The following is a 63,220-nucleotide window of genomic DNA, read 5'->3' as shown; positions in this document are numbered from 1 at the left end:
TCCCCACTTCCTGAAGATAACCACCAGAGTCCTCATCTCCCCACTTCCTGAAGATAACCACCAGAGTCCCCATCTCCCACTTCCTGAAGATAACCACCAGAGTCCTCATCTCCCACTTCCTGAAGATAACCACCAGAGTCCTCATCTCCCCACTTCCTGAAGATAACCACCAGAGTCCTCATCTCCCCACTTCCTGAAGATAACCACCAGAGTCCTCATCTCCCACTTCCTGAAGATAACCACCAGAGTCCTCATCTCCCCACTTCCTGAAGATAACCACCAGAGTCCTCATCTCCCCACTTCCTGAAGATAACCACCAGAGTCCCCATTTCCCCACTTCCTGAAGATAACCACCAGAGTCCCCATTTCCCCACTTCCTGAAGATAACCACCAGAGTCCTCATCTCCCCACTTCCTGAAGATAACCACCAGAGTCCTCATCTCCCCACTTCCTGAAGATAACCACCAGAGTCCCCATCTCCCCACTTCCTGAAGATAACCACCAGAGTCCTCATCTCCCCACTTCCTGAAGATAGCCACCAGAGTCCCCATCTCCCCACTTCCTGAAGATAACCACCAGAGTCCTCATCTCCCCACTTCCTGAAGATAACCACCAGAGTCCCTCATCTCCCCACTTCCTGAAGATAACCACCAGAGTCCCCATCTCCAAACTTCCTAAAGATAACCACCAGAGCCCTCATCTCCCCACTTCCTGAAGATAACCACCAGAGTCCCCCTCTCCCCACTTCCTGAAGATAACCACCAGAGTCCCCCTCTCCCCACTTCCTAAAGATAACCACCAGAGTCCTCCCAAGTCTTGGAGTTTGCTTGCTTCTGTTTTGTTTGGATTTTCCTTTTTCTTTTTTCTTTTTCTTTTTTGGCAAGTTCATATAAATCAGATCTCTAGATTCCACATATGAGTGAAACTATCTGGTAGTCATCTTTCATCTCTTTACTTATTTTGCTAAGTCTAATAACCTTCAATTCCATCCATTTTGTTTCAAAGGACATGGTATCATCTCTTTTTTTTTTATTGCAGAGTAGTATTCTATGGAATATATTTCCTGTAACACATCTCTCTCTCTCTCTCTCCCCTCCCCCCTTCTTTATACCAGAACCCTGCTCAACTCTGGCTTATGGTGTTGCAGGGGGATTAAATATGGGACTTTAAAGCCTCAGGCTTAAGACTCTTTGCATAACCATTATGCTATCTCCCCGACCCTGTCCCATGACTTCTGTAGCCTTTCATCTGCTGATGGGCATGTAGGCTGCTTCCACTCTTTGGCTGTTGTGAATAATGCAGCCATGAACATAGAGGTGTATATGTCCCTTCGAATTAGCACTTGAGTGTTCATTGGATAAATGCCTAAGAGTGGTATTGCTGGATAATTTAATTTTTTTTAATATTTATTTATTCCCTTTTGTTGCCCTTGTTGTTTTATTGTTGTAGTTATTATTGTTGTTGTCATCGTTGTTGGATAGGACAGAGAGAAATGGAGAGAGGAGGGGAAGACAGAGGGGGAGAGAAAGACAGACACCTGCAGACCTGCTTCACTGCCTGTGACGCGACTCCCCTGCAGGTGGGGAGCCGGGGTTCGAACCGGGATCCTTATGCCGGTCCTTGTGCTTTGCGCCACCTGCACTTAACCCGCTGCACTACAGCCCGACTCCCGATAATTTAATTTTTATTGGTTTAAGGACTATCCCTGCAGTCTTCCAGAGGGCCTGTACCAGTCTGCATTTTCACCAGCAGTGAAACAGAATTCCCTTTTCTCCACAACCTCTCCAACACCTGTCCTTTCCTGGTTTGTTGATGTAAGCCCTTCTCTCAGGTGAGAGATGGCATCTTAGCATAGTTTTAATTTGCATTTCTCGAATGATAAGTGAAATGGAACATTTCTTCATGTGTTTGTGAGCCATGTGCATTTTTTTTTTTTTTTTAGAAAATTATCTGTTTAGTTATTTGGCCCACTTTTTTATTGGGTTATTTTTTGATTTTTAAAAATTATTATTATAGATCTATCTGTAAGAGTCTTTCAAGTCAGTATTGGTTCACCAACATTGGACTTGTTGCTGCATTTTGCTCTCCCCTTTCCTGTGTCTGGTTTCCCCAGCTGTTGTTGTGTTGTTGGTTCTATTTCAGTACTGATCATCACACTAAAAGTTGGGATTCCTTTTCATGTTGGATTCCTCTTGGAAATTCTTGCAAGGGAGGGTTGGTAGTGGCAAATTCCTTCGGTTTCTGAACGTTTGAAAAGGTCTTTATTTCTCTTTCATATTTGAAGAATAATTTAGGTGGTTACAGAATTGGTGGCTGATAGTTCTTATCTTTTAATACTCTGAATATGCAGTTCCACTCTTCCCTTGCCTCTAGGGTGTGTGATGAGGAACCTGATGAGAGCTGATAGTTCTGCCTCTGTCTGTGACGTTCTTCCTTTCTCTGGTAGCCCGCAGTGTTTTTCCTTCAACCTGACCCGCATTCAGAGTGTCCTTTAGGTACTGCAGTTGTTTGGAGTTGTTATTTCATTATTACCTTTTAAATTTTATTTATTTATTTTTCCCTTTTCTTGCCATTGTTATTTATCATCGTCATTGTTGTCATTGTTATTGTTGAATAAGACAGAGAAATGGAGAGAGGAGGGGAAGACAGAGAGGGGGGAGAGAAAGACAGACACCTGCAGACCTGCTTCACCGCCTGTGAAGCGACTCCCCTGCAGGTGGGGAGTCGGGGGTTCGAGTGGGATCCTTACGGGCAGGTCCTTGCGCTTTGCGCCACGTGCGCTTAACCCGCTGTGCCACCTGGCTGCCTGTTAGTTTCTGTACTTTGCAATTGAGTGTTTAGTTCTTGAATTGATTTCATAGTGAGTTTCCTGAAGTCTTACCACTGTCATTTTTTTCTAGGTCTGTTTCTTTCATTTGGGGTTTCTACCATTGCAGCCTAATTTCTGTTTCCTCATTTATTATGGTTTTTTTGTTCCAGCAGTAGGCGCTATGGCTAGAGTGTTCGATTTCCTTGTTTATATATCTTGATGGGAGAGGAGAGATTTGATCCTGAGTCACGGGTCAGGTTCTGTGTCTTTGATGTCAATATAGGCTCTCTCTGCTGCTATTCCAGCCTCGGTGGGACAACAGCAGTGGAGACTCGAGAAGTGGCAATTGTAAATTGGTGATTTTTTTAGGTGGTTTATTTTTTTTTCTTATTTATTTATTCCTTTTTGTTGCACTTGTTTTATTGTTGTAGTTATTGATGTCGTCGTTGTTGGATAGGACAAGAGACAAATGGAGAGAGGAGGGGAAGACAAGAGAGGGGGAGAGAAAGACAGACACCTGCAGACCTGCTTCACAGCCTGTGAAGCGACGCCCCTGCAGGTGGGGAGCCGGGGGCTCCAACCGGGACTCTCGCTTTGCACCACGTGTGCTACCGCCCGACTCCCGGTTTATTTATTTTTAAGTCTTTCTGTTGGCAAAACTCGCACCTGGAAGTGGTGCCTCAGCCGCCAATCTAATTTGGAACCTGTAGCCTCTAAGCACCACTCACGGATCCCCTCAGGCCACTTGTGTCTGTACTCACCTGTGGCTTAGGTGATGCCCTTCCTTCCTTCCTTCCTTCCTTCCTTCCTTCCTTCCTTCCTCCCTCCCTCCCTCCCTCGCTCCCTTCCTCCCTCCCTTCCTCCCTCCCTCTACCCTTCCTCCCTTCCTCTCTTTCTCCCTCCCTTCCATCCTCTCTTCTTTCTTTCTTTCTTTCTTTTTCTTTTCCTTTCCTTTCCTTTCCTTCCTTTCCTTTCCTTCTTTCTTCCTCCCTCCCTCCCTCCCCCTCTCTCTCTTTCTTTCTTTCTTTCTTTCTTTCTTTCTTTCTTTCTTTCTTTCTTTCTTTCTTTCTTTCACTCAGACTCAGAAATGGTGAGCCTCACTGCTAGACTCCCAGTCTGGCACCATCGTCCACAGTTATGGCCTTTTAGTCTGGGGAATCGCTCCCTCACCCCTTTCTGTCCACGGGGACGCACATGACTGTACTCACCTGTGCCTTGGGGAGGTTTGCAGAGACCCCGGCTGTTCTGTTGAATTTACAGGTGATTCTTGTTGCTTTTCCTGGCTGATCGGGAGAGCAAAGCCTGGCTGCTGCAGCTCCGTAGCCAAGTCTTCTATATTTTTCTCTATTCCTCTGTCTTTCTGTCTGAAAATGTTGACCTGGAGCAATGAATTACCTGTGACAAAACAAGGAAGCAAAGAAACAAAAACACACAACCCACCATATAACTGAACCATGAATCTGTTATTTTAAACTACGTTATTTATTTTAAAATTGGATGTCTATGGGGAAAGTGCTAGTTTACAGTTTCAGAATACTCACTGTGTATATATATTTAAATGGACCTCCAGCATGCATTAGGCGCGATACTGGGCATTGGAAAGGGGTAGGATAGTAAAAGGTAGGCCCTTTCTTCAGTAATTCCATGGTAGGGGAGATAGGCATGAGCAGATCATCATAAGACAAGCTAGTTTAGAAAAGAAATCATGAGGCCCACTCAGGGATAAGCTACAAACTGGGGGATGAGGACTCTTGGAGGAGGACAAGTAGAACTTTGTAAGTTGGGGACAAGTAGGTGGGGAGAGCATCCCAGGTAGAGGGGACATCCCAGGTAAGAGCACAGAGGCAGAAACTGCAAGTGATTGGAGGCAACGAGGACAGAGAAAGAGAGAGAGAGGTGGAGATGCAGATGTTGGTGGATCTTAATCACCCTTTTTGTAAGCGTGGATTTTTGTCTGTTGACACTTAGAGTTTAGCCCATTAGGTTTTTTTCCCCCTAATGTTTTATTTATTTATTTGAAATATAGGAGGAGAGAGAGAAGCAGGCATAACTCTGGTACATGTACTGCCAGGGATTGAACTCAAGACTGCATGCTCAAGAGTTCAGTGCTTTATCCACTGCACCACCACCCAGATCACTGTTGTTTGGTTTTATTTTATTTTATTTTATTTTATTTTATGAGAAAGATAGGAGAGAGAGAAAGAATCAAGACATCACTCTGGTACACTTGCTGCTGGGAATTGAACTCCAGACCTGCTTTAGAGTCCAAGGCTTTATCCACTGCACCATCACCCGGACCATAATTCTTTAGGTTTTTACCTTAAAATATCCTTATACGACTTTGGAGAATTGGTTTGAGGGGGCCTGGGCAGTGGCATACAAGGATAAGCTCACACAGTACAAAGCTCAAGGACCCCTGCAAGGATCTCAGTTTGAGCCCCCGGCTCCCTACCTGCAGAGGAGTCGCTTCACAGGCGGTGAAGCTAGTCTACAGGTGTCTGTCTTTCTCTCTGCCTCTCTACCTCCAGCTCCTCTCTCAGTTTTTCTCTGTTCTATCCAATAGAAAATGGAAAAAAATATCTTCCAGGAGCAGTGGATTTGTAGTGCCAGCACCGAGTCCCAGCGATAACCCCAGAGGGGTGTGTGTGTGTGTGTGTGTGTGTGAGAGAGAGAGAGAGAGAGAGAGAGAGAGAGAGAGAGATTTGGTTTAAGAATGCATAGGCATTTTCAGAATTGAACCTGGTGTCTGTGGAAGGTAAATTCTTATTCTAGTTTCTCATAGCGTGAAATTGAACTGAAAACTTGCCTATGAAGGTATCACGAGTACCATTAACAATCTAAATTCATTTATTAAACACTTGGCGCTTGCATCTTGGTAACAGAAACCCTGGCCCTTGCCTTTTAGGAGATTGCAGCCCTAAAGAGCAGACAGATTCTTTATATTTTTAAGTCCTCTACTATAGCTGTAGTTATTTTTAAGAGTAAACATTTTAGATAGATATCATTAACAAATGACTTTTGTGTTTTCACAGAGGGAAAAAATAAGTTTGTATCTTTGTTCTATTTGTTACAACACAGAATCTTATTTGTTCAGGATGAACAATGGCAACGGTGTAAAGAAGGGAACATGAGACTGAGGGCTTTCTCCGGGGACTGCACTTTCGTATCATACTGAGGAGAGTTGTGCCACTACTGCATTTTAAATAATTGCTGAGCCATTCATATTAGGCTAGCACTGTTGGCCGCTTCCAAAATGAGTCTTACTAATACTCCGATTGGTTTTGTTTCTACCACTCAGGATGGCAGACAGTTGTGTTTTTCTTCTTTATTATGCTGATCAGAGTCATCTTGCGGGTTTCACATTTTTGTTCCAAATGCCCTGGGGTAGGGAGTGCAAAGCAATTGTAGTAAGGATAATTATATATCTTCTGGCTGTTCTATTTATGATGTGCAATTAACTGAAATAAATTCAGTCAGGGGTGGGGGGGATAATTCTAAAAGAAGGTCTAGCAGATCTGAGGACATGTAAAGCACTATGAGTGTAAATTCAAGAATCAACTAAAACCCGCTAGAACACACATCTCAAGAATTGTTTGAGTAGTCACATTGTCTGTCGCATTACTTCTCTGACTTTTGCCTCTAAGATGCAATTCAACTAAAATGAATCCTGCAGCCTTGATGTGTCTGTCTGATTTTATTGCTGATAACGGAAAGGCAAGGCATGCGACTCCTGCCATTTCTGCTGTTTCTATGGTAACTAGAGTGTGCAAACCCAGCAGTATCTCTTTCACAGCTGGCATTTTGTGTTCTCAGTGAGGAGCTTTTAGTCGAGCACAGTCTGTGTTAATTGGGGTGTAACTAGGTCAGAACAATTCTTGGTGTCCGTTCTTCATGCTTCTGGGTTTGTGTGGGTGGGTGCGAGTGCACATTGCGTGAGCTGCTGCTTCCTTTTAATCGCTGTTAGTCGTCTGAACAGCAAGCATAGTGTCTGTAAACAGAAATGAACATGGACTCTTGGTGGGTTAGATGGAGTTCTCTAAAACTGCCTGAACCCTTGCAGGCCTTTGAGGATTTTCATTAAGAAAAAGGAAATGAGGGGCTGGGTGGTGGTGCACCTGGCTAAGCACACGTGTTATGATCTGCAGGTTCCCGCTCCTGGGCCCCACCTGCAGGGGGAAAGCTTTGCAAATGGTGAAGCAGTGCTGCAGGTGTCTGTCTCTCTCACGCCATTGTCGCCATCCTCTCTGTTTCTCTGTCTTTATCCAATAAATAAACAGAATGTTTCAAGAAAAGAAAGAAGGGGGCCAGGTGGTGGCACACCTGGTCAAGTGCACATAGTATAAGTGCAAGGACCACACAAGGATTGGGGTTTGAGCCCCCAGTTCCCCACCTGCAGGGGGGTCACTTCACAAGAGGTGAAGCAGGTCTGCAGGTGTCTGTCTCCCCCTCTCCATCTCCCTCCTCCCCTCTCAATTTCTCTCTGTTCTGTAGAATAAAATGGAAAAAAATGGCTGCGAGGAGCAGTGGATTCGTAATACTGGCACTAAGCACCAGCAATAACCCTGGAGGCAGGAAGGAAGGAAGGGAGAATTCTCTGAAAACTTAAACACGTTTTAATGCTGATTATATGATTTACTTTATTGTCATCGTTATATTGGAACATGTAATGTCATGTGACCTTGTTCTTAAGGGAACTTAATCCCAAGTTAAGGGATGCACTCGAGTGACACCCCCCCCCCCCCATTCCAGATCTTTACTCTGACTATGGAAGGTTTTTGTGGTTACTCTGGAAGCTCTGAGCTCTTTCTCAGACTCTGACCTAAAAAAGTCTTAGCTGCTCCTCCTCTGAACCATGTCATTGTCTCTGCAAGGAGATCACACTCTCACAGCTTCCACGGGCTTCGAGTGTCCGTTATCCCAAAGGCCATATTCTGTACTAATTTCCACAGTGGCTTGATCATCCCATACATGTCCTCATTCTGTTGTGGTTCTCTCTCTCTCTTTCTCTCTCTTTTAATATTTATTTATTCCCTTTTGTTGGCCCTTGTTGTTGCTATTGATGTTGTCGTTGTTGGCTAGGACAGAAAGAAATGGAGAGAGGAGGGGAAGACAGAGAGGGGGAGAGAAAGACACCTACAGACCTGCTTCACCGCTTGTGAAGTGACTCTCAAGTAGGTGGGGAGCTGGGGGCTCGAACCGGGATCCTTATGCTGGTCCTTGCACTTTTCACCACCTATGTTTAGCCTGCTTCGCTACTGCCTGACTCCCCTCTTGTGGTTTTCTTAATCTGTTCCTATACAGTGTGACTGCAGCGACTTCTCACAAGGTCAGCATCTAGCCCATAGCAGTTCGGAGCCTACTTTCCCTTCTCCCAACGAAGCACTTTTGCTCTTGTATTGTCTCCTACTTTCCATATAAATATATTTTTTCCAGAGCACTGCTCAGTTCTGGCCTATGGTGGTGCAGGGGATTGAATCTGTGAGACTTTGGAGCCTCCGGTATGAAAGTTTTTTTGTATAAACATTATGCTATCTATCCCTGCCCATAAATTTTTTGTTTTTGAAAGGATTTATTTTCCAAAATTATTAATTCTAAAAGGCAGTAAATTACCATATGTGTATTTGCCAAATTTGTGATGTTTTACATGGTTATATCCCAGAGAGCCCCCCCCCCCCGCCCCTTTTTTCCCCCTCAAGTCTTCAAAAGTACATTCTAAGTCTGCCTTTACCTTCTTTACCCACATACGGGTCTCATCTCCTCTGTCTGGTTTCATAAATACACAGAAGTTCACTCTCTAGTTGTCCATCCACGTTGCCTCTTAGCTTTCGTTCTGTCCCTTTTGTGTGTGATTGAACAGCGTCTCACAGACTTCTCAGGTTTCAGGTCTGTCTCCATGCCCACACTTGGCACGTGCAAGCCACCACATTCCCCCCACCAACTCTAGGCCCTCTCAACACCCCTTCCCTCTAGCCGCCTTAGTTCACACACGTTTACAAGAGACTGTCTGGTTATCTTCTATTCATTTCATATATATATATAAAAGATGAGATTGTACCACTTGGAACAAAATGGATGGAATTGGAGGTGATTCTGCTAAGTGAAATAAATAAAAAGATGAAAGACAGCTACCAGATGGCTTCGCTCATGTGCAGAGTCAAGATGACAAAAGCAAAAGAACTCGCGTGCTGTTCCTTTTTAAACCCTCGCAGCTTCTCAAACCTTGTGCTATTTTTTTTTTTATATTTAAATTACATTTTATTTTTGGTCCTGCTTTACAGGCTGCTGCATTGGTTCTTTTACCACTAGCTGCCCAGCATTCCTTTTAGCACTATTTGTTTTATTATATTTTTAAATACAATCAAATACATAATGAAAATAATGCATAAGTAATGTGGAAAACAATACCCTCTCAACCCATCCTCAGCATTGGCTTTTCCTTGTTGGTTTTCTTTTTCTTTTCAACTTGGGTACCACTTTTACTGACAGGATGTTGACTTACAGGGTTGCTGTTGTCACAAGGTACCTGCCTACTCTTCTTCAAGATAAGGCTCAGTCCGTTTGACTTTCCACCAGATCCTTGTCCTGTTGTACCACAGAGACAAAGATCTCTGGCCCTCGTCCCTCCCCACTTTTGCTTCTATAGATCTGCTGTGACAGACCGCAGTCCATTGACTTTAAACTCTACGTTGTCCCTGGCTTTGTTTCTTAGATCCCATCTGAGTGAGATCACCGCGTATTCGTCTGTTCAAAAAGCGTCCTCGGTGACACCCATGTAGTGGCATAGGAGAATATGAGTTATTTTTTAAATTACTTGATTATGTGCTTTGTTAACCACTCACCTGTTACATTATAGGACCCTTGGATGGCTATTAGTATAGCACTTCCACAAACATGGCCATGCATAGATCTTTTCGGAGAAGTACTTTTGCCATTATCTCACCCATCATGCGGGGTGGGGGCAACTTTGCATCGATGCCAAACACTTCTTTGCTCCTGGGCTGTCTCTTTCTCTCTCTTTCTTCCTCCTCCTCTCCTTCTCCCTCTCTCTCTCTCCTCTTCCCCTTCCTTCCTTCCAAGATACAGAGAGACAGGCAGTGATGGCCCTGAAACCCTCCCAGTAGCTTCGCGTTACTGTGTGATGCCAGGGTCGTGTAGATGACAGGATATCGCCATATGCACCAAGCTATTTCTTCAACCCTCTTATAATTATCAACTTTCTTATATATGAAGATATGCAGAAGAATATTGCGAGATTTATGCACAGTTGCCAAACATACAAACACAGCAAACTGTTAAGCTGTCACTAAACCCAGAAGCTCTTGTTCCCAGTGCACCCACCACCTCTTGCTTTTAAGTGTACAGTGTTTGTAAGCCTAAAGCTCACGTTGTGTATGCTTGTTGAAAATGTAGTCATCCTTAAATTCCTCCAGAGATACCGCCATCTTCCTCAAAACAAGCCATTTATTTTTATAATACTTCTGTATCTTTCATCATTGGATTTATAGTCTAAAAAACCTGCCTGTCACTCCCTGCTAGAGCTAAGACTCCCTGAAGCCAGGAGCTTCATGCCATATTGTTCTTTGGTTCCTGAAAACCTGCTAGTCTCCAGTACAATATTTTATACATAATCGGTCTTTGACAGTTGTCAAACTTGAACTTTCAAGTGTTCTGTCTCGCCTTACGTTTTCTCCTTCCACTATAGCAAACAAGTCTTGCCTCATGCTTTTGGTATCATAGTCCAGTGAAAAGATCCGCAATCTCCCACTCCTTTTTTTTTTTTTTTAACCGGAGTACTGCTCAGCTCTAGCTTATGGCGGTGTGGGGGATTGAACCTGGGACTTGAGAGCCTCAGGCATGAAAATCTCTTTGCATAACCATTATGCTATACCCCTACCCCCACTCCTTTTTCTAGCAGCAGGTATCTCCCACTCCTCCAAGCCAGTATGCCATCTGCTTCTCCTCACTGTCGCCCTTTCCGAGCGAGAACATTTCTATAACTTGGCTGTGCGCAAGGCACAGTCATCCTTTCAGTCACATAAACTCAGAAATCCTGGTGAAACCTTTATTATTACCCTCCCCCTTCATTTGCTGATTCCCATGAGACATAAAGTTCCGGTAATTTCTCCTTTAGAATTTCACCCAGCTCCATATCTTTCCGTTTCGTCAGGAAGAGCTTGAGCAAAAGCTTTGTCCCTTCATACCCAGGTAGCTCTCCTTGCCCTCTGGTTTCTCCGCCTATAAAATAAGAGGCCAGATTATTTTTTTGCCCAAAGACACTCAGTTGGCCATAAAAGGGGGAGGAATGCATGGTGGGAAAACCTATCTCCATAGTTCTTCTATTTCCAAGAATTGACAGACGAGGAAGATTTAAGAGACAGTGGATACAGTGGCACCGACTCTTGTCTTCGTGGACTGGGCTGCTGGAGAATCATTGTGTCTTTTTCTGTGCAAAAACACATGATAACTTTTCCAGCAACACAATATCCTTATATTTTCCTTGTCTTTGTTTTCCAGCATCTACAAAGTACATTTGCAACTTCTCACTTTCACATAAACTTGACCCAAATGGGCAAATGATGTTTTAAAACGTTTTTTATTGGGGGGGGGTGATTAATGGTGTACAGTAAACATAGTTGTTGGTACATGCATAAAATTGCTTAGTTTTCTGAAAAACTCACTTCAGCCTAAGCCTTCCTCCACCATCAGGCACTAGGACCTGAAAGCACTGCCCTCTCAGCCCGCCCCCACCGTCTCCCAGAGTCCTTTAGTTTGGTGCAATACACCAACCCCAGTCCAGGTTCCACTTAGTGTTTCTGATTCCTGTTCTTATTTTTCAACTTCTGTCCATGAGTGACATCATCCTATACTCTCCCTTCTCCTTCTGGCTGATCTCACTTAACAGAATTCCTTCAAGCTCCATCTATTCAAGATGAGGTGAAGAAGGTGAAGTCACCATTTTTTATATACACATTCCATTGTGTATATAGACCACAACTTAGCCACTCATCTGTTGGTGGACACCTGGGATGCTTCCAGGTTTTGGCTATTACAAATTGTGCTGCTAAGCACATAAATGTACACAGATCTTTTTGGATGGATGTATTTGGTTCCTTAAGATATATCCCCAGGAGAGGAATTGAAGGGTCATAGGGTAGGTCTATTTCTAGCCTTCTGAGACTTCTCCAGACTACTCTCCACAGGGGTTGGACCAATTTACATTTCCACCAGCAGTGCAGGAGGGTTCCTTTACCCCAGCATTTGTTGTTACTGTCCTTTCTGATATGAGGCATTCTCACTGGAGTGCAGTGGTATCTCATTATCTTTATTTGCATCTCAGACAGTCAATGACTTGGAGCATTTTTTTCCTGTCTATTGGCCTTTTGGAACTCTCTGATGAATATTCTGTTCATAACTCCTCCCCACTTTTGAATGGTGGGGCCGTTTGTTTTGTTGTTGCTGAGTTTGGTGAGCTCTTTATATGTTTCGATACTTAGCCCTTTGTCCGATGGATGGCATGTAAAGATCTTTTTCCATTTTATCAGGAGTCTCTTTGTTTGGGTGGTGGTTCCTTTTGTTGTGCCAAAGCTTTTCAATTTGATGTAGTCTCATTGGTTTATTTTTGGTTTTGTCTGCTTTGCAGTGGGATTTGTGTCATTGGCGATGCCTATAAAATTTACATGCAAAGGGTTCTGCCAGTGCTTTTCTCTAAGCATTTGATAGTTTCCAGCCTAACATCCAAGTCCTTGATCCATTTAGATTTTTCTTTTGTGTGTGGTGAAACATAGTGGTTCAGTTTCATTCTTCTGTACATTTCTTTTATTACCTTTATTTACTTGTTGGATAAAGACAGTCAGAAATCAAGAGGAAAGGAGAAAATAGAGAGACAGAGAGACACCAGCCGCACAGTTTCACCACTTGGAAAGCTTTCCCCCTGCAGATAGGGACCGCAGGTTCAAACTGGGGTCCTTGTGTGTTATAACATGTGCATTCAACTAGGTGTGCCACCACCCAGCCCCTTTTGCACATTTCAACCCAGTTTTCCCAACACCATTTGTTGAAGAGACTCTCCTTTCTCCATTTAATGGTAAAAAATTAGATATCCACAGGTGTGGCAAATGACTTTAATGGAGTCCGTTGGATGTTGGTTCTACTGTAGTAGCTCAGGAACATTTAGTAAGGAATACTTGATTTGATTTAGTGTAATTCTGCTGTGACTTGAAGTTGAAATTATATATAACATTTTTTCAACCATTTAGTAAGGAATATTTGATTTGATTTAGTGTAATTCTGCTGTGACGTGAAGTTGAAATTATATATAACATTTTTTCAACCACCAAACTGTTGCAGGCCGCAAGTACACAGCTTCTAATTTGTGCAAGTTTTTATTTATTTCTCATAACCCCTGCGGAGCAGGTAAATAGAAACAAAAGCATTAATTCCTTTGTAATTATTTGTATGGTATAATTTTGAAAGCATGTGTTCTCATAGCAAGAGTATTGATGTTAGTGCTTACTTCACGAATGTCAAGTGCTTTTAACTGTGTAGAGGGTACTTAATATTTTATTATAATTCTGATGAAAACACAGAAGTGACACTTTCATATTACATATTATCATATTATAAAAAGAATGCTTTTTTTTTTTCCACTTTAGAGCATGTCAAAAGAATAAACAGTAATTTGAATGCTCTATTTTTATTTCTAGAAACCAGCAAATATCCTAGTAATGGGAGAAGGTCCTGAGAGGGGGAGAGTCAAAATAGGTAGGTAATTTATTTCTAAAAGAACTTATTAAAAAACTAAAGTGGTTGCAAAGATGGTTTCCCTTTTTAGCATTGCTTAAGTGGTCGCTTTAAAATCGCTTCCTCACAGTATTTTTAGAAAACATGTTGGGAAATAGTTGATTAAACTTCTCAGATTTACTGTTCCCTCCAATCATCCTTTGTATTCTAAACTCAGACACATAGCTGGAATTTGACCGGCAAGCCCCCCAAGCCGCTATCACACGTTACCCCAAGCTCCCGTGAAGGTCCCCACCAGCATCCTGCGCAGTGACCCTTTATGTCCTACCCTGAGTCTTGCTTTTGTCTCTGCTTCCCCAAATGTTTTCCACTAAAGGCACCCCTCCCATTCTGACCAGATCATGCACAGTGCGGTCTTCATGGGTCATCGCCCTTCCTCTGCCCTGGGCCGGGTAGGCTCCCTGTGTGTCTTTTCCCAGGTTGCCAAACTTTCCTCCTGGCTGGTTGCAGATTACAGCAGGAAGCTGTTCAAGTCTTAGGGAAAGAAGGAAACTTAATTTAAATCCTGCTGAACAAGCTGCAGCCTCTCCAAGTTCAGCTGTCCTGCACTTTATTATTATTATTATTATTATTTTATCAGAGTGCTGCTCAGCTGTGGCTTGTGGTGTGTGTGGGGGGGTGGGGATTGAACCTGGGACCTTGGGCCTCAGGCATAAGTGTCTCTCTCTCTCCCTCTCCCCGCCTCCATCATGAGAGTCTCTTTGCATAACCATTATACTATCTACCCTCATCCTGTCCTGAACTTTAATATTGACAGTAGAGGGTGGCTGTATAAAATAAATGAAGTGACACGAACTATTTTTCTCTTTTTTTTTTTTTTTTCTTTTTATTTACTTACTATTGGATAGAGACAGAAATTGAGAGGAAGGGGGAGGTAGAGAGACACCTGCAGCCCTTCTTCATCACTTGTGAAGCTTTCCTCCTGCATGTGGGGACCAGGGGCTCGAACCCGGGTCCTTGTGGACTGCATCATGTGCGCTCCACCAGGTGCACCACCACCCGGCCCCGACATGAACTATTTTTCAAACTACATGCTAAAATGTTACGAAAAACATTCAGAACACAGGACCATTTGCATCTCCTTTTCACTTTTACAAGTGTCTAGCAAAAAGGTCATCAATAGGGGGCCGGTGGTAGCGCAGCTGGTTAAGCGCACATGGCACCAAGCACAAGGACCGGCATAAGGATCCCGGTTCGAACCCCCAACTTCCCCACTTCACAAACAATGAAGCAGGTTTGCAGGTGTCTGTCTCCCCCCCCCCCCCATCTTCCCCTTCTCTCTCAATTTCTCTCTGTCCTATCTGACAACAAAAACCACAAGGGCAACAAGGGCAACAAAATAGGAAAAAATGGCCTCTAGGAATAGCAGATTCATAGTTCAGTTACCGATCCCCAGCGATAACCCTGGAGGCAAAAAAAAAAAGGGGGGATGACAATAAATACTTACCAGAAAAAGCTGATGAAAGTGGGAAAACATTTTCTTTGTCATCCTGGAGGTGCTAAAAGAAATAGACATTACTTATACCAGCGACATATTTGGGGAGAAAATGAGCTTAAAAATGCTTTATCTTAGTTCTTGCGATAGAATAAAACTACTGAATGGTCAGTGCATTCTCAAAGGATTTAAAAATGAAATCTTGTGTCATCCACCTGATTTCTTTGCCTTTAAAATACACATCCTACTAGGGTGTTGCTAGAATGACCTGCTTCAAATTCCACTGTCCTATTTCAACTCCGCCTGCCTGCTCCTGGGTTATCTGCTGCTGAGGTTAATCCACTCGTATTGTTCTTGAAGCTTTTGTTTTCCTCCCTAAATTTTTTGTTGAGGTAATGATGGCTTATAACATAAGGTTTAGGCTCAAGAGGCTGTTCCTTTTTTATTTATTTGTTTGTTTGTTTTCCCTTTTTGTTGCCCTTGTTGTTTTTTATTATTGTTGTTATTGATGTCATTGTTGGATAGGACAAAGAGAAATGGAGAGAGGAAGGACAAAGAGAAATGGAGAGAGGAGGGGAGAAAGACACCTGCAGACCTGCTTTCCCGCCTGTGAAGCGACCCCTCTGCGGGTGGGGAGCCGGGGGCTTGAACTGGGATCCTTACGCCAGTCCTTGCGCTTTGCACCATGTGCATTTAACCTGCTGTGCTACCACCCCACTCCTGAGACTATTCCTTTTAAAATATGTGTTTGCGTGTGTGTGTGTGTGTGTGTGTGTGTACATACACATATATATATTATATATATAGGACAGAAGACGGGATGGGGGGGCAAGGGAGACAGAGACAGAAACCAGAGCACCCCTCTGGCACATGTAGTAGTGCCAGGAATTGAACTGGAAACCTCAGGCATGATAGTCCCACACTCTACTGGTTGAGCCACTTACCCAGCTGCCACTAAAGAAGCTATTCTAAACCAGCTTCCTTTCCCTGGAGCCTCAGCTTGCTTTGAGTTTACTGAGAATGAGAATCATTAAAAAATGGTGAGCTGGCCAAATAACTCACTTGGGCAGAGTGCTTGCTTTGTCGTAGGCTCTGCCCAGGTTCAAGCTTCCCGCCACACTGAAGGAAGCGTCAGTTCTGTGGTGTGTCTATCTCTGTCTCTTTATCTCTGTCTTGGTCTTTCTATCCGAAAAAGCCTGGAGTGGTGAAGCCCAGTGATGACACAATCCCACCGCAGTGCAAGAAAGAAACGTTACTGTACAGCTAGAAAAGTCACAGAGCAGGAGGAGGGCAGGGCTTGCATGCCTGGCCAGGTGCCTCAAGCGGTATGTGCTGAAGTGGTACACTAGGGCTGAGGAGATAGCGTGATGGTTACGCAAAAAGACTTCCATGCCCAAGGCACTGAAGGTCTCAGTTTCCACCCCCAGCACCACCATCAGCCAGAACTGAGCAGTGCTGGTGTTGGGGGGGGGGGGTACTAAGAAATACGGAGTGCTCCTCTGCTCACACACTCATGCACACTCTCATTCTCATAAATAAGTTGACTGAGCTTTTAAATTTTATTGGCATTAAGAACCAAGAAGTCTTACTTTCCATTTTCGTATCTTCCCTCCACACTACTTTTTCTGCAGTCTTCACTAGTTTCTGGGTCACTCTCACACTTTTTTCTTTTGAAGCCTGGACTATGCACATCCATAATCTCATCACTCCCGGGCTGCCTTTTCATTCATTCATTCATTCAGAGAGAGAGAGAGAGAGAGAGACCACAGCACCTTCCATGTGCTACTGGGAATGGAATTTGAACACCCAGCTCATTGCAGGGCATTCACTCTAGCCATCGGGCAACCTCTTTGGCCCTCACACTTTTCTTGCTCTGGTTATTTATTGGCTACCTTTTTTCTAGACATTGGTGAAAGAGGGATAAAGGACACTTCCTCCCTGTGAGAGAGTTTATAATGTAAACAGTTTAATATGTGGTATCATAGGTACTTTCTTGTGTCTTAGGTAATCACCCTCTACTGTCAGTCAGTGCTACAGACGAGGAAAACTGCATTTAGAGAGGCTGTGTGCTTGTGCTTGTGCTTAGTTTTTCAAAGCTAAGGCTTGACCCCTAAGTCTAGAGTTTCTTCCCTACAAACATTGCTGCCTAGTGGTATTTACTCTGTCTGGCGTGACTTCTCTTTTTTTGCTCAATTGGTGCTGCCTTTGAAATAATCTCAGAGAGTGACTCTCCCCCTAAAGTCTCTCCTAGCGCTCTCCAGCCTCCAACCCCCCTCCTTGACGGATTGCACCTCTTACTACAGTACCTCCATTCTCCCATTCTCGTCTTCCCAGTTTTTAAATAAATATTCTCACAGCATTTGTTTGAAACTTCTATGTTTCTCACTTATTCCTCAACTCCTAGATCATAGGGTTTATCCACTGGTGTCCCTCATGCTAAATTGTTAATCATCTGGCCTCGAATTCCCTCCGTCTGCTGAACATACTGTCAGGAAAGGTCACTGCTGGCTTCTCTCCTCAAATCAAGTGGCCCATATTTAGTCACTGTCTTCATAGTCCGGCTTAGTGATTTATTTCTTTTATCCAGTTTAGTCTGGGAATTGTCCTTTCCCTTGGTCTACATGACATCACATGATTCTCTTTTTCTATACTTTCTGCTGTTACCTTCTGCTTTTATACTCGCCCGTTGCCTTTTACCTCAGTTAACCTTTTGTTTCAAGACGCTCCAGGCACTGGTTTGGGACATGACCTCCTTCTACGATTACTTTTTTTGGAAACCGATAGGTTGTGGCCTCAAAATCTTGAATTCTGTGAAAATGATTCTCAGATCTGGATTTCAGATTCTATTCTCTCACCCTAACTAGGATGTCTGTCTCTGTCTGACTGTCCTACTGGCAGCTTGTAATAAATTCAGTCACACTCTTATTCTCTTGTTTGTACTACCCATTCTATTTTCCCAGCCTTCCAAACTCAGTGTCTTCTCCTCAACATCCCAAACATTTTTTTCCCTCCTCAGCGCACATTCTGTAGTCTAGCCAACCCCTTTAGTTGCCTTATCACCACACTCCGCTGGATTGTAATTCTGTCTGAGACTATGTATTAAAGCAAGGGTTCGAAGTAAGCAGGGATTGAGCCTACAAGGTAGCTCAGTGGGTTAGTGAGCTTGCTTTGTCTTGTGCACAACCCAGGTTCAAGCTCAGCCCCCCAACTTACTGAAGGAAATTTCAGTGTTGTGGTATCTTTCTCTCTCTAGTTTTTTTTTTTGTGGGTGGGTGGGGGAGGAATGTCAGTCTGGAGCAGTGAAGCCCTATATATATATAGCAATAATTAATATTAAAGTTCAATTAAACTGCTTTTGACTGTTTTAATAGCACACACACATATATGGAAAGATCAGATGCATATGCTTAACACTTCAGTACAGTTCTCTCTCCCTCATTCCTTGTGCTAAAGGGAGAAGCATACTCAGATGGGAAAAACAGAGTCCCTCTCCCCTTCCCCTGCAAACTCCCCCGGCCTTTAGTTAAACGTGTGTTGCTTTCTTTACTATTCACAGTGATTTATCCTTCAGAGCCAAGTGCAAGCTCTGCTTTAGTAGTTCACTTCCACAAAGGTTTAGCAGAGACTGTTCCACTTAGAACGACACAGGAAACACAGCCCTTCCTCGAGGGACTTAGAGTCTGCAGAGCCACTGGCCACTCCCTTTGACCCCTGTCGCACTTGCCCTTTTGTTGTTATCTGCGTGTGTGTGTTTTGCCATCTTACCTTTACTCTAAAGCTTCTTGGTAGTGTTAGTCTCTCTGCTGCTTTGCTTTGCGCTGCTTTGCTTTTTTTTTCTCCCTTCCTTCCTTCCTTCCTTCTTTCCTTCCTTTCTCTCTTTTTAATTATCTTTATTTATTTATTGGGTGGAGATAGCTAGAAATGGGGGGGGAGATAGAGACACAGAGATACCTGCAGTCCTGTTTCACCACTCACAAAAAATTTTCCCCCTGTAGGTGGGGACCAGGGGCTTGAACCTGGGTCTTTGCACACTGTAGTGTGTGGATCTTAAATTTGTTATCTCAGAGTCAGAAACAAGATATTTACTTACTGTGTAGCCAGGGCTGGAAGCATGTGTGATTTTCATTGTTTTATTCAGACATATGGAGAGAGAGACAGGAAAGGAGAGACACCAGTGGAATGTCCCATGTGGTGGCAACACTTGAACCTGGACCACAGGCATGTACCCTACCCTTTGGGTGGTCTCTCTAACCCTCAAAATGCTAATTAAGCCAGTTGTCTTAAGAGGATTAGAAGAATCCTCTTAACTGGACTAATGTGTAAACTATAAAGTTCTTTACAGATATATTTTTATTTATGAAATCTTAAGGAAGCTACAAAGTTTTGGGGACCTTAGTTAACAATAATTGCTCTTTTCCCTGTTTTTGTGAACCTCTAATGAAATCAGTAAGTATTGGTACAAAGTTCTATTAAATGCAAAGTTAGAACGTGCCATGTCTTTTAATTCTCCACATGTTCTTAAAGATATGTGACTTGCCGGCAACTGGTTCTGTGAGGGGAAAGAAACTAATTTTTAGCATTTATTGTTTTTCTATTATGTAAATATTCCCATTCGTAGCCAATTCAAGATATCAGCACTATGCCACTGAATGCAGAGTTGGGAAGAGATAAATACAAGTTGTCTGAGTCCATAGAGTGGAGAGTATATTTAAGCACGGACTACTGACAGCTTTAGAGACATGACTATTACTATCGCAAAAACCAGGAACCTCAAGCCAGACTTGGATTCTAATTCTGAGTTTGTGTTTTACTGGCTTTATGACCTTGGGAACATTTGAATGTCAGTAAGCCTCTGTTTCTTCATTAATAAAGTTGACACAATTATAGTAACCGACTCAGGGAAAATCTGATAAATGGAACAGACTGCTAGTTTAAAAGGCAGGGGAAGGATTGCTTTACAAGATTTGTGGCTGCGGTTATTGTTGTTGTTACTTATTTATTTATTTATTTTTTACCAGAGGAGTACTCAGCTCTGGCTTATGGTGTTGGGGGTGGGGTGGGAATTGAACCTGGGAACCGGAGCCTCAGACATAGAGTCTCTTTGCGTAACCATTATGCTATCTATTCCCACCCTTGTGGCTGTTGTTATTAACCTTCCATGATGCCAGTCATACGCCAAACAGTTTTGTGTTAACGTATTTTATTTAATTTATTTTTTTTTTAGCTGACATGGGCTTTGCCAGATTATTCAATTCTCCTCTAAAGCCTCTAGCAGATTTGGATCCAGTAGTTGTGACATTTTGGTATCGGGCTCCAGAACTTCTGCTTGGTGCAAGGCACTATACAAAAGCCATTGGTAAGTTGATCAGCAGTGATTTCTGGTCTGGACATTGAATTAATCATGAGGTTCAAACGATATCATAAAGTTGTTTTGTTAAAATCACTCTGTAAAAATCCTATAGTCTTCTAAATTTTAACATTCTGGTATATTTGGACTTTTTTTTTTAAGTGTATCAAAGAATATTGCTGTTATAAAAAGGATTTTTTCTTCTAGAGAATAGAGATATCTGATCTTGTGTTGCTATGGAAACAGTAACATGCAAATTTTACTTTTCACTTACTGTGGATCAGAAGAACTAGAGAAAGGTTTAGAATTGTTTTCTTCACAAAAAGAAACAAATATAAGGGGGGAGGGCACCATGGTTGGAGAGAGCCCCTGCTATTTGGGGGGAAAGTCAGTCAATTCTTTCCTACGAAAGAAGCAATATGACTAATCTTTTTCTCTTGCCATTACAGTTATCAGAATGGCAGTTTCACCATTAAGGTAGGAAACAGAGTTGAGTAGATTAGCTGTGCTCATCATCTTACCATCTCACCAAGTAAAACACTTGACTAAGAACATCTGTTACTAGTATATTCTCTGTTGGACCTAAAATCTACTTCAAAATAGAGCTTTCAGAGAGTTTGCTTCTTGGTCATCGTAGTGTCCTCAAAGAACCCCACTGCAAGTTGAAGGAGTGAAGAAGAGAGAGAGCCCTTCTCAACTCTAGAGATTTCATTAAAGGGGATAATGAGAGAGGAGGAGAGCATCAATAGGGAGGATTGATTTTTTAAAAATTTACTAAGTGTTTTTATTTGGAATTTCTTGCTGAATTTTCAGTGTGTAAATGTTAGACTGAGTCAGTTTTGACTACATTTAATTGCTCTTGTCGAGTTCTGCTTAGTAGAGGCATTAAAAGTCTAAAATTACTAAAAGTAGGCGAGTAAACACAATCCTTTTCCTGTCAGATTTATGAAAATCCTGGTGGTGCTTAAGGATTCAGAGGCTGTTCCTTCATTCGGAAACATCAGACTGAAAACTAACCTACTCACGAGCAAAAAGGGAAACAAACATGAAGTATGACAGTGTGCCTACACATTGCAAGATCTAGCCCCTCAAAATTGAGACAACCAGAACACATTTATTCTTGGCTCAGAGATCAGACTGCTGGCATAGTACAAGAAGACTGCAGTATTTCACAAAGAGGGCTGATTTTGTTAACGTAATTAAAAGGCCTATGAGTAGAGTTACTTAAGAGCCACCAGTATATGTATATTTTCTAACCAGGAAGGAAATTTTCAGTTAAAAAAAAATAAAACACATTCAGCTAAAACTTTCTATTAAACTAAAACTAAATACCTTCCCCCAACAAAGTCTGTTGTGCCCCGAGATTATTATGTGGCAGTTCCAGTGTGATAGGCCCGTAGACCCTGGAGTGATTCTCTTATGTGTGATCCACACACATACTGTGAACCCACACATTGAAGTGCACAGTTTTCTCATTAACTGCTTTATGTTTAGTTCTATGTAGATAAGGGTTTTGGAAATAAAGGTTGATGGATATGCTTTGGAAAGCAACTATATTCCTTATTTCGTCAGGGTAAGGTGAACTGAGACTGAATTTTAACAAGCTTGTTAACAGGAGGGGTAGATACCATAATGATTATTCTAAGAGATTCTCAGGCTTGAGGCTCCAGAGTCCCAGGTTCAAGTCCCCCCACACCTCCATAAGCCAGAGCTGTGATCTCTGGGTCTATACTCCCAGAGGGCTAAAGAATAGGAAAGCTGGGCGGAGGGTAGATAGCATAATGGTTATGCAGACAGACTCTGCATAACCATTATGCAGACTCTGCATAACCATTATGAGACTGCACCAGCCCAGGTTCAGTTCCCTGTACCACCAAGCCAGAATTGAACAGTGCTCTGGTAAAAAAAAAAAAAAAAAAGAATAGGAAAGCTATCAGGGGAGGGGAGGGGATACAGAGTTCTGGTGGTAGGAATTATACCCCTCTTATCCTATGGTTTTGTCAGTGTTTCCATTTTATTTGTTTATTTTTTAAATATTGTTTATTTATTAATGAGAAAGAGAGAGAAAGAACCAGACATCACTCTGGTACATGGGCTGCTGGGGTTTGAACTCTTGCTTGAGAGTCCAATGCTTTATACACTGCGCCACCTCCCGGACCACGTCAGTGTTTCCATTTTATAAATAAAAATTAAGAAATATAAAATAAAAAAAAATTTTAATCTTGTAACTTACTTGCTTAGTAATTGAGATTTTTCTACTGAAAGACAGAAAGCATAGTCACTATTTCTAGTTCTAGCTAAATTCTACTTATCCATTTGGGATAGATAATAGAAGAAAAGGTCAAACACAGAAAAAAAATAATAACCCCAAACATGTTTCAGCAGGTCTGAAGCAGACTTATAAGCACATGCATATCCATTCATCCTTTTCTGTTTACCTAGCTTATCTCATACGTGATTCAGAACCTAAGAGGACGAAGCCATGTGATCAGGGTAGTTGACGAAGTGACACAGAGTGCAGGGTGGGATTGGTGATCTCTGTGCATGTCTTGATGTGCATGTTTGTGAGGAGAAACAGGTATAGGATCTACATAACCATTTTAAATGAGATACTGGGGCTGGGGTGATGGCGCACCTGGTTAAATGCACACGTGACAGTGTACAAGGACGTGTTCAGGCACTCGTGGGGGTCCCCACTTGCAGGGGGAAAGCTTCACAAGGGATGAAGCAGATCTGCAGGTGTCTCTCTCTCTCCCCCCCCCAATTTCTCTCTGTCCTATCCAATAAAATAAAATAAATAAAATTAAATAAAATTAAAAAAATTAAAATTAGATGCTAATATGGAACAGGAAACCCGAGGACTTAATATTTCCTGCTATACTGAGGATCCTACTTTTAAATATTTATTTTTTCCCTTTTGTTGTCATTGTAGTTATTATTGTTGTTTTTGATGTCATTGTTGTTGGATAGGACAGAGAAATGGAGAGAGAAGGGGAAAACAGAGAAGGGGAGAGAAAGATAGATACCTACAGACCTGCTTCACGGCCTGTGAAGCGATTCCTCTGCAGGTGGGGAGCTGGGGGCTGGAACCAGGATACTTAGGCCGGTCCTAGTGCTTCGCACTATGTGCGTTTAACCCACTGTGCTACCGCCCAACTCCCAGGATCCTACTTTTAACAATTGACAGAAAAATCTAGATCCGCTCTTATTTCATAGATAACATACCAGGAATCGGAGTGACTAGAAACACAGTGTAGTTGACCCTGCTGACTGCATCGTACCCACCAGGAAGAATGATGGGCCGTCTGAAGCAGTGTCCTGACTAGGGGCAAGAGTTCCCCAACTTAATGGAAGAGAGGAAATGACTAAAGTAGCCACTGTCGTATAGCTCCAGTTTTTAGTGTTGGTGTCCATGAGTATGCTGATCCTTCTGTGTCTGAGAAAGATTAAAGTAGAGGTCTGGGAAGTAGTTGAGCAGGTAAAGTGCATGCCTTACCTTGTACGAAGCCTTGGCTTCTATCTCTGGGAGCATTGTGGACACCAGGGGGAACTCCATGCCTGGCAGAGTGGTGTTTTGGGGTCTCTATTTCCCTTCCTCCCTCCCTTCCCACCCACCCACCGACCTACCCAACTATCTATCTGTCTGTCTATCATCTATCTGTCTATCTATCATCTATCTGTCTATCTCAGCATAGAATAAGAATGGGATGGGGAACTGCTTAGCAAAGACCTAGGTTCATTCCCCAGCATTGCTTAAAAAATAAAGCCAAGTTAAAACGATATTTTATGACCTTTTTTACATGGCAGGTAATAATGTAATGAAAAAAACTGAATATTATAGGATTTGGCCCCATGATCAGAAATGCTGGCTTAGGTGGGAAAAGACGACTCCTGAATGGAATCAGATATGAGATGCATATATATATCTTATTTTAATGAAAGAAATAACAAAGAAAAACGACATTGCTACTCAGCTCGGGCTTATGGTGGTGCTGGGGAGTGAACCTGGGACCTCAGGGCCACAGACACGAACAGAGTTTTTCATTTAGCAATTTTTTCTTCAGTAATGTACCAACATGAATTCTAGCTAATGGTTATAAACATTTTTTCTTATTTTGCTTATATCTGTTAAACAGTATTTATTTAAATGGGCATCTGTGAATTTACATCTCAGATTAATTCTCCTATACATTGGACAAAGGATTGTTAATATAATCTAATCTCAGAATCTAGTTTGCAGTTTTCTATATGCAGAATTTATTATATAGACTTCAGTTGACTCTTGAACAGACATGGATTTGTTTAAACTGTACAGGTCCATTCCTATGTGGATTTTCTTGCGAACAGATAGCAGAAACTTACAGGATCAATAAATATGATATGGCATTATAATTTTTTTATCTTACGGTTTTTTACTAGTATTTTCTATAGTTTATTGTAAAAATACAGTATGTAATATATATCAAATGCAAGCTATGTGCATCTCTCATCAACAGCAGTTTGGGGGAGTTAGAGTCATACTCAGCTTTCTGCCTGCATGAGGACACATCAGAATACCCCGTTCCAGTTCCTTTCCTTTTTTCTTTCCCCTTCAGTAGCAGTTTTTATTTTCTTCTAACATAAAATCCTGTTGAACAGTGTGTTGAGAACACTTTACAATCGTTTATAAACAATAGTTTTTCCCCTTTGGTCTTTTTTTAAAACTTTTTAAAATATTTATTTTCCCTTTTGTTGCTCTTGTTGTTTTATTGTTGTAGTTATTATTGTTGTTATTGATGTCATTGTAGTTGGATAGAACAGAGAGAAATGGAGAGAGGAGGGGAAGACAGAGACGGGGGAGAGAAAGACACCTGTAGACCTGCCTCATTGCCTGTGAATTGACTCCCCTGCAGGTGGGGAGCGGGGGCTCAAACCAGGATCCTTATGCAGGTCCTTGCACTTTGCGCCACGTGCACTTAACCCGCTGCGCTACCGCCCTACTCCCCCCTTTAGTCTTTTTAAAAATTTGTAGATAAATCTTTTATTAATGTCAAGTAATAGTTTTCCAATTTGTCAGCTTTCACAGGCAGATTCTCCCCCCGCCCCCCTTTCTCTCTGGGTCCTGATGGAATTAGAATTCAGACCTCTGGTTATCTCTCTCTAACATTTACCTACCCCTCTGGGAGTATATACCATAATTCTTTCTGGCTTCTGTAATTGCCTCTCTGCTGGACACGGACACTGGCAGGTTGATCCATACCTCCAGCCTGTTTCTATCCTTCCCTAGTTGGGGTAGGGTCCTGGAGAGATGAGGTTCCAGGACACATTGGTGAAGTCTAGGGTTTAAAATTTTTTAAGTTATCTTTATTTATTTGATAGAGACAGTCAGAAATCGAGAGGAAGGGGGACATAAGAAATCAAGAGGAGAGGAAGAGAGGGAGAGCGAGAGAGAGACCTGCAGCACTGCTTCACGAAGCTCGAGAGAGAGACCTGCACCACTCACGAGGCTTTCCTCCTGCAGATGAGGACTGGGCCTTGAACCCGGCCCTGCCCTGGCACATTGTAACTTGTGCGCTAAACCAGGTGCGCCGCCACCCGGCCCTCTAGCTCCGTTTTTCAAACATTCACTATATTCTATAGCTGCTAATTTGAAATGATGAAAGTGATGAAGGTGACTAATCTCTTTGGGGCATTGGAAGGCTGGGACAGCATCTAAGTAAGTTTGCTCTGAGGACAGCTCTCTCTCAGACTCCTATGGTGCCTCCAGAGACTAGTATTGATTCCTTTCCAGATCTTACAGTTTGTTGAAAAAGGCTAAGTTGGCAATATTTCCAACAGAAGTTGAGTTTTTTTTTTTCCCTCTCTACATCATTCTGTGGGGTCTGATCTGTCTGTTTTGATTCACATCTCAGCGATTCTCCATCATCCTGTGTTTATTTGCAATGAATTGCCATAGCTGCTGCTGATAGTGTTTTATTTAGTGTATCGTATTGAGTATTCTGCCCCTGTAGGCCATTAGCTGAGTGCTTTGATGATTCAGTTGTTAGCAGTGGCTGAGAAGGTTTGTGCCTAAATCTGAAGTAAGCTCATTACTCCCCAAATAGAGTTTCCTAAGGTTGTCTTCATCAGGAAATTCCAAAGTAAGTGCTTTTTATTTGTCTTTGAGTCCAATAATGTGATGACACAGCTTGCTTGCTTGCTTCCTTCCTTCCTTCCTTCCTTCCTTTCTGTCACACATTTGTTTTCAGTATACTTAGTATACTTTGTAGATGGCTTCACTAAAAAGCACTTCTGTATGTAGGCTGTGATTGCATCCAGGATTTATAACCAAAGAAATATAATGACGTGTATGAAAATTTATTTTCTTCCCCTGTAGATATATGGGCAATAGGTTGCATTTTTGCTGAATTGCTGACTTCAGAACCTATTTTTCATTGTCGTCAGGAAGATATAAAAACAAGCAATCCCTTTCATCATGATCAACTCGATCGAATATTTAGCGTCATGGGATTTCCTGCAGGTAATTTATTTTCCTTTACAAAATAATATTTAAGTCTTATTTCACAATTGTTCCTTTTCATAGATACATTTCAAGTATCTCTCATATGTTTAAGTTAAAATAACTAGATGATTTTGGACAAAGTAGTCCATTTTTCTATAACGATTTTCAATTTTTTTTTTGTTTTTTTGTAAGATAAAGACTGGGAAGATATCCGAAAGATGCCAGAATACCCCACACTTCAAAAGGACTTTAGAAGAACAACGTAAGTGATTCCACTTTAAATACTAGTAGTAACCTCAATGCAAATACATAAATCAACCCTTTCAAAACATAAACTCTGGTATGCCATATGTGGTAGTTTCTGTTTCTTCACTCACTGTCATATTCGGTTATATTTCTTTTTACTGAGAAGTAAGCGGTGATTTAACTAACTACCTTGGAGGGAAATTACACCAGCACCTTCCACCCCAAAATGGGCATTGTTGGAAGCGGGCCTGCAGCTCGGCGGTAGAGTGCTTTCTTTGTCTAAGACCCTGCGTTCACGGCCCAGCACCAGAAATACCTGGGACAGAAATGCTTTGTTGAGCCCGCCCAGTGATGTGTGGCTGTCATGTCTTTGCAGGTATGCCAGCAGCAGCCTCGTGAAGTACATGGAGAAGCACAAGGTCAAACCTGACAGCAGAGTGTTCCTCTTGGTGGGTGCCTCTCCCCCACACCGGGAAGTCAGGCCTGGGGCACAGCTCACAGAGGTTCATCCTGTTTGTCGTGAAATTATCCCAGCTGTACCTCGTCTTTAAAAGAAACTCCAGAGACTAGTATTGATTCCTTTCCAGATCTTACAGTTTGTTGAAAAAAGGCTAAGTTGGCAATATTTCCAACAGAAGTTGAGTTTTTTTTTTTTCCCTCTCTACATCATTCTGTGGGGTCTGATCTGTCTGTTTTGGTACATACTGGGGCAGAATGAAAGAGTTTTTTTCTTTTGCATCACCTCCAGTTAAATTTACTAGCTTAATTTTTTCCCCCCCAATGGTTTCTCAACAGGAAAAAAAAAAAAGTTCTGAAAGGGCTTTAATGCTGATTCTTTCTGTAAATTTAGCATAAATACAAGTATGTACTAGCCATGCCATTAGCGATCCAGTTGATATTAAGAAAGAAACAAACATTGATTTGTAAACGCTTTCACATGCTATCAGGTTTGTTTTTTTTTTCCGTCTTCTCTTTTAATGTGCTGTCCCATTTCCAATGTGTCTTTTTAGCTTCAGAAACTCCTTACTATGGATCCAACCAAGAGAATTACCTCAGAGCAGGCCCTGCAAGACCCCTATTTTCAGGAGGACCCCCTGCCAACATTAGAGTATGTATTTCCCTTTTCTAGGTCCATTCCAAGTTGAAAATGCCTCGGGGCGACTGAAAGCAAGAAGCACTTGGTTATTTATTTATTTATTTATATTTATTTATTTTTATTTATTGGATAGAGACAGCCAGATAGCAAGAGGGAATGGGGTTGATAGAGAGGGAGAGAAACAAAAAGACACCTGCAACCCTGCTTCATCACTCTCAAAGCTTTCCTCCCTGCAGGTGGGGACCGGGGCTTTGAACCTGGGTCCTTGTGTACTGTGATGTGTGTGCTTAGCCAGGTACGCCACCACGTGGCTTCCTGCAAGAAGTCTTTTATTTTCTTCATGATTACTACCTCAAAATAAAAACCACTCGAAAGAAAGTTTCTGCAGTATGAAACGCACAAAGCTAGAGGGAAGTATAAATGGAAGTTAGTATTTTAGAAAAGGCCACTAATCAGTAAAGCAGAGAACAGATGGGGCTTCTTGTAATTCAATTTATAAGATTCATTTAGACCGAATCAGTTGGGAACTCGGAAAATTTAAAATTGTGTGTTTCACTTTTCTGCTAAAGCTCTCTGTGTTCCCATCCTCATTATGCCCATGTGTAGAGACTATACTTGAGTTTACTAGAGGTGCAGCTTTGCTTGAAGAAAAGAAAAAGTTCCACTCTGAAAGTCAATGCGAGTTTGGTTATTTTTTAGCGCCGATACGCATGTGTGGAAAAACTTTTATATCTTTAATGCCAACTGGCCAACAGCGATTAAGACCTGTTATTTAAAGTGGTAGTTAGTGTGAAACTTCAGGTGAAACTAATTGTTCTTTCCTTCCTGCTTAAATTACGTTGGGAGGCGTCCAGCAAACACCCTCACAGGTGAAGGGTAGAGACTTAAGTTGGGGGCCGGGCAGTGGTGCACCTGGTTAAATTAAGCTCAGGCATCAGCACAAGGAACCGGGTCTGAGCCCCTACTTCCCGCCTGTAGGGAGGACGCTTTGCAAGTGTTGCAGGTGTCTCTAGTTCTCTCTCCCTCTCCTTATCCCCCTCCTTTCTCAATTTCTCACTGTCCTATCGAATAAAATAAAGAAAAAATGACCTCTGGGAGCAGTGGATTCATAGTGCCAGCACTGAGCTCCAGCGATAACCCTGGAGGCAATAAAAAAAAATTTTAAGATTGTTGTGAAGAAAAGGTAGAATTTTAAATTTAACAGCATCAGTGATATTTGTAGGTTCTAGACCACAGTACATATCATTTATTCTTTATGATTTTTAGTGTGTTTGCTGGCTGCCAGATTCCATACCCCAAGCGAGAATTCCTTAATGAAGACGAACCTGAAGAAAAAGGTGACAAGGTACAAAACTGTATGATGCCTTTATATTACCTTTATATATACCTTTACATTAAAAACCCTGTATCACCCGAGTAAAGCCTCGACTGGATCCCTGTATCACAAGGGAGCAAGGGAGACGAGAGAGCGCTTAGGGGAGAGAACACACACACACACACACACACACACACACACACACCTGCTTTTTATTTATGTCTTCATTGTAGATGTGCTTTGAAATTTGAAATATCCCAAGTTCACAGATAAACTTTCTGATTTGCTTTATACCCCAGTTCCTGATTCTTAATCTTGCTTTTTTGTTTGTTTGTTTGTTTGTTGAGTATGCTCACCATCCCTGTTTGCAAGTACTTTCCAAAAGCATTATTCTCTTCTTTGATCCCATTCGATAGATGTGTCAGGCCCCCCCCACCTCTGGGTTGTCTTCTAATCAATTGGAAATACTATTACAGAGGTGTTTATTATTATTTTTTATCATCTTTATTTATTAGATAGAGACAGCCAGAAATCTAGAGGGAAGGGGTGATAGAGAGGGAGAGAGACACCTGAAGGCCTGCTTCACCACTCGCAAAGCTTTCCCCCCTTCAGGTGGGGACCGGGGCTTGAACCTAGGTCCTTGTGCACTGTAACATGTGTGCTTAACTAGGTGCGCCACCGCTGGCCCCTATTACAGAGGTGTTTTTTTTTTTTTTCCCTTTTGTTGCCCTTGTTGTTTTTTTAATTGCTGTAGTTGTTATTCATGTTGTTGTTGGATAGGACAGAAATGGAGATAGGAGGAGAAGACAGAGAGTGGGAGAGAAAGACAGACACCTGCAGACCTGCTTCACCGCCTGTGAAGCGACTCCCCTGCAGGTGGGGAGCCAGGGGCTTGAACTAGGATCCTTACACCAGTCCTTGTGCCACGTGTGCTTAACCCGCTGCGCTACCGCCCTCTCCCATACAGAGGTTTTAAAAAGTTTAGAACTCTTTCTCTATGCGTTTTATGATCTTCAGTGGGCTTGTTGAGACTGTTTTGTGGGATTGCCATGCCATAAGAATGAACTTGAGAGAACAGGTGCAGTTCAATGTTCATGGGTGTCTATGCCCTTGCTGCTCCCTCCCCCACTCATCCCAGTCGCTTTGGGGTGCCCTGCAGGTCACTCCCTGGGCTGATCAGCAGTCAGTTGCGCGTCATACCAAGCAGTAATGTCAGAGTTCTGTTAATTTAGTTCCATACCAATACCAAGCTTCCTTTTCCCTGCCCCCCACCCCCGCCCTTTCTGTTTTCCTTACAAGAACCAGCAACAGCAGCAGAACCAGCATCAGCAGCCCACCGCCCCTCCACAGCAGGGCGCAGCCCCTCCGCAAGCACCTCCACCCCAGCAGAACAGCACCCAGACCAATGGGACTGCAGGAGGAGCGGGTGCTGGGGCAGGGGGTGCCGGAGCAGGGCTGCAGCACAGTCAGGACTCCGGCCTTAATCAGGTGCCTCCGAACAAGAAACCACGGCTTGCACCTTCAGGCGCAAACTCAGGCGGACCTGTCATTTCGTCAGATTATCAGGTACTCTTCTGAACCTGGATTTCTAATCCCTGTTTCTTCTATAAAATGGGAGCTAGGCTTTATAATGCTTCCTTTTAAAAATAAGTAGTCGTACTTAACCCTAAGGTTGACTAGACAAATTATATAACCCCATTTCTAAGCTATTATATAAAAATGAAGGTTTCTGTCATGCTTTACGCAAGCTATTTTGTTTCTTTTTATCCAGACTCCCTGAGAGGGATTTGTGTCGGTCACATTCTTTCTCAAAGAAAATTTCTCATTTTATCCTTACTACTCCTCTCAGTTTTGGGTCAGGAAACGATATCTGGAAAAGCTGTTGAAAAGAGAGAGGAATGGTGGTGTATTTTGGGCAAAATAAGCTTCATACTTCAGAAGATTTTCTTTTACTGGGAAAAAAAATCATTAAGTAGTCACATAAACATAGAAGATGACAGAATTAAGACTATTATCAGAATTAATGGTTAAATCTCACTAGAGGAGGGCCAGGGAGATAGTATAGTGGTGAAACTAAATAAAAGACTTTAGTTTCTGAGGCTCCTAGGTCCCAAGTTCTATCCCTACCACCAGCATAAGCCAGACCTGAGTAGTGCTCTGGTAAAAAATAAATTAATTAATCTTATTAGGAATAATTTTGAGATTAAAAAGTATTTTGCTACTAAGATAAAAACATTGCAGCTCTAATCCTGAAAATAAGGGGGAAATGAGAGAAAAACTTAGAGAATCGCATTTTTAAAAGTTTTTTTAAATTTTTTTTATATTTATTTACTCTCTTTTGTTGCCCTTTTTGTTTTATTGTTGTAGATATTATTGGATAGGACAGAGAGAAATGGAAATGGAGAGAGGAGGGGAAGACAGAGACAGGGAGAGAAAGACAGACACCTGCAGACCTGCTTCACCGCCTGTGAAGCGACTCCCCTGCAGGTGGAGAGCCAGGGGTTCGAACTGGGATCCTTAAGCCGGTCCTTGTGCTTTGCGCCAGCTGCGCTTTAACCCGCTGTGCTACCGCCTGACTCCCTTTTAAAAGTTTTAAAATATTTTTTTTTAATATTTATTTCCTTTTTGTTGCCCCTGTTTTTATTGTTGTTGTAGTTATTGTTATTGGTGTTGTCATTGTTGGATAGGATAGAGAGAAATGGAGAGAGGAGGGGAAGACAGAGAGGGGGAGAGAAAGACAGACACCTGCAGACCTGCTTCACTGCCTGTGAAGCGACTCCCCTGCAGGTGGGAAGCCGGGAGCTCGAACCAGGATCCTTACGCCGGTCCTTGTGCCATATTTTTATTTATTATTGGACAGAGACAGAGAGAAATTGAGAGGGGAGGGGGAAGATAGAGAGTGAAAAAGACAGACACCTGCAGCCTTGCTTCACCACGTGTGAAGCTTTCCCCTCGTATATGGGGACCAGGGGCTTGAACCTGGATCCTTGCTCACTGTAATGTGTGTGTTCAACCAGGTGCACCACCACCTGGTCCCCTGAAAAAGTTTTTTTTTTCCCCCCAAGGTAATGAGAAACTAAGAAGAGATCTAAGAAGGCAAATAAGCTTAAATGAGAGTTTGAAAAAGAAGGTTTGGTACCAGAGGCCCCCAGGAAAGAGCTTAAGAGAAATGCTAAGGCTAGAGATAACAAGCAAAGCAGAGGCGCCCAGGCCATCAACTTGAGGAGGAGCTGGGCAGGGTAGATAGTATAGTGGTTATGCAAAGAGATTCTCACACCTAAGGCTCCGAAGTCCCAAGTTCAGTCTCCCCCTCACCCACCCTGCCTCTTAACACCACCATAAACCTGAGCTGAACAGCACTCTGGGAGGAAAAGGAAAAGGAAAAAAAAAAGGAGCTAGAAGCCAGAGAAGCACTAGCAAGATGACACAGTGAATAGCTGTCTAAGCTGGCTTTGCATTTGGGATACCTCAACAAACTACTGTGTTTTCACACAACCTCTCCTCTGAAAACTTCAAAGATTCCCGGCAAGCAGAGGAGTGCATTTCCATCTGGTTCCAATTAAACTAATCAAGGCTTCACTTGGGGCTACTAAAAACAGCTTGCCTGTCCAGGATAGTAAGACACAGACATGCTTGGATTTTATTATAACTTCAGTTCCTCCCTTCCTTAATGCTTTCAAATCCAGGAGTTCTTCAGGATGCTTTTCTTTGTCTATACCACGCTTTCTCTCATTTCTTCTATTATTATTATTTATTATAGTAAAGTAGCCAGGAGGGTGACTTAGCAAGTAGAATACAGGTCCTATATTCAATCCCTGGCACAAAATCTGACCAAGTGTTGCTCTGCTTGGGGGTGTCAGTGAGTTTTTCTCATTCAGTGAAGACTTACACTATAAAAGTATGTAAAGATAAAATGAAGCAGCGTTATCGGGGCTATGAGTAGACATCTCTGCTGATTTAGTTGGAGAGACTAGCATGAGGGTGAGGGTGAGAACCCCTGCGTATTCACAGCTCTCTCGCCTGCTCAGCGTTGATGTCTGTGTTTGTGCTTTACTTGGTCTGGAAGTCTAGTTGCGCTGAGTCTGGCCGGACCAAGTAGTAGCCAGCACAGCCAGGCTCAGACCAGTGTGGGGCTTCTCTCCCCCCCCCCCCCCCCAGTAAAACTTCGAAATAAAACCTGTAGTTAGAGAATCTAGATTTTTGAGAGACCTCTTCCACAAATGTAACTAGTCAATGTTATGTAACTGAGGGAGGAAGGAGCCAGTTCTGTTGCTCTGTTACCTTGGACCAGATGCTACTGTGCAGCTCGGCGGTCTTTCTGTGCGAGTGGGAAGACCTTGCCGATTTGTCCTTCCTTAAATCCCCAGTACCACAGCAAGGCCATTTACAGTTTAAATTTCAAGCACAATAGCTTCTCCTTCTCCTCCTTCTCCTCCTCCTCCTCCTTCCCCCTCCTCCTCCTCCTTCCCCCTCTTCCTCCTCCTCTATTCTCCATCTCCTTCCCCTCCTCCTCCTCCTCTTCCTCCTCCCCTCCTCTCCTTCTTCTCCTTCTCCTTAATTATTTATTGGATAGAGACAGCCAGAAATTGAGAGAGGTTACAGGGATAGAGAGGGAGAGAGACAGAGAGACAGACACCTGCAACCTTGCTTTACCACTCACAAAGTTTCCCCCCTGCAGGCGGGACTAGGGACTCAAACCCGGGTCCTTGTGCATTCTAACATGTGCACTCAGCCAGTGCACCACCCCCTTTTAATTTTTTTTAAGCAGTAGCTTTTTTTAAATCTTTATTTATTAGAGAGACAGAAACCAAGAGGGAAGGGGTTGATAGAGAGGGAGAGAGAGACAGAGAGACACCTGCAGACCTGCTTCACCACTCGTGAGGCCTCTCCCCTGCAAGTGGGGACCAAGGGCTCGAACCTGGGTCCTTATGCATTGTAACATATGTGTTCAACCAGCTGTGCCACCACCCGGCTCGTTAAGTACTAGCTTTTTAACAGAGTCCCACTTTTCTGAGAACCAGTCTTCTGAGCAAAGAACCAATCTTTGTAGCAAAGTCTTCAAAGTCTTCTGATACTGATTCTAAGCTAAGCTTATATTTAAATAAATGTTCTGTTCTGTAATGAAAATTTCCTTTACAAATTCTTTTGTATTTGCCCTTAGTACTGTAGAGAGGGATGTTTTGTTTAAAATGATAGAAAATATATTGACTTAAAATATATTTGTCTCTGTCTTCTCTTGAGGATTTTCTTTCTTTTTTATTTTTTGTATGAAAATATTTTCATGCTAAGTATTACCTGAAGCTTATAAAATTCAACTATTTTAATGTTACATCCTGCTCAGCTTTGCCTTGGTTTGTTGTGTAGATGGAACTGCTGCTGTCTCTACCTATGAAAATTATTTTCTTTTAAAAAAAAATTCTTGGGCTGGGGAGATAACATAATGGTTATGTGAAGAGACTCTCATGCCTGAAGCACCAGATGTCCCAGGTTCAATCCTCAGGACCTCCATAAGCCAAAGCTGAGCAGTGCTCTGGTAAAATAAGTAAATTTAATTTAAAAAATTAATAATGCTTTCTTAATTAGAGCTTACAAGGTCTGTTTACTTATTTATGAGAGGAGGAGAGAGAGAGAACGGCACACCAGAGCATTACTTTGGCATTTGAAGTGCCACGGGTTGAACTCAGGTCCCCATGTTTGCAATGTCTGTGCTCTACCCTCTAGGGCCTTTTCCAAGCCACTCAGTTGCATTATTCATGAGGTTATCAGTAGCATCTCGGTATGCTTTCTGAACACTACTGATTCAGTATGCTGCACTGACTATTCTTGCTTGCAGATCTCAGTTATGCAAATAGCTAACCAGAATGAGTCAGGGTAAGTTTCCCCATCTGCTTTTCTTTGCCAGTGCAGCATATTTCCCAAAGAAATCCAGCTCAACTTGGTGCCAAATAAGAAAAATGTATTAACAGAGCGAGCTAGCTGTGAATGCCCATCTACCTAAAGCAAGAGCCTGATGAAAAGGCTCATTTCTCTACCAGATCATGATGAGCCTTTTGAGCCCTTCTCTTCTTCTGTCCCTGACTCACCTTTCCTCTTCCCTCCCCCAGCACTCCAGTTCTCGGCTGAATTACCAAAGCAGCGGCGTTCAGGGATCCTCTCAGTCTCAGAGCGCCCAGTACCACCCATCTCACCAGGCCCACCGATACTGACCAGCCACCACCCAGAGCACAGACTCTAGCAATATGTCTGCATTGAAGAGAACCAAAAAAAAAAAAAAATTAATTAAATAAAATTAATGCAAACTGTGATGCTGTTTAAAACTCATCCAATCAGGAGGACTCTGTCAGACTGAGGGTACTGCAGAAGTCTCTTGTTCATTGACTTAAAGAAGATCTTTTGTGAAGTTTCCCCAACACCCTTTTCCCTGCATGTGTTCCATTGTGACTTCTCAGATAAAGTGTCTGATCTAATCCCAGCACTTAACTTCTGTTCCCTTCAGCATTTTTTGGAGGGGTTTCCTGGTGCACCTTTCTCACGCTGTAGCAATCACTGTCATTTATCTTTTCAGAGCTCTTTTAATAGGATTTTAATGTCTTAGAAAAACACAGGACTCCGGTGGTGTATAGTTTTATATCTCATGGACTTACCTAGCGACAGGTTTTTTTAAAAGAAGAAAAAAATGCACCTTTTAAAGCACTACGTTGTTTTCACAAAATATAACTGTTTTGCTCGTGGAAGTCTTAAACAGGAACCGTTACTGTCCCAAAGTTCTTTACTATTATGTTTTTATTTATCTAGATTCAGGGAAGATCTAATAAAAAGACAGCTGGCGGGACAGAGAGGACCTACAACCAAAAGTCTTGAACTTTTGTAGCTACGATGCTTTCTGTGGCAAAGAACGAAAGTGTGTTGGTGTTTGTATAATCAGTCTATGGAACGTAGTTCCCAGAATCACCTTCTTCTGACTAGTATTCAGTAGTTGAGATTTATAACTTTAACCGTATGTAGCTGAGTCTACCTTTAAAAAGGGTTTTAAGAGCTTTGATGAAATGTAGTCCTCTGGTGACAGATACCAGAAAGCTGAAGCAAATATTCACTGCCCTGGGATTCCTTTAAAGAGTAATCTCGATCAAAAGATGTGTTATTTCCCTTTGGAGGAAAAGCTTTTAGCTTGTGTTGTACATAAACTGGCTTTTGTAAAGAACCACTGGTTTCTTCAGATCTGGGTCAGCTTGAGCAACTTTCTCACATAGCCAAGGGTATTCAAGTAGAAGCCTGCAAATTAATCTGTTTTTAAAATAAAGCGCAGTTTTCTCCATTCATACTGCATTAGACATAGAGTGACTCTTTTTACAGCATGTTAAGAATTTGGGTTTGATTTATGTTTAAAGTGTATTATGTGTGCATAAGTTTGCTATTGTTCCTGAAACTTCATTTTATCCAGAATGTTTTCATTGCACTGAATGCTTTATTTTGCCCCTAGGAGAAAAAACTGAGTGATCGTGCCTAAAAACAAAAAACAAACAAACAAAAAAAAAACCTACAGGCAGGTAATATAAGGCTATACTAGGTGTAAAGTGCAGATTTCTATCTCCACTGTTGATGAATTAGAAGCTGAGTTCTTTCTTAGCCAGTTCAAGGAACCTTCTGACTCCACAGAAGCCCATGAAAGTGTAGGCTTAGAGCTCCTGCTATAAAAGGGGCAAGAAATTTGTATTTTGAATGCTGCTAGCAGCACCAGCCTTGCTTTCAGTATTTTCTTGAACTAGAAGAAATGGTCGATTGTTGTATATCAAGTTATATGCATTTTTTTTTTTTTTACTATTTTTTGTGAACTTAACTACCTGGTTATGATACTCTGGGTCCATACACAAGTAAAAGTAAGATTTTTAGACAGAAGCCAGTATACATTTTGCACTATTGATATGATGCTGTAGCCAGCAAGGACCTTACTGATCTCAGCATAGTAATGCTTCCTACTAATAAAGACTACCATATGAAACTTATCAACCCTGAAGATGAAACAGTGGACATGCCCCATTGGGAGGAATTCCTAATTCTCCATGGTAATGTACCCCCTTCCACTTTTTTAATGTAAGAAATTAACAGCCCCCTGGATAATGTAACTACCTGTATAAAGTTCTTTCTTGTGCCCTGAAGCCTCACTGTCTAGAGATTCTGGTCATCAGGTGCTCATTGTAACCTGACCAGGTGCCCAGTGCCCTGCTAGCAAGACATTCATTCTTCTGCCCTCAAGGGCCTTCTCGTGGCTCAGGACAGGAAGCTCTTCTGGGATGTGTTTGCTGTCTGACTGGTTTCTAAATGAGAGGGGCCTTTGGTTGGCCTCTAAACCCATGTAGAGTGGTCATTCGAAGCCCTGTCAATAGCAAGCAGTGTCAGGAAGAGATTTCTATGTCTATACGCCTTCAGGAGAGACTCACTGGTTTCATCAGTGTCAGTCACTCTTGGCATTCCTCATTTCCTTTTCCATGTAAAAAGGGAAGGAAGCTTTTAATACCCTTCAGGAACCTAAAATTGTAGGACCTCAAAGGAAACCTGCAAAGCTTTTTTTTTTTTGGGGGGGGGGGAAACAACTTTGTGCTTCCTAAATGACCACAATACTTTCTGGAAATTGATCACTGTTGTGGCCCCCAACCCCAAATTGGGGGTGGGGTTATCCCTTAGCAAATGGAAACACCCAAACCAGGAGAGAAGTTGGTTTTCTATGCTCTCCTTTATTTTTATTTTTATTTTTTTAACAAATCAGTTTTCCCATTTACTTTCTGGTGAGGTTTGGGGAAAGTTTCCAGACTTTGTGAAGAGCCAAGTTCGAGGGTGTTAAGGGAGCGTTGGCGGCAGGGCCTGAAGCTACAAGGCGGGAACAATCCTTGTGATGAAGTGTAGATCATGCAGTAACATGTAGAAATCAAGGACGTGTATATTTTTATATCTTGTGTGGTTTGAAAACTTTAGTACTTAGAATTTTGACCTTCTGCACTACTCCTGTTTTGCTCATATACATGTAATTGACTCAAGAACAGGAAGGGACGACATTCATATGTTCACTGTCTCATTCCTGGTGAAGCAGCTTCTAGTTCGAGGCCTCTAAAATGCTGCTAATGTTCTCTGTTACCGGTGGAAGGAGAGAAAGGAGTGGGGGGAATCCAACTTGTAGCTTAGTCTGCTTGGAGTACACTGACTAGCAGGTACTCAACAATGAAGGAAGAAGTCTATGAAAATCAGTCGCAAACTCTGAACTCCATGGCAATACCTCCCAAGGGGATGGGAGGAGGCATTGAAGTCGTTTAGAATGAAGGCAGTGTGAAGAATTCAAGGCCAAGTAACATTTTATAGGAAATATAGCTGTTTCGGTTGCCATAACCTTCAAGAATAGTCACAAATGTCATAGTGCAAAGTTCATCTCCTTTAGAATTCCTTAATAGCGTGTTGTAACTAAGGCCATATCTACTCTTCTGTGCTACCACTGCAAAGGGGTGATGTGTATGTATTATATGAAAAAAAAATTCTTAATGCACTGTTATCTCCTAAATATCTAGTAAATTAATACTATTTAATTTTTTTAAAGATTTGTCTGTGTAGACACTAAAAGTATTACACAAAGTCTGGACCGAAGATGTCCTTTTTAACAGCAATTCAAAGTACTTTTTATATATGTTACGTAGTATATATCCTTTCTAAACTGCCTAGTTTGTATTCCACATAATTCCTCTTTGTGAAGTATACCTGTCCTTGTCTCCCCCCCCCCCGTCATTTTTCTGCACACAACCCTCTGTATATGATTCTAGAGACGGCTGTCTGCTTCCACACGCTGCTGTGAGGTGTGCACTCAGAGCCGGCTGGCCCCCATCTCCGTCCGGGGGGGAGGGGTGTACAGGAAAAGCTGCCTCTTGGAGCTGAGTGTTCCCTGCTTTTTTAGTTGTTCTGACATTCTTCTTGAAATGACTGTTAAAACTAAAATAAATTACATTGCATTTATTTTATATTCTTGGTTGTAATAAAATGTAATTGACTTTGTTTCTGAGTGGATTTTTTTTTTAAGAATTGAAAAATGCTCATCATACATTTTAGAATTATTTATTTTTTCTTGTGGTGTCTAGCAGCTTTCGCATTGCGCATGTCCTGCAGAGTCTATGCAAAATCTCCATTGGGCTGCAATATGTCTTTCCTAGGGATGCTTATGACGTCACAGAGCCACAGAAGCAGGGCTTGCAGATCCCTCCAAAACAAAATGACAGGTTTTTAAAACATCTCAGGGGGCAGTATTTTTTTAATGCTATTTTAAGAACAAAATAGACAGCTTTTTGTGGGTAGGGAATAGCATTGAGAACTTGTCCTTTTATAAGGACATTCTGGAGCCAGAAATCAGCTTGCCTTGTAGAGCATGTCTCGCTGTACATGAGGCCCTGAGTTCAAGCCATGTTACCACCAAGAAGCATCATGGGTGCCATTGAGTGTTGTGCTGTGGTGTCTTTCCTTCTCTCTCAAAAAAAAAAAAAACTACAAAGAATCAACAATTGGGCTGGAGAGACCATCCAGCAATAGCACGCATATGTATGACCATTGGTTCATGCCCCTTCCATGCTCTGGGGGGAAATAAAAGCATTCTGTTGTATCTCTGGATTTCTTCTTAAAATATACTTGATGGGGAGTCGGGTGGTAGCACAGTGGGTTAAGCTTAGCAGGTGGTGCAAAGCTCAAGGACCTGTGTAAGGATCCCGGTTCGAGCCCCTGGCTCCCCACCTGCAGGGGAGTCGCTTCACAGGCAGTGAAGCAGGTCTGCAGGTGTCTGTCTTTCTTTCCTTCTCTCTGTCTTCCCCTCCTCTTCTCCATTTCTCTCTATCCTATCCAACAACGAGGACATCAATAATAACTACAACAATAAAACAACCAGGGCAACAAAAGGGAATCAATATTTTAAAATACACACACACATATATATATATATATATATACTTGGTGAATCTTGGTGTCATCCAGAGCATCATGAAGTGAACTAAAGAATACATGTGACCTACATTGTATTTCATCTAAAAATAGATGTGCATTTGCAGCTGCTCAGCAAAGGTTACACAGACAACACTGTTATTTATAGGGGGAAGGAAGCCTTTTCGAAAGACCATAGCTGTCTTTATTCACTTACTATTGGGTAGGAACAGAAATCGAGAGCGGAGGTGGAGATAGAAGGAAAGTGACAGACACCTGCAGCCCTGCTTCACCACGCCTGAAGCTTCTTCCCCCTTGCAGATGGGGAACCGGGGGCTTCAACCTGAGTCTTTGCGCGCTGTAATGTGAGCACTTCACCTGCTGTACCACCCACCGCCTGGCCCCCATAGCTGTCTTTTTAAACCAGCCACCTGGGTAAGAAAAAGTGGGTGATGGTGCAAACCCCTTCCCACTTTTAGGGGGAAGTATGGGTCCATGTCCTGAGCTGTTCTTTGTGGAGAGGACCTGGATTTTATTTCTCCTCGCCAGTACGCGGCATGATGCCTCGCCCAGCAGACGCTTCCCCTGGCGAATCAGTAGCAGATTCCTGGTGAGTATGATAGGACTACTTTGTGTGGACAGAAATGAATGGAGCTATATATCCTGAATAATGAAAATGCTAGAAATACAACTTTCTTAAGCTGGGTTCACATGTTTATACCGCTCTACAATGTTGGACTCTTTGGTGGGGAGGCCTCTTCCCAGGCAAAAAGTTTAGAGCTTACCTGCTCTGTTTTGCACCAGATGCGGGTTGGGGGGTGGGGGTGGCTAAAAGGAATGTCCGGGGCAGGAGTGATTGGCCGGGTCTTTCCCTGTGTAAGTAGCAAGAGATGTACCAGGGATCACCGGGGGCATGTGTCGTGCACAAAAATCCATGGACTGAACAGCAAAGCAGGGTTTAGAAGGGGTCGCAGAAGGAAGTGACATGTGTAGATCATATATGGTAGGGAGGCCAAGGGTCTGGGGGAGGGTCAGGACTTTTCCAGTAATTGTTGAGCAAGGGGTTTAATCGGTTAAAGGAACAAGAAAGCAAGGTTATCAGTAACCAGCAGCCAGAGCGGGGTCCTGAGGGCAGAGAGAAGATAGATCAGATGGGATCGAAGGAATGGAATGGGTGGGGAAGTAGGGAGGGGACTTTCAGCCAAAGAGATTATGTCGAAATAAGGGAGTGGGCTACTGTGAGGCAGGGAGGCTGATAGGCGGGGCAGACCCTGGAGGCCCTGTACTTTCTTGCTCAACCTCTTAGCAGAGAGAGACTGATGGGATTGGTTGTAGCCCCTCAGGCCCTCATTTTTCAGTGTGTGGGGGGGGTCCCACCAAGCTCTACCATATCCTCACAATTCCCTACACTACAGGAACAAAATTCAGATTGTATTTGAATAAAAAAACAAATGAGGGGGTCCGATGGTGGCGCACCAGGTTGCCTGGTCCCCACCTGCAGGGGCCAAGCTTCACTAGCGGTGAAGCAGTGCTGCAGGTGTCTTTCTGTCTCTTTCTCTCTCTCCCCTCTCAATTTCTGGCTGTCTCTGTCCAGTAACTAAATAAAAATAATTTAAAAAATAATAAGTGAGGGCAGGGGTAGATAGTATAATGGTTATTATGCAAAGAGACTCTCATGCCTAAGGCTCCAAAGTCTCAGGTTCAATCCCCTGTACCAGCACAAGCCAGAACTGAGCAGTGCTCTGGTAAAAAAGAAAAAAAAAAAAAAGAAGTGAAGGCTGGGACAGAGCTTACCTGGCAGGTGCAGATGTACCATGCACAAGGCCCATTAAGCCACAACTCCATAGCCTCCTGGGCGTCTCCATTTCTTTTTTTTCTTTTCTTTTTTTTTTTTTTTTTTGTCTCATAGGTTGGTCATTATACTTTGACATCTAAGGCATGAAAACCCTACACTCAATTTCTTTCTCCAGCTGCACGTCTTTATATATTTGTTTTATTTTGTCACCTCTGGGGCATCACAGCTCCAGGCTACTGACTTTTTATAGAGAGACGACAGACAGAGACCACAGCACCGCAGCTGTTGTGACGACTGGGTTTGAACCTGAGCTGTTTGCACGTGATGAAGTGGCTGTGCTATCCCAGTGAGCTAAGTTGCTGGCATCACTACTCAGCTCAAGTGCTTTGCCCTGTGTGAGAGCCAGGTTTGTGCCTGGTCCCAACTGCATTGAAGGAAGCTTCGGTGTTGTGGCCTTTTCTTTCAGTCTCTGTCTCTTTAAAAGTAAAAGCTTAGGAGCCTATGTGACCGACCTCTGCATCCCTCTAGATCTGAGCTCACATTCTGTGGTCATGAGTAGGAACGTTCCAAGCTGCCCCAGTTTCAGGACCCATCTCCCTCAGGTGTAGCATAGAGTATGTTGTCCAGCCTCCCTTAGAAGGATGGAACATTCTCTGCCATTGTTGATCCACGTTGAGGGCAAGGTCCTATGGGGGCCCACAAAGGGGTCTGTTTTGTTGTTCCTCATAGAGATGGCCTGTTCCTGATAGAGGTAGCAATGGAGAGAGGAATTTATTCGAGATCTAGGCCCATCATGTCTGTTTGGGAATCTCAGGACTCCCGGACTAGGGCCCCAGCTGATGGGTGCCAGGGGCCAGCCCCGGTGACAGTTATTCAAGGTCTTTTGAAGGGAAGGGGAGTTGGCAATGAAGAAATGAAGTGAGTGACACATCAGGTGCAGGAGAGAAGCATCCCTGCCTCTGTCTGAAGAGCTTTATTTAAACACCTTTTGCCTGGATACGGTTGACATCACGTATAATTGTTTTCACTAACACCAAGGATACAGTTGACATCATGTAAGACTATTTTTATTAACATTAAAAATAACTCTAGACATTATTATCACTATAGGTTCTCCTTGAAAGTTTCTTTGGTCTTGAGACAGCCTGCCCTCTCCTAGGTTTTTGGCCATCTGTGTGGCCTTGGTCTGGCCAAAATCACTTCAAACATGATTCCCTTTGTTTCAAGTGTCTGTGTTGGGTAGCGCATCTTTTCTGGAGCTCAGTCTAACAGCTTTTCTTCTTAACCCATCCTCAGATGGGTAAGTAATCCTTTTCTAATTTCTAACAAACTAAACAAATCTACTATAAAGTAAACACACACCGTGAAGACTCTCTTCTAGTTAACCTTTGAGTATGAGTTCACTCGCTTTTGCCTATGTAAAAGTTTACTAACTTACTCATAAACCCTTAGATTAGCCATTTAACTACACAACTTCCTTTTAAAAATTATTTATTTATTAAAAATTCTTTATTGAGGAATTAATGTTTTACATACAACAGTAAATACAATATTTTGTACATGCATAACATTCCCCAGTTTCCCATTTAACAATACAACCCCCACTATGTCATTTATCATCCTTCATGGATCTGTATTCTCCCCACCCACCCACCCCAGAGTCTTTTACTTGGGTGCAATACGCCAATTCCATTTCAGGTTCTACTTGTGTTTTCTCTTCTGATCTTGTTTTTCAACTTCTGCCTGAGAGTGAGATTATCCCATATTCATCCTTCTGTTTCTGACTTATTTCACTCAACATGATTTTTTCAAGGTCCATCCAAGATCGGCTGAAAACAGTGAAGTCACCATTTTTTACAGCTGAGTAGTATTCCATTGTGTATATATACCACAACTTGCTCAGCCACTCATCTGTTGTTGGACACCTGGGTTCCTTCCAGGTTTTGGCTATTACAAATTGTGCTGCCAAGAACATGTGTACACAGATCTTTTTGGATAGGTGTGTTGGGTTCCTTAGGATATATCCCCAGGAGAGGAATTACAGGGTCATAGGGTAGGTCCATTTCTAGCCTGAGAGTTCTCCAGACTGTTCTCCACAGAGGTTGGACCAATTGACATTCCCACCAGCAGTGCAGGAGGGTTCCTTTGACGCCACACCCTCTCCAGCATTTGTTGCTGTTACCTTTTCTGATGTATGACATTCTCACAGGAGTGAAGTGATATCGCATTGTTATCTTTATTTGCATTTCTCTGACAATCAGAGACTTGGAGCATTTTTTCATGTGTTTCTCAGCCTTTTGGATCTCTTCTGTGGTGAATATTCTGTCCAAGTCCTCCCCCCATTTTTGGATGGGGTTATTTGTTGTCTTGTTGTTGAGTCTGGCAAGCTCTTTATATATGTTGGTTATTAAACTCTTGTCTGATGTATGGCATGTAAAGATCTTCTCCCATTCTGTGAGGGGTCTCTTGGTTTGGGTCTCTTTTGCTGTGAAGAAGCTTTTTAATTTGATGTAGTCCCATAGGTTTATACTTGCCTTAGTCTTCTTTGCAATTGGATTCGTTTTATTGAAAATGTCTTTAAAATTTATGCAGAAAAGAGTTCTGCCAATATTTTCCTCTAAGTATTTGATAGTTTGTGGTCTAACATCCAAGTCCTTGATCCACTTGGAATTTACTTTTGTATTTGGTGAAATACAGTGGTTCAGTTTCATTCTTCTGCATGTTTCAACCCATTGTTTCCAACACCATTTGTTGAAGAGACTCTGCTTTCCCCATGTTATAGTCTGGGCCCCTTAGTCAAAGATTAGATGTCCATAGGTGTGGGAGCTCATTTCTGGACTCTCAATTCTATTCCACTGGTTAGTGTGTCTGTTCATGTTCCAATACCAAGCAGTTTTGATGACAATGGCTCTATAATACAGTTTGAGATCTGGGAGTGTGATGCCTCCAGTTCTGTTCTTTTTTCTCAAGATTGTTTTGGCAATTCTAGGTCTTTTCTGGTTCCAGATAAACATTTGTAGCATTTGTTCTATTCTCCTAAAAAATGTGCTTGGGATCTTGATGGGGATAGCATTAAAGTTGTAGATGGCTCTGGGTAATATATTCATTTTGATGATGTTAATTCTTCCAACCCATGAACATGGAATATCTTTCCACTTCTTTGTGTCTTTTTCAATTTCTTTGAGTAGTGACTCATAATTTTCAGTATACAAGTCTTTCACTTCTTTGGTTAGGTTTATTCCTAGATATTTTATTGTTTTTGTTGCTATCGTAAAAGGAATTGATATCTGGATTTCAATTTCTTCTAACTTAGTGTTTGCATAGAGGAATGCCATTGACTTTTGAATGTTAATTTTGTAGCCTGACACCTTACTGTATTGCCTGATGATTTCCAAAAGCTTCTTGCTGGATTCCTTAGGTTTTTCCATGTATACTATCATGTCATCTTCAAATAAGGAGAGTTTGACTTCTTCTCTTCCAATCTGTATGCCTTTAATTCCTTGCTCCTGCCTGATTGCTGTGGCAAGAACTTCCAACACTATGTTGAATAGTAATGGTGATAGTGGGCAGCCCTGTCTAGTACCTGATCTGAGGGGAAATGCTTCCAGTTTTTCACCATTGAGTATGATGTTGGCTGTAGATTTGCCATATATAGACTCCACTATCTTGAGGAATTTTCCATCTATTCCCATTTTTTGTAGTGTTTTGATCATAAAGGGATGTTGTATTTTGTCAAAGGCTTTCTCTGCATCTATTGATATGACCATGTGATTTTTGGTCTTGCTTTTGTTGATGTGGTGGATCACATTGATTGATTTACGTATATTAAACCAACCTTGCATGCCTGGGATAAACCCCACTTGTTCATGATGGACAATCTTTTTGATATACTGCTGTACCCGGTTAGCTAGAATTTTGTTCAATATTTTCGCATCTATATTCATCAGAGATATTGGTCTGTAGTTTTCTTTTTTGGTTGTTAACTACACAACTTCTATATTCATGATAGATGCCTGTAAGTGAGGCAGAGGGTTTGTGGGTGAGGGGGAGCAATTGGGGCTCCATATAATTAGGTGAAAACCAAAGTCTGTCACTCATACTGTAAGCCACCCGTAATTCTGGCTTTTGGTCTGAGTCCAGCTGATTGAGAAGGTGTAGTGGTGATAGAAAGCTCTTTTTCTGAAGGCCTATCAATGGGTATAGCAGCTTCTGCTCCTATCCATTTTTAGCCTTGTCACACTCACTGCCATAATTGCTGTCACTAGGCACTTCCCCTAGGGATCTCTCTCTCTTTCATAGGCCCCAGGTATATTTGTGCATACCCAATATAGCCAATAGGTCTTTAAATTATCAATGTAAGGAAAAGTAGCTTCGGTTTAGTCTTAGGTCTCCCCGCTTTGCAGTTAGCCTTGCCTGCTGGGACTGTGCCACACTGTCAGGCTTGACTTGCCTCCGCCATTTTTATTGTCCTCAGGTAACAGTTGTGTATTTCCAATATGCCAATAAGTCTTTAAAATGTCCATGTAAGGAAAAATAGCTTCAGTGTAGTCCAGGGCTTTCCACTTTACAGTCAGTCCCAAGCTGCTGGAGACTGTGCCATCCAGAAGGCCTGACTATGCTTCCGCCAGATGGGGTGGCCTGAGAGTGACTGAAGAGTCAGTGTTGAAAGTAGGCCAGTCTCTTGCCCTTATTCCGGTTTTGCAGTCCTTGCTTTGATGAGGTTAGCTTTGGAGTGAGTGAGGCAAGTGTAATAGGAAGTAGGTGAGGAGGGTATCTGAGTCTAAGTAGACACTATTTCATTATGAACTTTATACTGACTCACTGCAGACAATTGTGGACTTCTGCTTTCAGGTATATATTTTGCCCTAATTTATGGACACATGTGAACATATGCTCTATCTCATGGGACCTGGTCTATAACTAGGTTTTGGGACTTCGTTAGGAAGTGGACCTCCTGGAATGGAATTAGAGAATCCTGTGAAGGAAAGATCTCACCTGAGTAATGAAGCTGAATATGTGCCCCGGAGCAGATCAGATCGATGGGGTTTATAGTCAACACTATTTATACATCTTTCCCATATTTGTGAGCTATTCTCTTCCCTGATCCAGCTCTCTGGTCCTTTTTCCAGCCATGACATCATCTTCTCAGACAATAGCTTAGATCCACCTGAATATCAGATGTCAGGCTCAGGAAAAAAGAAGAAGGAAAAAAAAAAACTAGTATAGTCACGGGCTCTTTGGAATACAATAAAATAGGACTACTAACTATCTACAAAACAGAGACTCTTCATATGAACTTTCCCAGCCTTTGGGTTCATGATTAGTCAACAGTTTGTTTTTTGGCTCTATATGTTAACTGTTTTTTCAGCCATCAGGTTCTAGATGCTAACATGATGCCAACCAGACTTCTCTGGACAGACAACTCCACTAATGTGTCCTGGAGCCCCGCTTCCCCAGAGCTCCACCCCACTAGGGAAAGAGAGAGGCAGGCTGGGATTATGGATCGACCTGCCAGCGCCCATGTTCAGCAGCGGAAGCAATTAGAGAAGCCAGACCTTCCACCTTCTGCACCCCATAATGACCCTGGGTCCATATTCCCAGAGGGATAAAGAATAGGAAAGCTATCAGGGGAGAGGGGATAGGATATGGAGTTAGGGTGGTGGGAACTGTATGAAGTTGTACCCCTCTTATCCTATGGTTTTTATCAGTGTTTCCTTTTTATAAATAAAAATTTTAAAAAAGTAAAAGCAGCATTATTGCACAGTTAGTTTCCTGTATGAGTAAGATCATTTTATGACTGCATAATATTGCTTTGTGTGGATTTGTGTAATGATTTGCTTAACTGTATGCTCCTACCGTTGTGTTTCTAGAACTTTTTCTTTTTCATCATAGACGGCACGTTGATTAGCATTTGGGGCATAAGCATTATTTGTACTTCTGTATTTTTAAGAGGATTTTATTTATTTATTTATTTATTGGCTAGAGACAAAAATTGAGGGGAGTGGGGTGATAGAGAGGGAGACAGATACCTGCAGCCCTGCTTCACCACTCATGAAGCTTTCCCCCTGCAGGTGGGGGCCGGGGGCTTGAACCTGGGTCCTTGTGCACTGTAATGTGAGCACTTAACCAGGTGTGCTACCACCAGGCCCTGAAGGATTTTATTAGCATGAGAGAAAAGAGGAGAGAGAGCCAGAGAATCACTCTGCTATATGCAGTGTCAAGGTTTGTCAAACTCAGGCCATCACACTTGACAGTCCAACACTATAGCCACTATGCAACCACCCAGATGACACTTCTGCGTGTTTTAGGATGAATTTCTAGAAGGGAAATCACTAGGTGGAAGGGCATAAATGTTTGGAAAGGCTCTGTAAAGGTTCTGCCAGTTTACTGTACCCAGCGGGTTTTCGTGTTCCATCCAACCTCTTATGGACATGGTTTATTATTGATTTACAAAATTACAGGGAATCGGGCTGTAGCGCAGCGGGTTAAGCGCAGGTGGCGCTAAGCACAAGGACCCGCATAAGGATCCTGGTTCAAGCCCTGGCTCCCCACCTGCAGGGGTGTCACTTCACAAGCGGTGAAACAGGTCTGCAGGTGTCTTATCTTTCTCTCCCTCTCTCTGTCTTCCCTCTCCCCTCTCCATTTCTCTCTGTCCTATCCAACAACAATGACAACAATAATAACCACAACAATAAAACAACAAGGGCAACAAAAGGGAATAAATAAATAAAAATAAATATAAAAAATATATATTTTTAAAAAATTAAAAAAAAAATTACAACAGAGGTAACTCCACACTGTTCCCACCACCAGAGTTCTGTATCCCCATTCCTTCCACTGCAAGCTACAGCAGTTCTCCTAAGGTTGCAGATATGGGTTAACTATTATTTCTACAACTATCTGTCTATATGTGTATATATATATTGCCTATTCTCCCCGCCCTTCATGGCCCCACTGGCTCTTCCTTTCCAAGTCACACATACACCTATGACTACTTCCGAATAGCCCTACCTTTTCTTCCTTTCTCTCCTGGTCCTAATGGAGTTGGAGTTCAGAGCCCTCTGACCATCTTACCCCTGTCATATCTTCCCCACTGGGAATAAAGACCAGAATTCTTTACGGGGTGAGAAGGTGGGAGTTCTGGCTTCTCTAATTGCTTCTCTGCTGGACAGGGACATTGGCAGGTCGACCTCACCACACTGTTTCCACTCCAGAGTCCCTTTGTTTGTTTTTCCATGTTTCTTTTCTGCTAATTGACCACCAATTTACCTTAATGAGGCTACAGGTGATTCTGATGCAGAGTAAATTTCATAATTACTGGATGGGGGGGTAGATAGCTTAATGAATCTGCTAAGAGATTCTCATGTCCAAGGCTCCAAAGTCCCAGGTTCAATTCCTGCACACCACCATAAGCCAGAGCTGAGCAGTCCTCTGGTAAAAAAAAAAAAAAATCATAATTACTAGCATATCCCTTACTCTTAACCTCAAGTTGTCATAAGTTAAATCACTCCTTTAAAAATTGTGGGAGCTACCGGGTGGTGGTATATCTGGTAGTGTGCATACATTACCACGAACAAGAACGTGGGTTCAAGCCTCCAGTCCCCACCTACAGGGAGGAAGCTTCATAAATGGCAGAGCAGTGCTGCAGGTGTCTTTGTCTCTTTCTCTCTCTCTCCCACTCTCCCCTCCCTCTTCCCCATTCTCCCCTTCTCTGTCTCTAACACACACACACACACACACATACACACACGATACACACACACATACACATACACACACGATACACACACACACACACAAAACTGTGGAGATGCTCAACCAAAGCAATAATCCTGGTGGCAAGAAAAAAGAAAATATTTATTCAATAGAGACAGAAATCAAGAAGAGGGGGAAGTGATAGGGAGAGAGACAGAGATACACTGCAGCCCTGCGTCATCACTCACAAAGCTTTCCCTCTGCAGGTGGGGACGAGGGGCTTGAACCCGGGTCCTTGCGCACTGTAATGTGTACATTTAACCAGTTATGCCACCGCCTGCCCCAGAAAACAAAAATCTTAAGTGAGATGATAGAACTCCCTAACTGAAACGTTTCTAATTGATTTATGACTTAAGTGAGGTCACATAACCTCTTACTGGTTAGTTTTTGTACAGTGTGACTTCGGTATTCTTTTTAGATTGTGTCTGTGTTCTGTAAGGAACGAAAATAACAGAAAAGTCAGATATCTTATCTGGAACTCACCCTGGCCAACAGGATTAACTCTTTGTTCTAAAAACTAAAGAATGAAAAATAATAGAGCTCAAATCTAGACCTTTTCATCAGACCTAGTTTTAGCAAACAAGCAAGTCTCTAGCCCACTCATTTAAGTGAGTCTCTAGACTAATTTAGAAAGGGGAACACATAAATTCTGCAGTATTTTTGTGCTTTTAAAAAGTAACAACACATTCCAAAATGAAACTTTCTAAACTGATTTTCTGGGCTGGGGAGATAAGCCTGGTGGCTATACAGAAGGCTTTCCTATCTGAGGCTCTGGGGTCCCAAGTTCAGTCTCCAGCACTACCGTAAGCCAGAGCCAAACAGTATACTGATCTCTTTTTCTCTCTTCTCTTTTTCTCTTCATTACTAAAATAAATAAAATACAGGACAGGGGTAGATAGCATAATGGTTATGCAAAGACTTTCAGGTCTGAGGTTCTGAAGTCCTGGGTTCAATCCTCTGCCAGCGCTGATCAGTGAGTGTTCTGGTAAAAATAAATATTTTTTTTAGAAACTACTAGTGGGTTAGTCACACTCAAAAAAAAAAATTTGTTTTCTAGGTTACCTTGGTTTTGAAGACTATAAATGATTTCAAATTTTGTACATCTTCAAATTTCTTACGACACTGCACCCCCCACCAAGATACACATATCCATCCACTAAAGACCTTGCAACCCAGCCCTCCCTGCCTCTTACAGTCCACTTTGGTGGTCTAACTTCTGCAGACAAATTCAAAGATTTGTCTTTTTTTTTTTTTTTTTTAACCAGAGCACTGCTTAGCTCTGGCCTATGGTGGTGCAGGGGATTGAACCTGGGACTTCGGAATGTCAGGCATGAGAATCTCTTTGCATAACCATTATGCTATCTACCCCTGACCCAATTTATCTTTTTTGAAATTTGCTTGCTTAATTTCCTTTGTTTGCCCCACATGAATGAAATTATTACATGTTTTCATTTTATATAAATCCTTTTACGATTTCTTGTAGGGGTCTGGGGAGACAGTAAAATTGACTTTCATGCCTGAGGCTTTGAAGTACTGGGCTCAAACCCCCACACCACCATAAGCCAGATCTGAGTAGTGCTCTGGTATCTCTCTCTCTCTCTCCCTCTCTCTCTCGCTCTCTTTTTCTCTCACCTTTTTCTGTGTATTTTTCCCTGAAATATTTTTTAGAAACTAAAAGTTAAAAAAGATTTATTTTTCATTTTTATTATTGGATAGAAACAGAGAAATTGAGAGGGGAGGGAGAGATAGAAATTGAGAGAGACAGACACCTGCAGCTCTGCTTCACCACTCGTGAAGCTTTCCCCCTGTAGGTGGGGACCAGGGACTTGAACCTGGGTCCTTGTACACTGTAGTGTGTGCACTTAACCAGGTGCACCACCACCTGCCCCCCCCCCCAAGATTTCTTGAAGAGCTGGTTTGGTGGTGATGAATTCCTTTCCTGCTGCTTATCTGAAAAGCACGCCGTTCCTACAGACCTGATCAATAACCCACTTGGATAGAGTGATTTTGGGGTGGAATTCTTTTCCATTCAAAACTTTGATTATATCCTATCAATTCTCTCTCTTTCTCCCTCTCCCTCCCCTTCCCCCTCCCCTCCCCTCCCCTTCCTCCTTCTCTCTCTCTGTCTCTCTCTTTCCCTCCCCCCCTGTCAGTTCTAACTTTTAGAGTTTCTGTTGAGAACTCAACTCGTAGTCTAATGGTATTTCTTTCATTGTGACTCTGCTTTTCTCGTGTTATTTTAAAATTCTCTTTGTCTTTGATTTTTACCATTTTTGTTATTCTTTGCTTTGGTGAAATTAGGCCCCTGCTTCCTACTGGATATAATTTTAAGGGGCATACACAGTACGTGCCCTTCACCAATGGCTTCATGCCCACCCTCATAGTTCTCAAAGAATCAGAGACATCATTTGGTTGCTAGTTTTTGCAAGCTCATTGATTCAGTCATTTACGTTGCTTTTGTGAGCAAAACCACCTGGCAGCTGTCCACTACTTATTTATTTATTTATTTATATTAATTTATTCCCTTTTTGTTGGCCGTTTGTTGTTGTTGTAGTTATTGATGTCATCGTTGTTAGATAGGACAGAGAAATGGAGAGAGGAGGGGAAGACAGAGAGGGGGAGAGAAAGACAGACACCTGCAGACCTGCTTCACCGCCTGTGAAGCGACTCCCCTGCAGGTGGGGAGCTGGGGGCTCGAACCAGGATCCTTACAACAGTCCTTGTGCTTTGCACCACGTGCGCTTAACCCGCTGAGCTACCGCCTGATTCCCCCTTTACTTATTTACTTTAATTGTTTCCCCCCTGAACTAATACAACCTCATTTTTTTTTCCATGCCAAGTAGTATTCACAGCATTTAGGTTGCTTCTACATTTGCAACTGTGAACACAGGAATGTGTATATCCTCTGGTAAGCATTGATTATGTCCTTTGGCTATATACCTAGGGGTGCTTTTGCTGTATCAAAGTTCTTCCCTTCTTTGCTCCTTTCTTCCTCCCTCCCTCCCTTCCTCCCTTCCTTCCTTCCTTCCTTCCTTCCTTCCTTCCTTCCTTCCTTCCTTCCTTTCTTCGTGCTGGGGCTCAGTGCCAGCACTACGAGTCCACTGCTCCTGGCAACCATTCCCCCCATTTCATTGGATAGGACAGAGAGAAATTGAGGGGGGCAGGTGGTGGCGCACCTCGTTAAGCACACACACTACAGTGCGCAAGGACCCAGGTTCGAGCCCCTGGTCCCCACCTGCAGGGGGAAAGCTTCACGAGTGGTGAAGTAGGGCTGCAGGTGTCTCTCTGCCTTTTTCCCTCTCTATTTCCCCATCCCCTCTCAATTTCTCTGTCTCTATCCAATAATAAACACATCAATTTTTTAAAAATTAAAAAAAGAAAGAAGTTGAGAGGGGAGGAGGAGGTAGAAAGAGAGACACCTGCAGACCTATTTCACCACTTGTGCAGTTCCCCCTGCAGGTGGGGAGCCGGGGGCTTCAACTGGGCATTTTGCTTGGGTCCTTACTCTTTGTTCTGTATGAGTTTGGCTGGGTCCACCACTGCCCAGTCCCCTAGTATTTCCATTTTCACAACAAAAAAAATTTAAGACCATCCATTTCTTTAAAATTTGTTTACAATTATATTTATGTATTTATTGGATAGAGGCAGCCAGAAATTGAGAGAGAAGGGAGTGGTAGAGAGAGCGAGAGACAGACACCTGCAGTTCTGCTTCATTCGCAAAGCTTTCCCCCTGCAAGTGGGGACCAGGGTCTTGAAGCTGGGTCCTTGCTCACTGTACCAGGTGCGCTCAACCAGGTGCGCCACCACCCGGCCCCCACAAACAAGTGTTTAGTGGTTAAATCCATCTGAAAATTCTGGATTACACACCAAGTATAGGCTTTCTCCGAGACTGCGACATGCTGACAGCAGTGAATGTCCAGGAAGTTGACAGAGTGTGTCCTCTTCTCCATCCATCAGAGTTCCCTTCTCCTGAACTCGCAGAGAACACTCTCTTAAAAACAACTGGGAAATCCCTGGTTGTGACTGTGACTGTTGTTGCAGCCTCCACAGCCTCCCTCTGCCTCCTCCCTACCGTCAGTTCACCTTGCTCAAAATGACCAAGTTCTTCCCTGAGGCCCCGTGCTCAGGCAGCTGCAGAACATCGATGAGTAGTAATTGCACCAAATCGGATACATTGATCTCATCCCTTTTGGCAAGTTATTGATTCAGGCATCGTCATGTAAAAGTTGGCCAATAAAAGTCGAAGGAAAACTTCTTGGGGGGATTTTTCTAGCAGTATTTATTTCAAAATGAAATGTCTCCAAACCATCTACAGTCTGTTTTCCAGCGGAGGACTTCTGTAAGCGAGCCGGCAACTCTGGCCTCCCCTGGAGTTCACACTGAAACACCGAAGAGAGGTGAACAGAACAGGGACACTCTTTTTCCTTTTTTTTAAGTTTTTTTTAAATATTTATTTATTTAGTTTCGCTTTTATTGCCCATGTTTTTTGTTTGTTTGTTTGTTTTTGCCTCCAGGGTTATTGCCGGGGCTCAGTGCCGAATCCACTGCTCCTGGAGAGCATTTTTTTTTCCCCTTTTGTTGCCCTTGTTGTTTTATCATTGTTGTGGTTATCATTATATTGTTGCTGTTGCTGTCATTGGATAGGACAGAGAGAAATCGAGAGGAGGGCAAGACAGGGGGGGGAGAGAAAGACAGACACCTGCAGACCTGCTTCAACGCCTGTGAAGTGACTTCCCTACAGGTGGGGAGCCGGGCTCGAACCTGGTTCCTTACACCGGTCCTTGCGCTTCATGCCACATGCGCTTAACTCGCTGTGCTACTGCCCGGCTTCCTGTTGCCCTTGTTTTTTTTTTTTATTGTTGTTGTAGTTATTGTTGTCGTTATTGATGTTGTCATTGTTAGATAGTACATAGAGAGAGGAGGGGAAGACAGAGAGGGGGAGAGAAAGACAGACACCTGCAGACCTGCTTCACCACCTGTGAAGAGACTCCCCTGCCGGGGGCTCAGACAGGAATCCTTATGCTGGTTCTTGCGCTTTTCACCACCTGTGCTTTACAACCGCTGAGCTACCAACCGACTCCTTACTCTTTTTTCCTTTCTTTCTTTCTTTCTTTCTTTCTTTCTTTCTTTCTTTCTTCCTTCCTTCCTTCCTTCCTTCCTTCCTTCCTTTCTTTCTTTCTAAGATTTTATTTATGAGAAAGATAGGAGAGAGAAAGAACCAGACATCACTCTGGCACATGTGCTGCCGGGGATTGAACTCGGGACCTCATGTTTGAGGGTCCAAAGCTTTATCACTGCGCCACCTCCCGGACCACTCTTTTTGTTTGTTTATTCATCAGATGTTCACTTAACATCTTCCAAACACAATGGTATGTGTGTGTACAGTTCACTTTATGGTCAAATGAATTTTTTCAGTCCATTTGAGATTGGGACCACTCTGGCCACTAACAGTCCCCAAATCAACGCCACAGAATCACTTTTAGTGGCCTGCGAGGTGTAAGAGAGGGTGAAGTGTGGGACCTGCAGGCAAGAGGTTTTGAGTTCAATCTGTTCCAGAGTGATGCTCTAGTTCTTTCTTCCTCTGTCATAAATAAATAATTTTTTTTTTTTAAATCATGGTTAGCAGGCCAGGCTATGGTGTACCTGGTTAAGTGCTCATATTACAATGCGAAACGACCCAGGTTCAAGCCCCTGGTCCTCACCTGTGGGAGGAAAGCTTCACGAGGGTGAAGCAGGGCTGCAGGTGTCTCTCAGTCTCTCTCCCTCTCTATCTCCACTCCCCTCTCAGTTTCTCTCTGTCCTATCAAATAAAAAGCAAGGAAAATATGGCCATTGGGAGCTGTAGATTCATCATGAAGATGCCCAGCTCCATAGATAAAGATAATGACAACTAAGAAAAAATCACATTGAGCCACTGCTATGAACTGAATGCTTGTGTCTCTCAAAAGAGCAGAGATCCTTGAGAGCTATATTGAATCACTGATTTTGTCAGACCTGGAACTGCTGTATCTCCAGATTCATTACGTTATAAATCTCCCCATTTCAAAGTCCTGTATGCTACCCCCTGTGCTTCCTCCTGGACCACAAATGCCTTTAGTTTTAAGATAGAATTCATTTGTTTTTTATATATTGACAGACAAAATCATCCAGGTGTGGATCACCAAGGAAGAGAGAAAGCATCATTAGCTGTCATGTCTTCCTCATGCAAGCAACCCTTGAAAGAGAGGATTTTGGGCCTAGGAAATTGAACAAACAGAAGATTCACAGGTGGTGAAGCAGGTTCTGCAGGTGTCTGTCTTTCTCTCCCCCTCTCTGTCTTCCCCTCCTCTCTCCATTTCTCTCTGTCCTGTCCAACAACAACGATATCAATAACCACAACAATGTTAAACAACAAAGGCAACTAAAGGGAAAATAAATAAATTAATTAAAAAAACAAAGTGGAGGGGCCAGGTGGTGATGCACCTGTTAAAGCACATACTAGTGCACAAGGACCCAGGTTCAAGCCCCTGGTCCCCACCTGCATGGTGAAAGCTTCATGGATGGTGAAGCAGTGCGATAGGGTGTCTCTTAGTCTCTCTCTCCATCTCTCTCTCCATCTCCTCTCTCAATTTCTCTCTGTCTATATCCAATAACAAACAAATTAAAAAATTAACAACAATAAAGTGGCTACAGAGTAGACTTTTCTTTCTTGGTTGCTTAAAAGAAAGGATCCTACCAGGATGGTGAAATAGTTTACTTGGACAGTGTGTTGCTTTGCTATGTACTTGACCCAGGTTTGAGCCTGGCCCGCACCACACTGAAGAAAGCATTGGCGGTGTGGTCTCTTTCAACCTCTCTGCTTCCCCTCTCTCTAGCCAAGAAGGGTGGGGGTGGGCGGTACTGCAGCCGGTTAAGCGCACGTGGTGCAAAGTTCAAGGACTGGCATAAGTATCCCAGGTCGAGGCCTGGTTCCCCACCTGCAGGGGGGTCGCTTCACCTGCGATGAAGCAGGTCTGCAGGTGTTTGCCTTTCTCTCCCCCTCTGTCTCCCCTCCTTTCTTGATTTCTCTCTGTCCTATCCAACAACAACAATAGCAATGACAACAATAGTAATAACAACAACAATAACAAGGGTTAACAACAAGGGCAACAAAATGGGGAAAACAGCCTCCAGGAGCAGTGTATTCATAGTGCAGGCACCGAGCTCTAGCAATAACCCTGGAGGCAGAGAGAGAGAGAAATTATACCATTCAGGAGGCAGAGAGAGAGGGGGGGGGGGAGAGAGAGAAAGAGAAATTATACCATTCAGGAGGCAGAGAGAGAGGGGGGGGGGAGAGAGAGAAATTATACCATTCAGGAGGCAGAGAGAGAGAGAGAGAGATTATACCATTCAGTGCTTGAACACCATTGCCTAATGTTTTGAGTAACTCAGAAGAGGAATTTAGTTCTCCGGATGACATAAATGTATCTTTACTGCCTGGAAAATTAATCATTGTAATTGTTTTAAAAGTTCAGTTCAACTCAGTCCTTGCATTTGACAAGCTACATTTTATGTACTTAATAGCCACCTATGGCCAGTGGCTACCAGTTGAAAAAGTACAGAGCTGTCCGTCTCTCTCGTTGTACTAGTCTATATTTTACATTCTTTAACAAGAAACTAGAGCTTCATTACTGCTCCATGCTGTATTATGCTTGTGAGCTTGAGGGCAAGTTGTTGTCCACAGCTACACGTTAGGGTCTTGCCATGCGGCTCTTGGCTCTCGTCCCAGAGTCATAGCAAGGTTTCTACTCATTTTACTATAGAACGTGAACAACAGTATCTGAACAGGAAAGCAATTAGCATACGGCTGATGTCAGCCTGACAAGCATACTACAGACTTTCGCAAACTCACAAGAGATTGTGGATTCATAGCAAGTTATTTAAGCTAGTGTCTGGGGAAGTCTTTCTCTGTTCCTGCTGCCTTTACCCACTCTCCTCTCCAGGACCTGCCAAGTGGCTTCCCCCCAGGACTTGAAAACGTGTAGCTGAGCCCTGGTAAGGAGCTTATGGACTCATGGAATCCACCATCATGACTAGCTGAACTTGTCCCTCCGCCTATCTTACTTTGCCTAAATAACCCACCCTGTAATAAACCTCCCGTTTGTTTAAACCCCAGACAAAGTCCGCATGAATTTTTTTTCTAATGACTATATTTTATTTCCAAGGGTCCCTTTGATTGTTACTTTGTTCCCTCGGACCCACACCCATGTTTAAAATAAACTGCTGGATGCATTGGATCGACCTTCTCGTGGTGCATCCCGTGAGTACCCATTCATTGGGGAAACTGAAGATCCTTCCTAGCCGACTGAATCCACATGGATCCCAGTCACTTTCAAAGCCAGCAACAAGCAGCTCCTGACAGCTTTCAACCTGACGCTGTTGACTGGCTATGGAAGAAGGGCAAACGCTAGAAGAAGAATTAGGCAATAATTGGCTTACTTTCTTACTTTTGTTAATCAGTGCTATTTATAACTACCAACCAAAGCCTCTGATCAACATAAGATTATCAAAATTCTTATACTGGGTAGAATTAACTCCAATCTCTGACGTAGAAAGAGGATATTGTGAGACTTATGGCTATGATGTTTTGGCAAATTCAATCACCCCCCCCCAGAACAAAATGTAAAACTGGAAAGAAATGATAACAAATAAACAAAAACAAAACAAAAAACCCTTAAGAGCTTTAGAAAATAACAACAGGTCAGGAACAAATGAAGAAGCACTTAGTTATTTAAAAAACTGCTCAAACTTTATTTTTGTAGTTATCTGTCTATTGCCTTCATGCCTCCCCTCTATGTACAGCTCACTGAGCCGAGACAGCCCTGTTGGAGGCAAAGAAAAGATACATAAGGCCTTCATGCATCCCTACTTGACTAGAAAAACTGTATATATGAGAGAGGGGGAGAGAGGGAGATGGAGAGGGAGAAAGAGAAAGAAAGAGAACACATAAGCCTGGAAGAAAGTAAGTCAAGGAGAAAATCTACTGGAATTTTAATTCCTTTCTTAATTTCCTTCCCTTTCTTACCTCACCCATCAACAGAGAATGCTGGGTTGTAAAGTTTGAGGTGTTTGATGACAACTTTCGCCGAATCACTGGCAGATTACTAAATTAAGCAGTCAGAGGGACAGTTCTCCAGGAATCAGTCCCAAAACTAAACATGAGATTTAAAAGCAGAAAAAGTGAGCAGAGATCTTAGTGGCTACACACTGCAGGAGACATAAGATTTTGCAGATTAAGCATAGGTCAGCTAGTAAAAACAATAATCACCACCACAGGGAGAGAAATCAGAGTCCGGAATTACTATAATCTATTATGTCAAATGTCAAGTTTTCAAGAAAAATGTGAGATTTACAATGAATAATAAAATATGATTAATACTAAAAAAAAAAAAAAAAAGAGCTGGCTTATACCCAGGGCTGAGAATAAACAGAAATTGACAGTGACTGGGTCCAGAATTTGATTTAGCAGACAAGGATTTCAAATCAGCTGTTATAAATAGGGTTAAAGGAAGCCCTGTGTAAAAATTAAAAGATGGGGGTTGGGTGGTGGCACACCTGTTAAGCCCACATAGTACAAAGCACAAGGACCTGTGCAGGATCCGGATTCAAGCCCCTGGTTCCCCACCTGCAGGGAGGACACTTCACTTCACTTTATCAGCGAAGCAGGTCTGCAGGTGTCTATCTTTCTCTTCCCCTTTCCACCTCCCCGTCCTCTCTCCATTTCTTTCTGTCTTGTCCAGTAAAAAAAAAAAAAAAAAAAAGTATAATGACGACGATAATGTCAACCAAATATACATATTAATGGATATGTTGAGCAGGAATACAGAGTAAAAGCAAAAATTTAAAAATCCACCAGAGGAGGTCACAGGAATATCAGCAAACTAGAATTCAGATCATTAGCAATAACAATCTGCAGAACAGAGGAAGAAGAACAAAGAAAGATAAGCGGAGTCTTAGAGACAAGCTCATGTACATCAACATAATGCACAGAAAGGTTAAAAGAGAAGTGACAGAAAGCTGTTTAATGATATCATCAATAAAGTGCATCTTTTAAAATTTATTTATTTAAAAAAGGAGACATTAACATAACCATAGGATAAGAAGGGTACAACTCCACACAATTCCCACCACCCCGATCTCTGTATCCCATCCTCTCCTGATAGCTTTCCTATTTATTTATTTATTTATTTATTCCCTTATGTTGCCCTGTTGTTTTCTTGTTGTAGTTATTGTTGTTGTTTTTGATGTTGTCAGTGTTGGACAGGACAGAGAGAAATGGAGAGAGGAGGGGAAGACAGAGAGGGGGAGAGAAAGATAGACACCTGCAGACCTGCTTCACTGATGAAGTGAAGTGTCCTCCCTGCAGGTGGGGAGCTCGGGGCTCGAACCAGGATCCTTATGCTGGTCCTTGCGCTTTGCGCCACGTGTGCTTAGCCTGCTACACTACTGCCCAACTCCCAGCTTTCCTAGTCTTTATCCCTCTGGGAGTATGGACCCAAGGTCATTGTGGGTTGCAGAAGGTGGAAAGTCTGGCTTCTGTAATTGCTTCCCTGCTGAACATGGGCGTTGACTGGTCGGTCCATACTCCCAGTCAGCCTCTCTCTTTCCCTAGTAGGGTGTGTCTCTGGGGAAGCTGAGCTCCAGGACACATTGGTGGGGTCGTCTATCCAGGGAAGTCTGGTCGGCATCATGGTAACATCTGGAACCTGGTGGCTGAAAAGAGAGTTAACATACAAAGCCAAACAAATTGTTGACCAATCGTGGACCTAAAGGCTGGAATCGTGCAGATGAAGCGTTGGGGGTTCTCCATTTTGTAGATAGCTAGTAGGCATATTTTAGTTATATTTCAAAGGGCCTGTAGCTACACTAGTTTTTTTTTTTTTTTTCTTTTCTCTGAGTCTGAAATCTGATATGCAGACGGATCCAAGTTATTGTCTGGGAGGTGATGTCATGGCTGGAAAAGTGACAGAAAGCTGGATTAGGGAAGAGAGTAGCTCCCTAGTATGGGGAAGGGGTATAAATATTGTTGACTGTAAACCCCATTGATCTGATTTGGTCTGGGGCCCATATTCAGCTTAGGAGCCTATGTGACCTCTGCATCCCTATAGATCTGAGCTCACATTCTGTGGTCATGAGTAGGAACATTTCAAGCTGCCCCAATATCGACCCATCTTCCTCAGGTGTAGCAAAGAGTATGTTGTCCAGCCTCCCATAAAGTGCATCTGAAAGATCTTTTGAGCTAAGAAAATTTGGCCAGTGTCTCACTCTTGCTGCAGCTGCTGCTACAGTCTGATGTGGAAACATGACCTCAGTGCATGTCATCACTGTGCCTATCAGTAACCAAAGGACCCAGGTTTCATTAAGCTGGAATAAATAAACTTTGCATTTTTCATTCAAGACACCCACCTCAGAGCAGAAACAGTGTTAGCTCTTTGTACATAATAAATAAATATGTACTTCTAAATAACCCAAATATCAAAGAAGAGATCAAGAAGGGACTTTAAAGACATAATGAATGTAAACAAAACACAACATTTCAAAATTCAGGAACTGCAGTCACAGCAGTGGCTAGGGAAGAAATTCCTGACATGGTATTGTGATTAGAGCTTTGGACTTCAAAGCACAGGGTCCCAAGTTCAATTCCCCTGTGTCACATATGCCGGAGTGATGTTCTGGTTCTGTCTCTCACTCTCTTGAATGTTAATGAATAAATGAATTTTTGAAAAAAAATGGAAAAAGAAAAGGATATTGCAAATTAGTGCCCTCAGTTTTCACCTTAAGAAGTTAGAAAACGGGGGGCCAGGTGGTGTGGCAACTGGTTAAGTGCACACATTACAGTGCGCAAGGACCCAGGTTCAAGCCCCTGGGCCCCCACCTTCAGGGGGGGAAGCTTCACAAAGGGTGAAGCAGGGGTGCAGGTGTCTGTTTCTCTCCCTCTCTAACTCCCCATGCCCTCTCAATTTCTCTCTGTCTCTATCCAATAATAAATAAATACAATAAACATAAAAGATTAAAAAATAAAGAAAGAAAGAAGTTAGAAAACTGGGAGTCGTGCGGTAGAGCAGCGGGTTAAGCGCAGGTGGCGCAAAGGCAAAAACTGGCAAGGATCCTGGTTTGAGGCCCAGCCCCTGTCCCCAGCTGCAGGGGAGTTGCTTCACAAGCGGTGCAGCAGGTCTACAAATGTCTATCTTTCTCTCCCCCGTCTCCACCTCCTCTCTCCATTTTTCTCTGTCCTGTACAACAATGACCACATCAATAACAACAATAATAACTACAACAATAAAACAACAAGGGCAACAAAAGGGAATCAATCAATAAATAAGAAGTTAGAAAATAGAGGGAGTGGGGTGGGGGAGGACTAGCTCAGCTGGCAGAATGCACCTTAACCAGCTTTGGGTCTAGGCGCCAAATAGCTAAACGGAAGCCCTATGGGCAGCGCTGGGGAAGTCTATGTGTAGACTAACTCTAACTCCGTCCCGCTCGACCCGTGAAAAATGACAAAATTGTTCGCAGGAGGCCACTCAGTAGTGGTATCAGACATGCCTGTACAAGGTCTGCTACCACAAAACAAACAAAGAAACCTTTGACTAGACTCAACAAAAGAGAGAGAGACCATAAATTAACAAAATCAGTGAAGGGGGCGGTTAAGCGTAGGTAGCACTCTGCACAAGGATTGGGCTGGAGCCCCTGGCTCTCCACCTGCAGGGGAGGGGACGCTTCATAAACGGTAAAACAGGTCTGTAGGTGTCTTTCTCTCCCTCTCTCTTATGTTCCCTCCACCCTCATACTATCTCCATATCTCCATACTATCTCCATACTATCCAATTAAAAAAAAAAAAAAAAGAAAAGGAAAAAAGAAAAAAATGGCCACCAGAAGCGGTGAATTTATAATGCTGGCGCTGAGCCCCAGTGATAACCCTAGGAAAAAAAAAAACAATAAAGGGGGTACACCATGACAAATTAGATGGTAATTAATAGAATTTTATGGAAGATATCATGAAAGACACATTACTAAGACTAAAAATAGATATAATTTCTGGACAAACTTTCAATTATGTTAAGGTAATTGAATTTATAGTTAAAATTTTTTCAACAATCTAAGTTAAGGTTTAAATGTTTTCCCTGGTGAATTCTACCAACATTTAAGAAAGAAATAATACCAGTTACAAAAATATTTTCCAG

At 42.6% G+C, this 63,220-nt stretch overlaps 1 protein-coding gene across 2 annotated transcripts; it reads left to right on the top strand.

Moving 5' to 3' along the window:
• The first annotated feature begins 13,489 nt into the window (after positions 1 to 13,489).
• On the top strand, positions 13,490 to 47,888 carry CDK19 (cyclin dependent kinase 19). Of its 2 annotated transcripts, XM_060190631.1 has the most exons (10): positions 13,490 to 13,570; positions 20,269 to 20,400; positions 26,747 to 26,890; positions 27,065 to 27,134; positions 27,495 to 27,567; positions 28,129 to 28,226; positions 29,481 to 29,559; positions 30,829 to 31,095; positions 40,950 to 41,080; positions 47,634 to 47,888. In XM_060190631.1, the coding sequence occupies exons 1-10, from the start codon at positions 13,534 to 13,536 to the stop codon at positions 47,872 to 47,874; spliced, it is 1,272 nt and encodes a 423-aa protein (XP_060046614.1). In that variant the 5' UTR covers positions 13,490 to 13,533; the 3' UTR covers positions 47,875 to 47,888. The 2 variants fall into 2 exon arrangements, with proteins under 2 accessions (XP_060046614.1, XP_060046615.1); XM_060190632.1 differs by lacking the exons at positions 40,950 to 41,080; positions 47,634 to 47,888 and adding an exon at positions 35,634 to 39,561 and having other exon boundaries at positions 13,491 to 13,570.
• Positions 47,889 to 63,220: the final 15,332 nt, after the last annotated feature.

Source organism: Erinaceus europaeus, chromosome 4 (genome assembly GCF_950295315.1).
Source record: "Erinaceus europaeus chromosome 4, mEriEur2.1, whole genome shotgun sequence".
Lineage (NCBI taxonomy): Eukaryota > Metazoa > Chordata > Mammalia > Eulipotyphla > Erinaceidae > Erinaceus > Erinaceus europaeus.
The sequence above is the reverse complement of the archived record's forward strand: the minus strand, read 5'-3'. Positions and strand labels throughout refer to the sequence as shown.

What these genes read in the sequence shown, in the direction of transcription:
- CDK19 (XM_060190631.1), top strand. Translation starts at nt 13,534, where the DNA reads ATGGGAGAAGGTCCTGAGAGGGGGAGAGTCAAAATAG. An exon ending in CTGAAGAAAAAGGTGACAAG is followed by an intron (nt 29,560 to 30,828) that starts GTACAAAACTGT and finishes TTTCCTTACAAG; the next exon opens with AACCAGCAACAGCAGCAGAA. An exon ending in TCATTTCGTCAGATTATCAG is followed by an intron (nt 31,096 to 40,949) that starts GTACTCTTCTGA and finishes TCCCACTTTTAG; the next exon opens with GGGGAAGTATGGGTCCATGT.